The following is a 72,089-nucleotide window of genomic DNA, read 5'->3' on the forward strand; positions in this document are numbered from 1 at the left end:
TAGACATGGCCTCGGAACACGGAGGACCGAAAGGTCGAGCATGAGTCGTATAGAAGATACGATCAGCATGGAGATGTTCACCGATCTTGACTAGTCCGTCTCACGTGATGATCGGACACGACCTAGTTAAAATCGGATCATGTTTCACTTAGATGACGAGAGGGATGTCTATCTGAGTGGGAGTTCATTAAATAATTTGATTAGATGAACTCAATTATCATGAACTTAGTCTAAAATCTTTACACTATGTCTTGTAGATCAAATGGCCAACGTTGTCCTCAATTTCAACGCGTTCCTAGAGAAAACCAAGCTGAAAGATGATGGCAGCAACTATACGGACTGGGTCCGGAACCTGAGGCTCATCCTCATAGTAGCCAAGAAAGATTATGTCTTAGAAGCACCGCTAGGTGATGCACCAATCCCACAGAACCAAGACGTTATGAACGCTTGGCAATCACGTGCTGATGATTACTCCCTCGTTCAGTGCGGCATGCTTTACAGCTTAGAGCCGGGTCTCCAAAAGCGTTTTGAGAAACATGGAGCATATGAGATGTTCGAGGAGCTGAAACTGGTTTTTCAAGCTCATGCCCGGGTCGAGAGATATGATGTCTCCGACAAGTTCTTCAGCTGTAAAATGGAGGAGAACAGTTCTGTTAGTGAGCACGTACTCAGAATGTCTGGGTTGCACAACCGCTTGTCTCAGCTGGGAGTTAATCTCCCGGATGACGCGGTCATTGACAGAATCCTCCAGTCGCTTCCACCAAGCTACAAGAGCTTTGTGATGAACTACAATATGCAGGGGATGGAAAAGACCATTCCCGAGGTATATTCAATGCTGAAATCAGCGGAAGGGGAGATCAGAAAAGAACATCAAGTGTTGATGGTGAATAAAACCACCAAGTTCAAGAAGGGCAAGGGTAAGAAGAACTTCAAGAAGGACGGCAAGGGAGTTGCCGCGCCCGGTAAACCAGTTACTGGGAAGAAGTCAAAGAATGGACCCAAGCCCGGAACTGAGTGCTTTTATTGCAAGGGAAGTGGTCACTGGAAGCGGAACTGCCCCAAATATTTAGCGGACAAGAAGAAGGCCGGCAACACCCAAGGTATATGTGATATACAAGTAATTGATGTGTACCTTACCAGTACTCGTAGTAGCTCCTGGGTATTTGATACCGGTGCGGTTGCTCATATTTGTAACTCAAAACAGGAACTACGGAATAAACGAAGACTGGCAAAGGACGAGGTGACGATGCGCGTCGGGAATGGTTCCAAGGTCGATGTGATCGCCGTCGGCACGCTACCTCTGCATCTACCCACGGGATTAGTTTTAAACCTCAATAATTGTTATTTAGTGCCAGCTTTGAGCATGAACATTGTGTCTGGATCTCGTTTAATTCGAGATGGCTACTCATTTAAATCCGAGAATAATGGTTGTTCTATTTATTTGAGAGATATGTTTTATGGTCATGCCCCGCTGGTCAATGGTTTATTTTTGATGAATCTCGAACGTGATGTTACACATGTTCATAGTGTGAATACCAAAAGATGTAAAGTTGATAACGATAGTCCCACATACTTGTGGCACTGCCGCCTTGGTCACATTGGTGTCAAGCGCATGAAGAAGCTCCATGCAGATGGACTTTTGGAGTCTCTTGATTACGAATCATTTGACACGTGCGAACCATGCCTCATGGGTAAGATGACCAAGACTCCGTTCTCCGGAACAATGGAGCGAGCAACCAACTTATTGGAAATCGTACATACCGATGTGTGTGGTCCAATGAGTGTTGAGGCTCGCGGAGGATATCGTTATGTTCTCACTCTCACTGATGATTTAAGTAGATATGGATATGTCTACCTCATGAAACACAAGTCTGAAACCTTTGAAAAGTTCAAAGAATTTCAGAGTGAGGTTGAGAATCAACGTGACAGGAGAATAAAATTCCTACGATCAGATCGTGGTGGAGAATATTTAAGTCACGAGTTTGGTGCACGCTTGAGGAAATGTGGAATAGTTTCACAACTCACGCCGCCTGGAACACCTCAGAGAAATGGTGTGTCTGAACGTCGTAATCGCACTCTATTGGATATGGTGCGATCTATGATGTCTCTTACCGATTTACCGCTCTCATTTTGGGGTTATGCTTTAGAGATTGCCGCATTCACTTTAAATAGGGCTCCGTCGAAATCCGTTGAGACGACACCGTATGAATTATGGTTTGGGAAGAAACCTAAGCTGTCGTTTCTAAAAGTTTGGGGATGCGATGCTTATGTCAAGAAACTTCAACCTGAAAAGCTCGAACCCAAATCGGAAAAATGCGTCTTCATAGGATACCCTAAGGAAACCATTGGGTATACCTTCTACCTCAGATTCGAAGGCAAGATCTTCGTTGCCAAGAACGGGTCCTTTCTGGAGAAGGAGTTTCTCTCGAAAGAATTGAGTGGGAGGAAAGTGGAACTTGATGAGGTGATAGTCACCCCTTCTGAACCGGAAAGTAGCGCAGCGCGGGAAGATGTTCCTGTGGTGCCTACACCGACAGGGGAGGAAGTTAATGATGATGATCATGAAGCTTCGGATCAAGTTGCTACTGAACTTTGTAGGTCCACAAGGACACGTTCCGCACCAGAGTGGTACGGCAACCCTGTCCTGGAAATCATGTTGTTAGACAACGGTGAACCTTCGAACTATGAAGAAGCGATGGCGGGCCCGGATTCCGACAAATGGCTAGAAGCCATGAAATCCGAGATAGGATCCATGTATGAAAACGAAGTATGGACTTTGACTGACTTGCCCGATGATCGGCGAGCCATAGAAAACAAATGGATCTTTAAGAAGAAGACGGACGCAGATGGTAATGTGACCATCTACAAAGCTCGACTTGTCGCTAAGGGTTATCGACAAGTTCAAGGGGTTGACTACGATGAGACTTTCTCACCCGTAGCGAAGCTGAAGTCCGTCCGAATCATGTTAGCAATTGCCGCATACTATGATTATGAGATATGGCAGATGGACGTCAAAACGGCATTCCTTAACGGCTTCCTTAAGGAAGAGTTGTATATGATGCAGCCGGAAGGTTTTGTCGATCCGAAGAATGCTAACAAAGTGTGCAAGCTCCACCGCTCAATCTATGGGCTGGTGCAAGCATCTCGGAGTTGGAACATTCGCTTTGATGAGATGATCAAAGCGTTTGGGTTTACACAGACTTATGGAGAAGCCTGTGTTTACAAGAAAGTGAGTGGGAGCTCCGTAGCATTTCTCATATTATATGTGGATGACATACTATTGATGGGAAATGATATAGAATTCTTGGAAAGTATAAAGGCCTATTTGAATAAGTGTTTTTCAATGAAGGACCTTGGAGAAGCTGCTTATATATTAGGCATCAAGATCTATAGAGATAGATCAAGACGCCTCATTGGTCTTTCACAGAGTACATACCTTGACAAGATATTGAAGAAGTTCAGTATGGATCAGTCCAAGAAGGGGTTCTTGCCTGTATTGCAAGGTGTGCAATTGAGCACGGCTCAATGCCCGACCACGGCAGAAGATATAGAAGAGATGAGTGTCATCCCCTATGCCTCAGCCATAGGGTCTATTATGTATGCCATGTTGTGTACCAGACCTGATGTAAACCTTGCCGTAAGTTTGGTAGGAAGGTACCAAAGTAATCCCGGCAAGGAACACTGTACAGCGGTCAAGAATATCCTGAAGTACCTGAAGAGGACTAAGGATATGTTTCTCGTTTATGGAGGTGACGAAGAGCTCATCGTAAAGGGTTACGTCGACGCTAGCTTCGACACAGATCTGGATGACTCGAAGTCACAAACCGGATACGTGTATATTTTGAATGGAGGAGCAGTAAGCTGGTGCAGTTGCAAGCAAAGCGTCGTGGCGGGATCTACATGTGAAGCGGAGTACATGGCAGCCTCGGAGGCAGCACAGGAAGCAGTCTGGATGAAGGAGTTCATTACCGACCTAGCGTTGATTCCCAATGCGTCGGGCCCAATGACTCTCTTCTGTGACAACACTGGAGCTATTGCCCTTGCGAAGGAGCCCAGGTTTCACAGGAAGACCAGGCATATCAAGTGTCGCTTCAACTCCATTCGTGAAAGTGTTCAAAATGGAGACATAGATATTTGTAAAGTACACACGGACCTGAATGTAGCAGATCCGTTGACTAAACCTCTCCCTAGGGCAAAACATGATCAACACCAGGACGCAATGGGTGTTCGATTCATCACAATGTAACTAGATTATTGACTCTAGTGCAAGTGGGAGACTGTTGGAAATATGCCCTAGAGGCAATAATAAATGGTTATTATTATATTTCTTTGTTCATGGTAATTGTCTATTATTCATGCTATAATTGTATTATCCGGAAATCGTAATACATGTGTGAATACATAGACCACAAAGTGTCCCTAGTAAGCCTCTAGTTGACTAGCTCGTTGATCAACAGATAGTCATGGTTTCCCGACTATGGACATTGGATGCCATTGATAACGGGATCACATCATTAGGAGAATGATGTGATGGACAAGACCCAATCCTAAGCATAGCATAAAAGATCGTGTAGTTTCGTTTGCTAGAGCTTTTCCAATGTCAAGTATCTTTTCCTTAGACCATGAGATCGTGCAACTCCCGGATACCGTAGGAGTGCTTTGGGTGTGCCAAACGTCACAACGTAACTGGGTGACTATAAAGGTGCACTACGGGTATCTCCGAAAGTGTCTGTTGGGTTGGCACGGATCGAGACTGGGATTTGTCACTCCGTGTGACGGAGAGGTATCTCTGGGCCCACTCGGTAATGCATCATCATAATGAGCTCAATGTGACTAAGGCATTAGTCACGGGATCATGCATTGCGGTACGAGTAAAGAGACTTGCCGGTAACGAGATTGAACAAGGTATTGGGATACCGACGATCGAATCTCGGGCAAGTAACATACCGATTGACAAAGGGAATTGTATACGGGATTGATTGAATCCTCGACACCGTGGTTCATCCGATGAGATCATCGTGGAACATGTGGGAGCCAACATGGGTATCCAGATCCCGTTGTTGGTTATTGACCGGAGAGGCGTCTCGGTCATGTCTGCATGTCTCCCGAACCCGTAGGGTCTACACACTTAAGGTTCGATGACGCTAGGGTTGTAGAGATATATGTATGCGGAAACCCGAAAGTTGTTCGGAGTCCCGGATGAGATCCCGGACGTCACGAGAGGTTCCGGAATGGTCCGGAGGTGAAGAATTATATATAGGAAGTCAAGTTTCGGCCACCGGGAAAGTTTCGGGGGTTACCGGTATTGTACCGGGACCACCGGAAGGGTCCCGGGGGTCCACCGGGTGGGGCCACCTATCCCGGAGGGCCCCGTGGGCTGAAAGTGGAAGGGAACCAGCCCTTAGTGGGCTGGGGCGCCCCCCTTGGGCCTCCCCCCATGCGCCTAGGGTTGGGAACCCTAGGGGGGAGCTTCCCCCTTGCCTTGGGGGGCAAGGCACCCCTTTCCACCCCTTGGCCGCCGCCCCCCAACCCTAGATGGATTTTGGCCGGCCCCCCTCCCAAGGGGGCCTATATAAAGGGGGGAGGGAGGGCAGAAACACACAGCCTTGGGCGCCTCCCTCCTCCCCTGCAACACCTCTCTCTCTCTCTCGCAGAAGCTCGGCAAAGCCCTGCCGGAGACCCGCTACATCCACCACCACGCCGTCGTGCTGTTGGATCTCAATCAACCTCTCCTTCCCCCTTGCTGGATCAAGAAGGAGGAGACGTTGCTGCACCGTACGTGTGTTGAACACGGAGGTGCCGTCCGTTCGGCACTCGGTCATCGGTGATTTGGATCACGGCGAGTACGACTCCGTCATCCACGTTCATTGGAACGCTTCCGCTCGCGATCTACAAGGGTATGTAGATGCACTCCTTTCCCCTCGTTGCTAGTAGACTCCATAGATGCATCTTGGTGAGCATAGGAAAATTTTAAATTATGCTACGATTCCCAACAACAAACACCATTAATATTGCATCAATTAGTGTTAGTGTCATTGTATATCTGCAAATTGTAATTTTGATAGTGGCCTTGTATATAAAAATGGAGGGAGAAAGATGAGAGATAAGGTGGGGAGGAGTGGGGCGTGGTGGTGACTGGTGGTCGGACTGGGCGAAGGCATGGGGATGGACGGCGCATTATATCTAGATTTGTATCTCTCTCACACACACCCACGTAGGTGGGGGACGTGCACGAAGAGAAGAGGTGCACACACGGCGCACGTACTCCCGTCTCTTTCCCAACCACACCTGCGCGGGTACACGATGGAGCTCATTTCTGTACGAAAAGGCAGGCCACGTGGTAATTTGACACGTGTACTGGTTGTCCACTTGGTGGAGGGAGGATCGTCTACCACGGGTGAACAAACAAATTGCGAATTGACACGTTATGTTAAAAAAAGAGGCAAACCATGTGGGGCCTACCTTAGAGGCAAGGCTCTATACACTGGAGTACTTTTGATGTGTCCCGTCAACTCGCAGAACAAGGAGAAGCTTGCTTAGTACGCCGTCTCCCCCGCCCACGGGCGCGGTGGCTCGCAGGATGAGGTGAAGCTTGCTTACTAGTAGTAGTACTGTACGCCTTACGCCCGCTCCCTCGCCCACGCGCGCGGTGGCTCGCAGGATGAGGAGAAAATTTTACTACTCCCTCTGTTTACTCCTCGTCCCTACTACCTTGGTTACAGAGATTATCATATTGTTTGGAATATATATGTTCTTTAGTACTCCCTCCATTTACTTATACAAGGCCACTATATAAAAATAGATTTTGCATCTATACAAGGCCACAAATAGTAATCGAGACAAAAGTTACTACTCCCTCCTTTCCAGTTTATGGCTCAATTTCAAAATCTCTCCAACCAAGGTAGACGGTGAGTGGTCGAATTAATTTCGTACTCCTAGTTTGCACAAGTAATTAGTACGCTTGTTTTTCTCAAGAAGTTATGTTTACCGAGGCATTAATTAGAATGAATGCATGAATGGCCACTAAATTTCCATGAACTTCTACATGCATTGGTGAGTTTTCTCTTGACACTGCTTGCATCGGGTGATCTAACGCACCTCGAAATCCAACATATGATGGTACTACTACTACTAGTAGAATTGAGACTTATAAAACAGGAAAATGAATGTTTTTTAGATGAGCCCTATAAACCCTAGTGGGTACGTACTCCGTAAAATCAGATTTTCCCAAAACTAAGTCGCTCAACCTTTATTTGCTTGTTTCCCTTCCTGCCTCCTTGCCTCGAACAGACTATGCCAAACTCCCCTACCTTCCGCGCGGGAAAAGACCCGCCCTCGCCTTTTTTTTAGTCCGGGTTTGTATCGATGGATCGCGCGAAGCAGCAAAAACCCAAGCCGTGTCTTGTACTCCTCCGTCGATGCTCGCTTCCATGAATTCTGTACTTCCTGTCACCGACATGTGGGACATATAGCAACCGGGTCAACGTGTCAAGCACCAAATAATAGTGCAGAACAGCAGGGGGGACGCACCCCAGTCGTACCGCCCCAGTAGTAGTAATGAGCAATGAGGCGTCAAATCACAATGCCGCACCTTCCCAGACGGATGAAGCAACCATTATTTCACACTTCGGTTCGCCATCATCTCAAACCACGTAGTATTGCTTCTGCCTCAAGAGGGACACGTGCATCGCCTTGGTACATCATGACACGTGGGACCGCATGACAGGCCATGCTCCCCCACCGATCGCTCGGTAAAATCACCTCATTTTTACTATACTTCCTCTGTATTGGTTTACATGGCATGCACGTCGTTCTAGGTTGAGAATTTAACTGGCTACATATGTGATGAACAATATATGTTTAGAAACTACATCCGCTTAAGAATCCAATGATATACTTTTTGTGACATAGTAACTCATATTTAGTTAGTCAAATGGATGACCTAGAACTACATGCATGCCCTATAAACCAAGACGCCTAAAAAACGAGACGGAGAGGGTAGTTCAGTACGTATCTTTTTAGATTAATATAGTCGGGATTCACCAAGGAGCAAAACCAAGTGGTAGGCTGCTCCTGTCGTGTTGGCGTAGCAACTCAAGCAGGGTCAGTCCGCATACGAAATGGCGACACACTTAACAGGACCCCTTTGGCTGACATGTGGCTCATCCACCATCTTGTTCCACGTGCGATGCACCAAATTACAGTTTGGAGCAGCGGTTGGAATTGGAGGCAACCCGGTCGTAGCGCCGCAGTAGTAGAAAATGAGTGATGAGGGGTCAAATCACAAAGCCCCACCTTTCCCGCATTAAGCTGGACGGACGAAGCAACCATCATTTCACTCTAGGGCGCAAGAGCATAAAGAAATGAGAAAACCAATGATGCGTGCGGCAGCTACCTAGGGCGCCCTAGGGTAGGGGTCTCCACTACAGATCCTTTTTTTTAAAGCGCCTCCACTACAAATCGGCTTCTCCCTCGTCCTCTTGAAGAAAACCGATGATGCATGCGGCGGTAGGGTTTGTAGGAGTACTACTACGGCGTGCGGGGCCATGTCGTAGTAAACGGGAGAGGGATTGAGTTCGAGTCGACGCCTTAAATATGTGTGGGCCGCTTGGTTTTAGGGGAACGAGGCAGCATTTTGGGTTCGGGGACCAGTGGAGATATAGTACGTACCAAAAATTGTGGACGTAGGTTCGACCGAAAGGCAATGATGCATGGGCCCTGCATTTTGATATACCCGGGGCCGCGTGAAATTTGCTACTCTACTCAAAACTAGTAAGGTACACATGCATTGAACGCATGAGATTTCGAAACCAAATTATGAATAAATACACACTATAGCATGTAAAGCTTTGAGTCATATATGCATGATGTAGATGTTCGTTTAGTTCTTATAGTTCATCTCATTAAAAATCAATTAGTTTTATAAAAATGTTAAGATTCATGGGGTTGTGCATTGTAAAGCATAAAGTAAAAAAACAAATAATGGCAATTCATTTAGAAAAAAAATCAATTATGATACGGAAGATTCTAGAACAAAGGAGAAGTGCTTGTGTTTTGAGGTTTGTGCATTATGCTTAAGTTCAACCATGGAGTCTTCTAAATTGTACATGTGGCAGATCTGGTGGAATGTTGATGATATCCAATGGCTAGTACTGCTCGGATTTGCCATCTCTGCACTGTCAGATTAGCTTCATCCAGTGACCATCTTTTAAAGTTATTCGCACACTATATAGTTCTTGTGCCATAGTTGCATGTCTTGGAAAAAAGCTACTAGTGGGTTGTACTAGCTATTTAGGAATAGAAGATGTATACATGGAAGTTGTAGGGAAAGAGATGACATGGAGTATCTCAATTCCTATGAGTAGGGATTGGAAAAGAGATGTCATTTGGTTCACATCATAGGAACTTTTCTATTGAATCTAGAGATGACATGTATCTCAATTCCTATGAGGAGGGATTAGAAAAGAGATGTAATTTGGTTCATATCATAGGAACTTTTCTATTGAATATACGCTAATGTTTATTTTCCTTTGAAATTATGGGAGTATAGGAATCCATTCATATGAACCAAGTGGCTCTAAAGCTATAGAAATGATATCATGTTTATTTCCTTTGAAATGTGGAGTATATGAATCTATTCCTATGAACCAATTGGCTCTAAAGGAAAAAATCCTATAAAAATCATATCATATAGAGTTCCTATGATATTCCTCCACACCAAAGGATGGTTGAAATTGCTGCAGGTGATACGATGGTCTTTCTTTGTAGACTCCTCCCCCATCTTTATAGTTACCTCTCGAAGATGAATGAAATGATATATACAGGGTATTCTACATGTGCAATTTGGTACAAAAAAACTCGGTAAAAGTTTGCCAGGTTCGAATTTTCAATAAAGGTATATGCACTGCATTTTGGAACGGAGGGAGCATACGGCAGTTGCTAACACTCACGTGGAAGATTTGTGTGTAGGAGGAGTGGCTGTTCTGTTAAATGACATGGCAAAACTGACACTGTCGGATGCCGATCTAACGGTTCTTACGGCATTCGTCAGGAAAAGGCTTGTGGCAAACGTTTGTCGGATAATGATTTACGGACACATGCATTGCATTGATATGTGCCCCCCTCTCTCTCACGCACACGCACCCTCACGAGTCACAACTCTCCCGAGTCCTCTCGCACCCACCGTCTATCTGCAGGTAGACGTCACACACATATGTGCTCTTCACACCCTACCCTCAGAACTTCTAAAAAACAAAAGACGTCGCGCACATTTTATTTTAGCTCACACGTCACACACTTATACTATTACTCTTGTGGCGAACGTTCTTTGGGCATAGTATATTGTACTCTCATGAAGAGAAGCGGTGCACGCACGCACTAGTTCTCTCACACCCACTCGCGGGTACACGTAGGAGCAAATTTTTTTGAAGCTGGTACAACAAAATCACTCCACTATATATAAGCAGGAGCCTTAGCGCTTGCTTTACTAGGGTTCCTCTCGTTCACTCTCTCATGCTCTCCAGATCTAAGCAAGACATAGGTGGGCACACTCTCTCTCAGCTCACGGCTGGTCACAAATCCGGCCGGACAACCTCGACCGGGTCAGGGGTGTAGGTGCATCGTTCATGCTGTCGTCGGCGGCGAGGGAGGAGACCAACGGCTGCCCGCGCGTCCTGATCGGCGGCCGTGTCGTTCTCTCCGAGAGAGCATCGGCTCAGGAGGGCCTCCGACCCCTTCTTCCTCCCCGCCGTATTGTGGCAAAGATGCGGCCTCCCGACACCGTCTTTGCCACATGCCGACGACCCTTAGGTATATATTCCTTCGAAACCTGCCTTGCTCTACTGCCCCAGCTCCCCACTTGGCTTCGTGTGGATCTTTTTCTACTTCTGTCCGCTGTTCCAAAGCCACCTAGACTTTTACTATTATTAGAGGTAAAGCTAGTTCATACAGTCGACTCTAAGAGTTGGTTCAAATAGGGAAGAAAGTGGGAAAGCTGTAGCATGAATCTAGGACTTGGTTCTAAGAGGAAACGGGGGAAAGTAGTAGATACTGGCTACCCAACCGGTCTCTTGGTTGAAAAGACGAAGAAAGCATGGTGGATGGCGAAGGGTGGGGGAAAGTGAACCTATCTCTTGGTTGAAAAAGGAAAGAAAGTGACGGGTGTTGGGGGACAACGCAAATGAGAATGAGCAGGTCTAGATCTCCTGTGCTTACATAGGAAAATGTCGCCGAGGAGATAAAAAATGGGACAAATGCAGACATGCTGCCTGAGTGTTTGCCGCTCTCGGCAACCACATCTGCCTCGCCACTTTATGCCCCTGCCGTCCCTACGCCCATATCGCAACCGTTAATGTAAAATCACATGAAGCATTAAGCAATGCCACCTAATGTCAGTATAAGTAATGGTCTAGTGCCGTCGATAAATTGAAGCAATGCCACCACCATTTTATGAAGTGCTTCCATCTTGCTTTATTTCCCATGAATTGTGTTTTTGTAGTTACACTTAAATCTCACACCGCTAACATTGCTTCATCCCAGTGGAACTGCGCAAATTTGATTGCACATTTACTGACCATGTGCTACTCTCATGACAGTAATACTAATGCTATTGTTCTGCATGTTAATCTAGTGGCAGTGTTGATGTGATGTGATGCTACTTACTTAAGGACACTTTCATACTGTCAATCTAGTGCCAATTATAACACAATAGATGCTGCTGTTAATCATACACCACTGCAAATATCTGTCACTGTTTAAATAACCGTATTTCGTATTTGCGCAAACAGGGATGTCAGTCTCCATATCGTTTCGGGATGTCTGTCTCCGTATCGTTTCTATCCGCGCTATCAAAAGCACACACCTCAGCTTTAGTAGAACTGCGCAAAATGAGATGGCTATCCCTCGATGTCGTCGTCTAACCACCCGTCTTCTAGGTATTCCTACATTGGTAGTTACTAGGTAGAATGACCAACGCAATATAAAAGAAGTTGATTCGTACGTTTTACTTCCTGATTGCAGTGTAGGGACAAGCGAAAACAACTGCATCCTAGTCCGGAATGCACTTTCTACCAGTTCATCCATGGACCGAGGACTAGCTGGCACGGCTACACGACGGTTTTTTGGACAGGTGCGCGGACAAGAGGCATTGTGGTCTGCTTATTTCTGCAAATAGCGGTGCTCAAATTTAGTGGAATGCACAAGCATTCCAGCTGGTCAGTACACTGCATGGTCCAGTTCAGCATTCCAGCTGAGACCACAATTATAATTGGTTATTCTGGAATGAGAGAACCTAACCCTGGATGGTGGCAATAAGAAAAAACCAGAGTGAACTCCAGGAAATTTAAGCCTGCCGGGAGGCCCTTTGCTCAGAGAAGCCTTGCTTATTTTTTTTCCTGATTTGTAAACCTTCTCACAACTTTGTCTTTTGCTATGAACTAGTATATGTTTGTTATGTTCTATGAATCATTGAGATGTATAAAATTGCTTAACTTACGCTTTTCAAGTTTTTTATGAAGCCGAGTTTAATGTGAGTGTTCCACATGAACGCTGGACTAGCGTGTGAACGTTTGGAATTTACATTGTGGCCTCAGTTAACTGCATGAACCACTGTAACAAGATACATAGTTGCTTATATGTCAGACAGCAGATTGTTGATTGTTAGCTGGTCGATAGCCTAGTGTTGAAGCGAGCTGAGCCAATGTGCCGTGTTTTGCACAACTGCTTGCAAGTGGGGTAGCACCAACAGTGTTTACAAGTACTTATGTATACGTCAGCGCACAATTCTCGAACGAGTACTCTATTTCATCAAAACACACACTGCTCGTATGATAAACCGTGACAACTTATGCCTTACCATGCCATATTCATGAAAAAACTGGTGAGGACGCATTTGTTTCGGCAACAATTACGATGGTTCTCACATGATTCACGGGCACACAAAAGTAGCAGCAGTTCCCATAGACGGATTCAAACAGAGTACTAGCCCCAGAGGGCTTGATAATAGGCAAGGTTCGGATAATTAGACACAATCCAAACTACTATTAAACACTAGCTGGGGCAACTATTTCATGCCTCGATCTAATTTGGGCTGGACACAAGACGGACCTTGCCATGAACATCATCGAGGACGTCCGGCAGCAGCTCAATCCTGTGAACCTTCATGAAGACAACCTTGTGGCCTTGCCACTCATAAACTTGTTTGTGGAGGCATGCCACGTCATCTTCCTGCGTAAGCTTGACAAGAACAGTATGCCTCACAAACAAAGGAGTAGCTTTGAACTTCTTGTGCTTCAGTACACCCTGGACAACACGCCTGACAACAGTGAGGCTGGAATACAACTCTTCATTGGTATAAGCGCAAATGGCTTCCAGGATCCAACAGCCTAAAAACTCTGTTTTCCTAGTGCATATATTCAGGTCATCCGCCTCATAGCGAGTGGCATGTACAAGAAACAAATTTTGAATTACTTTCCAGTATAAGAAACACAAGTTATTTAAACCACTATGTATAGCATGGCATCGAAGCTAATAAAATTTTGCATTATTCATCACCACATACTTAGATGAAAAACCACAATCGAGATCGGCAAAGAAGAAAATCACCTTGGGCAGCTCAGCGAGGGAGGGGGGACACATCCTCGAAGGGGCGAAACTGCTCCTGCAGTGCCACGGGGGTTGTAACCTCAAATGGGGCGTTGACCATCTCAGTAGTGGTCGTGAGCGTATCTGGGGTCGGGTCGGTGGCTGCCTCCATCTTCTTGGAGCTCTCTGTCTCGTGGGGATCAGCCTCCCGCGTCTGCTCCAATATCAGCAGATCTTTGTCTGGTTCTCCTTGGTCCATCATGAAACTGATGAATACTAGGAGACCACTGAAAGGAAAACACAATCGCAATGACAATGAAACAAAAAAGAGAGTGAGGATCGGTTACTACTTTGCAAAAGTTCTTTTTTTCTCTGAACGAAAATATACCAACATCACGGATCCGCTTACCTTCCCTTCGTTGGGAGAGAAGAACAGTGGCAGATGCGAGTGTTGCCTTTCTTGAAGACGGTGAGGGAGAAGGGGATTTCAGTGAAGAGTGAAATGATGGTTGCTTCGTCCGTCAAACTTAGACTGCGGGGAGGTGGGGTTTTGTGATACGACAGCTCGTTACTGCCGCGCTACGACCGGGGTGACTCTCCGCCTGCATACTGCCTTCTAATTTGGTGGATGGCATTTGGGCCCGCGCGCTGCATGGCCCGCATGTCGGTGAACAAAAGTATAACAGCATTCAATAGAGGGAGACGTTTCGATGACCTAGGAGGAGCCAGAAGCGGTATTGTATCCACTGTACTAGTAGTAATTGTTTTTCTGGGTAGCTGTAGAGTGTCTCCACTCTACTAGTAATAATTGTTTCTCTGGGCCCAAGACAAAACAGCCCATCCACCCTGGTAAATAGTAAAATCAATTCAAAAGCCCATATATTTACTGAATGAGAGGCGCTACCCACACCCAGCACACCGCCCCCCAAAAAAACCTAGGTGCTCTTCTTCCTCCTCACTCCCACCCACCTCACGTCAGCTCGCTCCACTCGTACCCCCAAATTCCTCACCTCACTCCTACAGAAAACCCCAGCTCCCCTTCTTCCTCACTACTACAGAAAACCCCAGCTCCCCTTCTTCTTCACTTGCACTACAACTAGGCTCGTCATTCGTTACTCTGCTCAAATCCGTGAGCGCGACGCGACGCCCTCGAGGAAAATGGAGTCGGCTGACCCCAGCGCCAAGAAGATGAGGCTCCCGCTAGCGGCGACGCCTGTTGTAGATCCCGCACCCGACAGCGCGGAGAGAAGAGGCAACCCCGCCCCCACCGGACCCCAGGAACCCCTAGAATCTCGGGTGGATTGCATCAGCGATCTCCCAGACGCCGTCCTTGGGGAGATCATCTCGCTTCTCCCCACCAAGGATTGCTGCCGCACCCAAGTCCTCTCAATTCGGTGGCGCCCTCTATGGTGCGCCGTGCCCCTTAATCTCGACTGTCGTCAGCTATCTCTCTTCAATGATTTTGAAATCCCCAGAGCCGTCATCTCCTCCCACCAGGGCTCCGTTCAAAGCCTCTGCATCCCATCATGCTACCTGAGCAAGCATACCATGCCCTGCACGATGGACGCCTGGCTGAGATCCCCTGAATTCACAGAACTACAGCTGCTTGAGTTCTACTATTCCCCTGGAAATCACATACCACATACCAAACGCCATGTACTTGTGCCCTTAGCACTGATGTCCATCTCGCAGTTTTCCTCCTCTCTCCACACCGCCACCTTTGCGTTGTGCTACCTACCAGACAATCTGGTACTAAACCTTCGACTCCCATTTCTCAAGAAACTTTCACTTGTGCGGGTTCGTATATCGGAGGCCTCATTGCACAGCATCATCCACTCCAGTTGCCCTGCCCTGGAGTGCTTGGTGCTTGTTTTCACAGTTAGAATCGGTTGTCTCCAAATAAAGTCGCCTAACCTTGTAAGAATTGGAATTTCTATTGACGGAAGGCAACTCATCATCCAAGATGCCCCTTCACTTCAAAGGTTGATCCTTGATTCTAGTTATTCACCGTTGCAAATAACCGTCCTCTCTGCGCCTAAACTGGAGACCTTGGGTGGAATACATGATCTCTGTTTCAATATGGTGTTTGGTTCCACAGTTCTTCAGGTACTTTATATTATCATCTACACTTGTAACCATAAGCTGCATTTTAAATTTCTGCGCCTAAGTTATATATCATCTTGGAGTACACATTTTGTACTAATATTATGTTCTATGCTCAATGAAGAGTTTCTCCATGGATGGCCTATCAATGGTGTTGGATTCTGTCAAGATCTTATATATCCAAATGAATAGTTTTGATCTGAACAAGATTATTGGCTTGCTGCAATGCTTTCCATGTCTGGAGAAGTTGTATATAAAGGTGATAATTTCACGCACATTGGAAACCCACATATAGTGTACTAGAATTAACTGTTCAGTTGTTGCTCTTTCGACACTCTTTTTTTAGACCTTAACTGTTTTAAATCTTCATGTCTATTTAGGCAACGGGATGGGGTAAGAAAGTTATAACCAATCGGTGGATTCGTAAGCATCGGGATTTTCTCACTTCTCATGAGATTCGATTGAAGACAATAACTCTAGAACGATATGTAGCCAACCGTGCAAACACTAGATTTGTCACATTCTTCCTGTTGAATGCGAGGTTACTATTGTCCATCAGGCTTAAGTTTATCAGCAGCATGGTTTTGACGGATGGGTATGTGGAAGAGCAAAAAAAGGAGTTTCAGGTGGGCAAAAGAGCTTCTGAACGTGTCGGGCTTCTATTTACAACATATTGTGGTCATAATCCAGTAAATTTTACGACCTGGGATGTCCATTCTATGGACCTGACCGATCCATTTGACTGTGACTGCCGAAAATAGTGCTGGAGTTAGATGTTGTTGCCCTTTTCAACCTGGGTCTTTTTGTAAACCTGATGAACAATTAACCCTCGTGCTTTTGTACAGTTTGTAAGTTGGAGTTAGATGTTCTTGCCCTTTTCAACTCGGCTGTGACTGTCATATTTTCTTTGAAACAAGGCAAATGGCTTGCCAGTCGTTTAATTTAGAGTGAAATATTGCAACAACTAACAAATCCCAACCAAGGGAAATAACATCACTCTCGCCGGCTGCTTGAGCTCACTGTGCATTACAGAAGCCAAGTGATTAGCTCCCACCAGCACCCACAAACTTATTTCGAACTAGCACATCAAATGGGCTGTAAATTTTCATAGGAAAGGCTGCATGACCGTGACAGATTTGGATTCTGACATTTGGGACCCGCAAGGAAATAGCCTATCCAAGGTGGTGTCGACTTACTCGTCAGTCAACAAACGATTCTGCCTACCAACCATTGGATTGACATCCAACATCTATCGTGTATCTTCTATCTCTTGTCTTCTTCTTCCTCCAGCCACCCAAACCAAACCACCCCGTCGGCTCCGCCTGCTCCCGCCTCCCATGGCTGGCTGCGCCTCCGCCGCCCTACCGTACGTACCCTCCAACGTTGGCCAGTCCCTCCCTCTATTCCCCCACACGTCCTGTTATTCTCCGGTGACGTCAGCACCAACATGCACCCGCGCCCGCACCTGAACCAGTCAACCCTCGTACTCCCCTCCGCCTGCGACTGGACCGGCGCATCTTCCACGGCTCCTGTTTGTTCCGTCCTAGGCCTCGCCGTCGTCCTCCGCCTTGCGGCCTTGGTTCGCTCGCCGTGCGCGGTGCGCCGCCCTCTTGCGTTGTCAATGTCGTCAACAACCGAGAGGAACAAGGAGATGATTGTACGTGGAGAGGATGACAGTAGGGACCCACCAGCGTCATGGCAGTACGCAAGCAAGTGCCTCTATATTACAAGCCCAAAAATATGGTTCCTCCTAATGGTTGGACATTTGGGGCTCACGCCATTGTCAACGTAGTCAATAAACAAGAGAATTACACTACGAGCGGCTGACACCAGGGACCCAGCAGGTCGCGCATTTTTGTTGTTGAGGAACAAGCAGTTGTTATTTATACTAGTTTTAGCAACAGATCAGGGTAACAACGGGGCTGTGCGGGGGCTGTGGCCCGTCTAGCCAGGGTTTTATTTATGTTTACCACATCATGAGCCCAGTTGTGTTTTTTTCTTGCTGAAAATGGCTAGCCCAGTTCTATTTTTTTAAAGAAATACCCAAACAAGGCCTACTTGCTTTATCAGCCCTGCTGGGCTGCAAATCTTTCAAGACGAGGAGAGTTTCATTCGGTTTGCCAAGAAATGGGATGTACATTTTTTAAAACACATCAAACCGGGAATTAGTTTCAATTTTTTTCATTACAAGATTCTAAATTCCATTGATTTTTATGCGTGGACAATTATTTGGATTTTATATTTATATAAATTATTTTTCAAAATAGTTTGAATGTGAATCGATATTTCAGGATTAAAAATAGTTGACCGCACCGAAATATGCAAAATTTCGTATACTTTTTAACCGTGGCCACAATATGGGGTGTAATGCTAACAAAAAGAAGATGGGCTCCAAAAAAATTCTTAAGAATTAGCGAATGGGTTGTACATTATTAGAAATAATGGTAGATGGGATGTATGCTGTTTTCCATAGATTTGAGGCTGACTTGTGCGCCTACTACAGGTTGACGCGTATGCTTTCCTAAAAAAAGGTTGACGCACACGCAACGCCTATCGTGCTTCTTCAATCTCTGCTCTTCCTGCTCCAGCCGCTCAAACAAGCGCCGGCGGGACTACCTGCTCCCTCCTCCCGCGGCCGGCTATGCTGCCGCGCAGGCCTCACCGCCCCACTGTACTCCCATCGCTGGCCTAGCCATCCCTCTACTCACCCACACCTGCTGTTATTCTCCAGGGACGGCAGACGAACCAGTAAACCCTCGTACTCCTCCGCATGGGAAACAACTGCCGAGTCTTCCCTGGCTCCGTGTCATTCCCTTCCTAGGCCTCACCATCGTCCACCGCCCTGGTGCTCTCGGCGCGGCCTGGTCAACGTGGTCAATGAACGACATCCATCGGAAGTGGACTGTACGTGGAGAGGCTGACAGCTGGGTCCAAGGCCGCATGCAAGGAAATGCATCCTTATTACGCGCAAAATAATGATTCCTCCACCTGACAGCTAGGACCCACGGGAAGGGCTTCTGTATTTTGCGAAAAAAATGTTCCCCCCGCTGATAGGTCGGACCCACCAGCTATATCTTCGCACGCAAGGAAGTGCCTCCTTATTACGCACAAAAAAATGAATACCCCCTGCTAGCTGGGACCCACCATAGTGGGTGGCTGACTTGTGGGCCTACTAAGTTGACGGGGATGGAGGGCTTTGTCAACTTAGTCAATATGAACGATTCTAGCTCCAGTGACCGTACGATGTCCATCCAATGGCCATAGTGCTTCTTCAACCTCTGGTCTTCTTGCTCCAGCCGCCCAAAGCAGCGCCGGTCGTGCCGCCTGCTCCTACCTCCCGTGGCTGGCTATGCTGTCGCGAAGGCCTCACCGCCCCCATACTACTCCCACCGCTGGCCAGGCCATCCCTCCACTCACCCACACCCCCTGTTATTCTGCGGCGACGGCAGCCTCACACCACAGCCGAACCAGTGAACCCTCGTACTCCTCTCCGCATGGGCATCCACTGCCGCGTCTTCCCCGGCTCCGCGTCGTCCCCTTCCTAGGCCTCGCCGTCATCCACCGCTGTGGTGCTCTCGGCGCGGTGTGGTCAATGTGGTCAACGACCGACTTCCATCGGAAGAGTACTGTACGTGGAGAGGCTGACAGCTGGGTCCACGGCAGCCGCAAGGAAGTGCCTCCTTATTACACGGAAAATAATTATTCCTCCACCTGACAGCAGGGACCCACCGGATGGGCCATCGTATTTGGCGAAAAAACCGTTTCCCCCCTGACTGCTGGGACCCACCGGACGGGCCACCGTATTTCGCGAAAAAAACGTTCCCCCAACTGTCAGCTTGGACCCACCGGAAGTGCCTCCTTATTACGCACAAAAAAATGAATACTCCCCCTGCTAGTTGGGACCCACATTGGTGGGAGGCTGACTTGTGGGCCTACTAAGTTGACGGGGACGGAGTGCTTTGTCAACTTAGTCAATATGAACGATTCTAGCTCCAGTGACCGTACGATGTCCATCCAACGGCCGTAGTGCTTCTTCAACCTCTGGTCTTCTTGCTCCAGCCGCCCAAAGCAGCGCTGGGCGTGCCGCATGCTCCTGCCTCCCGTGGCCGGCTGTGCTGCCGTGGAGGCCTCACCGCCCCGTACTATTCCCACCGCTGGCCAGGCCCTGCTGCGACGGCAGCCTCACACCGCAGCCGCACCAGTGAACCCTTGTACTCCTCTCCGCGCGGGCTTCCACTGCCGTGTCTTCCCCGGCTCCGCGTCGTCCCCTTCCTAGGCCTCGCCGTCGTCCACCGCCCTGGTGCTCTCGGCGCGGCGTGGTCAATGTGGTCAAGGAACGACTTCCATCGGAAGAGTACTCTACGTGGAGAGGCTGACAGCTGGGTCCACGGCGGCCGCAAGGAAGTGCCTCCTTATTACGCGCAAAATAATTATTCCTCCACCTGACAGCAGGGACCCACCGGACGGGCCACCATATTTCACGAAAAAAATGTTTCCCCCTGACTGTTGGGACCCACCAGCTACATCTTCGCACGCAAGGAAGTGCGTCTAGGCAAAAAAAAAATGATTCACCCCCCTGACTGCTGGGACCCACTAGCTACATCTTCGCACGGAAGGAAGTGCTTGACAGTCGGGACCCACCTGGTCGAAGCGTACGTAGCATTGTCATTCTGGTCGCGAACGTGTACGTACATACTGGTCGATATAGAGGCGCGCACGTGTCATAGTAGACGCCTGCACGTAGCATGTACACGTACGTACATCGGCCAGTGTGCAAGAAAGAAAATACGGCCACGTACGTACATACGGGCAGGCTCTCGAACGCCTACTCGCGCATACGTACGGCCAGGGCTCGTGTATATGGCTGGGTTGAAACGGAGAAACAGTGTCGTCGTCGTGTTCATGGGGAGCCAACCGGGTGGGTCGGAACGAAATGCGTCGTCGTGTTCATCGGGAGGGCTTGGATGGAACAGCCGATGGAAACGAGGCCTGGCGTACCGCAGAACGGAGGAAACGGCCTTGTGTTCGACTGGCCACGTTCAATACGGGATCCTGTTCATCGGGAGGGGTCTGGCGTACCGCAAAACGGAGGAAACGGACTTGTGTTGGACCTCCTACGGTCGAAACGGGGTCCTGTTGATCGGGAGGGGTGTGGCGTACCGCAAAACGGAGGAAACAGACTTGTATTGGAGTGCTACGGTCGAAACGGGGTCCTGTTCATCGGGAGGGGTGTGGCGTACCGCAAAACGAAGAAAACGGACTTGTGTTGGAGCGCTACGGTCGAACGGGGGTCTTGTTCATCGGGAGGGGTGTGGCGTACCGCAAAACGGGACTCCACGGGATACTGTTCATCTCCACCGTCGACCTCCTCCAGCCTCCACGGGCTACTGTTCATCCACCGTCGACCTCCTCCAGCCTCCACCTGCGACTGTTCATCAACGGGCTCCTGTTCATCCAGCCTCCACCGCGCGCTACTCCACCGGCTACTGTTCATCCAGCCCTCTCCATGGGCTCCTGTTCAACCACCCCTCCACGGGCTACTGTTCATCCAGCCCTCCACCCTCTACTGTTCAACCAGCCCTCCACGGGGTCGTCCTGTTCATCCAGCCCTCCACGGGGTCCTGTTCATCCAGCCCCAACCGGCTTGATCGATTGGGGTCCTGTTCATCCAGAGGCAACACCCCGGGGTCCTGTTCATCCACCCCCACCGGGAACTGTTTATCCAAACCCCCCAGCAACGCTCACTGTTCATCTAGAGGCAGCATCGATCGGCTTCAGTTAGTAGCAGTAGCGAAGGAATCGCTCGATCGGGTTCAGTTAACAGCCATCGATCGATCGCTCGGGTTCAGTAACGCGTAGCATGCAGTGCAATCGCTCGGGTTCAGTAGGCGAACGCCTCGCTCGGGTTCAGTTAGAGCCCAACGCCTCGCACCCATGCGCGTGCGTGTATGAGAGAAACGCGCAAACCTCCGTGCATCGCTCGGCCCCGACCACCCACCGTAACCGGGAACACCCCGATATTTTCCTCGCCCTCGCTTCTACCACGGTTTTTTCCATCATGGACGGCCCAAAGAATGTCATGCAGCTGCGTCTCCGGCCCGCCCAGGACGAAAAGCCCATTTTCTGTCATGATTTTTTGTCATAGAAGTAGGAGCCCACCACATCTATGATGATACCGGGTTTTGTCACAATTATCGTCATAGAAGTGTCATAAGTATGACAGATTTTTTTTCGTTCGGCCCAAAATGTCACGGATGTGTCTTTTTTTGTAGTGGTGGAGGGCGCGCCCTACCCCCTGGGCGCGCCCCCTGCCTCGTGGGCACCTCGTGTGCCCTCCGGACTCCGTTTTCTTGCACGATACTTCTTTTGGTCGGTAAAAATTCATTATATAATCCCCCGAAGGTTTTGACCACCGTATCACGCAAATATCCTCTGTTTCAGTTTCGAGCTGTTTTCTGCCAGAGTTGTCAAGGCCAGGCATCATGTCGTCCCCCTCCTCCAACAACGAGGGCAACGATGCTTGGCTGATGAAGATAGAGTTGAAGAGAGAAGAACCCGAGGAGATCACCAAGGATGATGGGATCAAGAAGGCCATGGAGGACCAAGCTCCGGCAGCAGAAGACGAAGACATCCTCCCACCTCATCACAATCTTCTTACCCCAACAGAGATTGAAGCTTTCAAGATGATTGAGTTAGCTCGCATACAAAAAAAGTATCTCACACGTGAAAATATTTTGTTGAAGGACCATATCACCGCACTCAAGGGCATTATTCGCAAATTGGAGGACCTCATGCGCTCGATGTGCGACTATCCATCATCACCACCATCTTCTTCATCAGCAAAGGAGAACTGAGTATCTGGTATGGGCACTCCCCTTGGCAACTTCCAAGCTTGGGGGAGGTGCCCCGGTATCGTATCACCATCACACTCCTATCTTTACCGTTTTTCTTAGTTCGATCCTTTTAGTAATATCTTGATCTAGTAGAATAAAGTTTTAGTATGATTTAGTTTTGAGTTTTGCTTTATGATCCTTCTATGTAATCGAGTCCGTGAGCTATATATAATAAAGATTAGTGTTGAGTCAAGGGCTTGAATATCTTGCTATGATCTTGAGGGAATAAAAATAATAGAAAAAAGAAAGAATAAAAACAAATAAAGAGATCATATTGATCTTATGGAGAGTAATGACTTCACATATAAAGAGTATGATGAATAAAAGTTGCTGAGAGTTGACAAACATAGTTTTGGTCATCGTTGCAATTAATAGGAAGTAATAAAGAAAGAGAGGTTTTCACATATAAATATACTATCTTGGACATCTTTTATGATTGTGAGCACTCATTAAAATATGACAGGCTAAAGAGTTGATATTGGACAAGGAAGACAACGTAATGGGTTATGTTTTCTTATATCCTAAATAAAGTATATTGTCATGGATCATCCAACATGTTGAGCTTGCCTTCCTCCCTCATGCTAGCCAAATTCTTTGCACCAAGTAGAGATACTACTTGTGCTTCCGAATATCCTTAAACCCAGTTTTGCCATGAGAGTCCACCATATCTACCTATGGATTGAGTAAGATCCTTCAAGTAAGTTGTCATTGTTGTAGGCAATAAAAATTGCTCTCTAAATATGTATGATTTATTAGTGTGGAGACAATAAGCTTTATACGATCTTGTGATGTGGAAGCAATAAAAGCGACGGACTGCATAATAAAGGTCCATATCACAAGTGGCAATATAAAGTGGCGTTCTTTTGCATTAAGATTTCGTGCATCCAACCATAAAAGCACATGACAACCTCTGCTTCCCTCCGCGAAGGGCCTATCTTTTATTCTTGTCTTATACCTTATACAAGAGTCATGGTGATCTTCACCTTTCCTTTTTACATTTTATCCTTTAGCAAGCACCTTGTGTTGGAAAGATCCTGATATATATATATATCCAATTGGATGTAAGTTAGCATGAATTATTATTGTTGACATTACCCTTGAGGTAAAAGGTTGGGAGGCAACACTACAAGCCCCTATCTTTCTCTGTGTCCGATTAAGACTCCATAACCATAAGTATTGCATGCGTGTTAGCAATTGTGAAAGACTAAATGATAGTTGAGTATGTGGACTTGCTGAAAAGCTCTTATATTGACTCCTTCCGATGTTACGATAAATTGCAATTGCTTCAATGACTGAGATTATAGTTTGTTGGTTCTCAATGAAGTTTCTGATTCATACTTGACATTGTGAATAGATTATTACTTGAGCATAAGAAATCATATGACAATATATATATGTTGCTGTTATAAGAATTATCATGATGCCCTCATGTCCGTATTTTATTTTATCGACACCTCTATCTCTAAACATGTGGACATATTTTTCATTATCGGCTTCCGCTTGAGGACAAGCAAGGTCTAAGCTTGGGGGAGTTGATACGTCCATTTTGCATCATGCTTTTATATCGATATTTATTGCCTTATGGGCTGCTATTATACATTATGTCACAATACTTTTGCCTATTCTCTCTTATTTTACAAGGTTTACATGAAGAGGGAGAATGCCGGCAGCTGGAGTTCTGGGCTGGAAAAGGAGCAAATATTAGAGACCTATTCTGCACAACTCCAAAAGTCCTGAAATACCATGGAAGTTATTTTTGGAATCAATAAAAAATACTCGCGAAAGAATCCACCAGAGGGGGCCCACACCCTCGCCAGGAGGGTGGGGGGCGCGCCCTACCCCCCTGGGCGCGCCCCCTGCCCCGTGGGCCCCCTGGCAGGCCTCCGATGCCCATCTTCTGCTATATGAAGTCTTTTACCCTGGAAAAAATCAGAAGCAAGCTTTCGGGACGAAACACCGCCGCCACGAGGCGGAACCAATCTAGGGCTCCGGCGGAGCTGTTCTAGCGGGGAAACTTCCCTTCGGGAGGGGGAAATCATCGCCATTGTCATCACCAACGATCCTCTCATCGGGAGGGGGTCAATCTCCATAAACATCTTCACCGCACCATCTCCTCTAAAACCCTAGTTCATCTCTTGTATCCAATCTTTGTCCCAAAGCCTCAGATTGGTACCTGTGGGTTGCTAGTAGTGTTGATTACTCCTTGTAGTTGATTCTAGTTGGTTTATTTGGTGGAAGATCATATGGTCAGATCCTTAATGCATATTAATACCCCTCTGATTTTGAACATGAATATGATTTGTGAGTAGTTACGTTTGTTCCTGAGGACATGGGAGAAGTCTTGCTATAAGTACTCATGTGAATTTGGTATTCGTTCGATATTTTGATGAGATGTATGTTGTCTTTCCTCTAGTGGTGTTATGTGAACGTTGACTACATGACACTTCACCATTGTTTGGGCCTAGAGGAAGGCATTGGGAAGTAATAAGTAGATGATGGGTTGCTAGAGTGACAGAAGCTTAAACCCTAGTTTATGAGTTGCTTCGTAAGGGGCTGATTTGGATCCATATGTTTCATGCTATGGTTAGGTTTACCTTAATACTTCTTTTGTAGTTGCGGATGCTTGCAATAGGGGTTAATCATGAGTGGGATGCTTGTCCAAGAAAGGGCAGTACCCAAGCACCGGTCCACCCACATACCAAATTATCAAAGTAACGAACGCGAATCATATGAGCGTGATGAAAACTAGCTTGACGATAATTCCCATGTGTCCTCGGGAGCGTTTTCCTACATATAAGAGTTTGTCCAGGCTTGTTCTTTGCTACAAAAAGGATTGGGCCATCTTGCTGCACCTTATTTACTTTCATTACTTGTTGCCCATTACAAATTACCTTATCACAAAACTATCTGTTACCGATAATTTCAGTGCTTGCAGAGAATACCTTACTGAAAACCGCTTGTCATTTCCTTCTGCTCCTCGTTGGGTTCGACACTCTTACTTATCGAAAGGACTACGATAGATCCCCTATACTTGTGGGTCATCAAAGCTCAATGATTGGCATGGCATGGATGAGAAATGTGGATCCCTCAAAATGCTAAGGACAGAAGATTGGCTCAAGCTCTAAAGCTCAAGACTCTACATTTTACTTTTAGTGATCCAAGATCACATTGAGTCCATAGGAAAAGCCAATACTATTAAAAGGGGATGAGGTGTTGCTTAATGGTTTACTTGCTCAAAGTGCTTAGTGATATGCTCCAAAACCCTCAACCACTTTCTCATATCCACATATGTCCCAAACCAAAAGTCAAACTCGGCCCCACTGAAACTTTCTATCTGGCGCCACCGAGTTCAGTTGACATAGCCACTGCCACAAAACCCTAGTCACTTTGGTCCTACCGATAGGGATCTCGGTCTCACCGAGATGGGATTGCAAACTCTCTGTTTCCCTTCGTAACGTTTCGGTCCAACCGAGATGAGCGATCGGTCCCATCGAGTTCGCAATGCAAACTCTCTGTTTTCCTTTCATAACGTTTCGGTCTCACCGAGATGAGCAAAGCGGTCCCACTGAGTTTGCCTAACCAACTCTCTGTTAGCTTATTACCAAAATCGGTCCCACCGAGTTTGTGTAATCGGTCTCACCGAGATTACGTTGTGCCCTAACCCTAATGAATTCGGTCCCACCGAGTTGACATGTCGGTCCCACCGAAAAGCCTAACGTTCACATTTTGTACTAAATCGGTCTGACCGAGTTTCATTATTCGGTCCCACCGAGTTTGGTGATTTGTGTGTAACGGTTAGATTTTGTGTGGAGGCTATATATACCCCTCCACCCACTCTTCATTCGTGAGGAGAGCCATCAGAACATGCCTACACTTCCATCATACATTTTCTGAGAGAGAACCACCTACTCATGTGTTGAGGTCAAGATATTCCATTCCAACCATATGAATCTTGATCTCTAGCCTTCTCCAAGTTGCTTTCCACTCAAATCATCTTTCCACCAAATCCAAATCTGTGAGAGAGAGTTGAGTGTTGGGGAGACTATCATTTGAAGCACAAGAGCAAGGAGTTCATCGTCAACACACCATCTATTACCTTTTGAAGAGTGGTGTCTCCTAGATTGGTTAGGTGTCACTTGGGAGCCTCCGTCGGGATTGTGGAGTTGAACCAAGGAGTTTGTACGGGCAAGGAGATAGCCTACTTCGTGAAGGTCTACCCTAGTGAGGCAAGTCCTTCGTGGGCGATGGCCATGGTGGGATAGACAAGGTTGCTTCTTCATGGACCCTTCGTGGGTGGAGCCCTCCGTGGACTCGCGCAACCGTTACCCTTCGTGGGTTGAAGTCTCCATCAACGTGGATGTACGATAGCACCACCTATCGGAACCACGCCAAAAATCTCCGTGTCTACATTGCGTTTGCTCCCTCCAAACTCCTCCCTTTACCTTCATGTGCAATGTTTTACATTCCGCTGCTATACTCTTAGACTTGCATGTGTAGGTTGGTTGCTTGACTAATGCTAAGTTGCTAAAATCTGCCAAGACTTGGAATTGGGAAAATGCTAGATTTTTATTTGGTAAAGTAGTCTAATCACCCCCCTCTAGACATACTTACGATCCTAGAATCACTAAATCTGTTTGCAAGAAGAAAAAAAGAAATGGAAAATGAGATCCATTCCTTGATTGGTTGACATTGCCATCATTCTTGGAGTTGACAGACGGTCTGTTAGCAACTCATTGGCTACACCTACATAAGAGAACCGACGACAATGGTGCAGTTGCATTGGGAGGAAGAATGAGGACACACTCGCGAGGAGGATGGGACTGTGAGACCGAAGAGATGAGAACACAATGGTGCCCGTGCTTAATAGCTTGAATGGAACTGATGGCATTCACAACAGCCTTTCGCGAACTCTCCAAAGGGGCGGCGACGACTACATGTGTATAACAACAAGCGTTGTCGAGCAATTATTTACTTATATCACAAGGTTAATGCATGGTTTGGTCAATACATGGTTTGATTTGGAATCAGATTAGACTAAGGAAAGGACTAAACCACCCTTTTGCATGGAGGGTCATTTGAGCGGTACTTCTACTTATACTTATGAAGTACCGGTGGTACTATACATATCCTCTTGCATCCATAGTTGTGCAAAGCTAGAATCACAAGCGAAATCAGGCTCGATCTATAACTAGAAACGTACAAGGATGACCACGAGTTGTTCATAACGATCTAGAAAAAAATGCAACATACTTGGACTGAGCGATGACTCACATGTGCAAGAATACAAGTAGTCGGGCATGGGAGGGGACAACGGAACAATGAGGGCACTGAAATGGAGGGGCGGTGGTCATGGTATGAAGGGGCGCATCTCCATGACCTGCAACGACAAAGGGCATGGTGTCGCATGCGATAGCTCTACGACTCGTTGTGGTGGGGAGGGGGGAGGAGGGATGGAAGCAGCATGAGCATCACATAGGAGGGGCAGCGGGAACTGTATGGTCTAAAGGGTGCGTCATCATGACATCTGGTGGTCAAGGCATGGTCTCGCACGTAATGCCACCATGACCTCACATATCGAGGATGAAGGATTTGAAGATGAAGTATTTCAAGAAACGTTGAAGGGTCATCGAGGTCCAAGGTTTATCTTATTGTAGTGATAAGAGGGGGTTATGTGTTACTCTGGGCTAGTGTCTTGTCAACAATCCCACCTTTAATCTTCAACGCTGTTGATCCCTGACTAACGATGTTAGTTTACAGACTATAGATACTTCGTCCACATTTTGTACTTAAGGTTAGAGTTAGATTGACAGCAAGACTTCCTACGGCAAAGTAAATATTAACAGCAAGAATTGTCTTTTTTTTGAGAATTATTAAAAGAAAAGAGAATCATGACGTTCTTTTTTAGGAACAAATTTCTTTTTGAGGGTATTTTTAGGAACAGCTTTTTTTGAGGGAATTTTTAGGAGCAGTTTTTTCTTTGAGGAAATTTTTTTAGGAACAGATATTTTTTGAGAGAATTTTAGGAACACATGAATCGTGATTTTTTTTTGAGTAGACATGAATCGTGATGTACACGTATTACGAGTGAACAGACTCGAAAGCCTACAGACCGGTGGGCTTGGATCGGGCTATTGTGTATAGCTCTTCCTGCGGCCTCTTCTCCCCCCCTGCACCCCCCAACTCGTCGTCGTCTTCCCAAGGCTCCAACCCTAGCCACCCTTCCTCGGCATCCTTCCCCCAAGCCGGCGGCGGCCCCGGCGGCCGCACCGTCTGTGAAGATGTCGGGAGGCTTCTTCCGGGTAAGCGGCTACGGTTCTCCGCATTGATTTAGTTCCCTCGCTTAGTTTTTCCGGTTCGTCGGATCTGTGACGGGTGCGCTGATTCGCCGTGCTTTTTTGCAGGGGACGTCGGCCGACCAGGATACCAGATTCTCCAACAAGCATGCCAAGCTGCTCAAGACGCAGAAGTTCGCGTCCGAGCTTGACCATCAGGTTAGCTTTTTCGTTCTCGCCCTATGCCTCCATCGGGTTCTAGCCGATGAGCGTCCAGAGGGGGACTATCTGCCGTGGGTTCAAGTTAAACTCTAATTTATTTCTTTCCTTGGGTTTAGGTGGACATGTCAAAGGTGAAGATGGACGTGATGAAGCCGTGGATTGCCACACGGGTCACCGAGCTTCTTGGGTTCGAGGACGAAGTTCTTATCAACTTCATCTACGGCCTGCTCGATGCGAAGGTGAGGTTTCTGAAGATATACTTCTTTAACATGAGCAATGGCGCTTGCATCTTATCGCCTCGTTGAACAAACACAGATGTATTTTCTGATTGAAGATATGCCTATTAATTAAAAACGAAACTCTGTATTCTATATTCATGTAAAGCATCTCTGGATATATTGGATTTCGTCCATTCAGCTTTAAGATTGTAAGCTATGAACCCAACTATCTTCATGTTGTTGCTCAGGAGTCAGGAATGAAAACTGAAATCATACACGTGTAATTTGGGAACTAAGTTTAAAGTCTTGCATAGGCTTGTTTGGATAGTGTAAGATAGGTAATCACAGCCATCTTGTGGAGCTAAACCACAACATTTTCCAATTTGCAAAATACCAACTGGATTAGCAAAATACCAATTGAATTAGCTCACCAGAACTTCTTGTGAACTTGTGAAACAAGTATGGGTTGTACCTGTAAAAGTTAATCATTATCATACTAGTGTTTTTTTCTGGCCATGTCATCGAATTATTTGTTGCCTGGATATGATTTTGCTGGATCAGTCAGCCCAAACGTAGGTGCTATAGTTGTGTAATGATTAAATTAGTTCTGTGCGGCTGATAATAAATAGTAGGAACTCAGGAGCTTTATAAGGTTTTTGTTTGTTTTGCAGGAGGTGGACGGGAAGTACATACAGATCCAGCTGACAGGGTTCATGGAGAAGAATACAATAAAGTTCATGAGGGAGCTGTGGAGCCTCCTTCTCAGTGCGCAGCAGAATGCCAGTGGTGTGCCCCAGCAATTTTTGGATGCAAAGGAGGCTGAGATTCAGCAGAGAAAGGTTTGCATAAATACATCAATTTATTATTATCATAACAATATTTCTATGACATACATCAGGCATGTTGTTCTGAGTTAACTCATAAGCTAGAATACATACATAAGACATCAAACTAGCATGGCCTTACAATGACCTAGAATCAGTTCTGATTAGTTGCTCACAATTGAATTCAGAGTGCTGCCTTTACTTCATCTGCCGTGAACGGAGCCAAGAGGCTTGCGTTCATTTCTTCAGTTACTCGCCTGTTTACTTTCCCCAGTAGCCCAGGGTCAGGAGGAAGCCTTCCTAGAGCTTCCCCCTTCCCTCCCCCGAGAATTGCATTTCTGCTTCAGCTTCCCCGGCTTAGTTGGTTTGGAGGATTAATTGATTGGATACCCAATCCACATAATCTTCAAAGTCACTGCTTCTGGTCGGTACTTGCTTCCAACAAAAATGTCAACTAGGTGTGATTAGTTGCGCTACTAGTTAGTAAGTCGGTACTGCAGCGGCTCAAGTCGTCCTTTTAACTATAATCTTTCAGTTGACCACCATAAATCGGTGCTGAGTGAAAGCATGCTCCACTTCAATCTAAGTTTTTGTTTTTGAGTTACCTCCTTTTATTTACGGTATTATCATTTATTTGAATCTAAAATGTACGAATTGGGTTAAATGCTGCAAACCATCTTAGCCATCCAATCTTATTAAGTTGTATATATTCAAATTATGCCTTAACTGTAAATTTAATCCCTTAATAATAACTTGTACCCCCTCCTTCCCAAAATAAGTGTCGCTGATTTAGTATAAAGTTAGTACTCCCTCCGTCCCAAAATATAAGATCATTTTTGACACTAGGGAGTACTAACTTTGTACTAAATCAGCGACACTTATTTTGGGACGGAGGGAGTATTAATTATCCTTTACAACTCCTCTTTTCAAATTACGAGGAGTTGCACAGCATATTTCACATATCCTTAATCATGATGCTAGATTGCTGAATTTGTTTGACTCTCCATACGATCTACTGTTACAACATATTTTGGTTCTTGTATATCTCTAAGATTGTATTAAGTTCATTAAAGTGAATCAAAAAAAAAATTCCAGCTGGAAGTTCTAAAACGGGTGACATTATAGTTTGGGAACCGTGCGTTGAACGTGATCTTTGCTGGTAACTATATTTTTGTGATATATTTAGATTCTTGTTTTGAGTTACTCTTTCTTTAAAAAAAGCCTATAATGTTAGGAACCTTGGTTTAGAGTGGGATAATTTTGGTAGGGTAAGGGTTTCAAGATCTATACTCACCGTCAACAACCGGTGACAGGCAAGGATGTCAAAAAAGTTTGAGCTCGTCACACTATTCGAGCTTGGCTCGTTTTGGGCTCGGCTCGAAGCCTAAACAAGCCCAGCTCCAGATTGACCTTATGCTCGTGAGCCTGGTAAGCTTGGTTCGAAAACGCTCGACAAGGCTCGGTATAATACTACCATGCAGCCCACCTGATAAATACCTAAACCCTAAACCCTATAATACTACCATGCAGCCCACCTGATAAATATTAACTCTTTACAACAACAACGCCCACCTGATAAAGCCTTTAGTCCCAAACAAGTTGGGGTAGGCTAGAGCTGAAACCCATGAGATCTTCAGATCTCTCTTTACAGATTGCTCCCTTGTCAAGTTTGGTCTACCCTGACCTCTCTTGACATTATCAGCACGCTTTAGCTGCCCGCTATGCACTGGGGCTTCTGGAGGCCTGCACTGAATATGCCCAAACCATCTCAGACGATGTTGTACAAGCTTCTCTTCAATCGGTCCTTCTGTACGTAGGTGTGGCCCAAATATCTCCAAGCCCAATTATCAAATCGTGAGAATCTAAGCCTAGTCTGGTAAGAGAAAAGCTGCGCGTAGCAATGACTGGAGGGCCGAAGAACATTCATGGCCTTGTAGCTATACTTGTGCACTTGAATGCACGGATACTTCACTGACCTCGCGTACCCGTATTGGATACCGTATCCGATCTTGATACGGCTCCGATACATGGTGGGTATGTATCCTGTGAGTATCCGGAAATAAACGATTTAAAACTTGATACGGCTCCGATACATGGTGGGTATGTAGCCTGTGAGTATCCAGAAATAAACGATTTAGAACAAACCTGATACCTGTTGGGTACTTGGTGGGTGCTTTTTGGATACAACCCATCCCACATAACAAGAGATAATGAGTAACTAGGCAACCCTAGTCCCCCGACGCCCCATCCCACATAACAAGAGATAATGAGTAACTAAGCAACCCTAGTCCCCCGACGCCCCATCCTTTCCCTCCCCCTCTTTCCTTCCGAGCTCCACAGCAGGCGGTGGCAGCAGGCCGGCGCGAGCCGACGAGGAGCTGCTCCTCCTTCCTCACCGACTCCCCACCGTCCTCGTCTCCGACTCCCCCTCACCCCCAGCCCCTCACGCAGCCTTCCAGACATCTTGTCGAGCTTGATCCTGGCAGCAGCTCGATAGTTGAGGTTGGCACAACCACCAACGTATGTACACTGAGTCGTTTAGCCGCCAGCCACCGTAGCTAAGCTCACTTCCTCTCTGTCTTCTCCTTTCTCCTCTCATGATCTATCTCCTCTGACCCCTCCTCCAGATGGCTCCTCCTGCTGAACCTACCAGTCTAAGGGCGCCATTGTGGAGCCATGTTACAATTATAGAGGAATCACCAGCTGAGGTTGCAATGCCTCAAAATTGCATTAGAACAAAACAAGACGAAAAATGTGTCCTTGCCTAGTTCTGCAAGTTCTGCATTCATCGAATGCAAGCACTAAGAAGAAGAGGGGAGAAGGACCAAATACTACATTAGAGAATGCTTGGTAAATGATTTACGCAAGCAATTGGATTAAAAATTGCAAGATCGTTTTATTCTTGAGATATGCAATAAATGTACAGCCAAACCAATTATTTAATTTTCATGCATCTATATGATAATCTGTTGTTCCTAACTTCTATACTTTTTTGTTTTGAATTTAAAAAATAGTAAAACGTATCCCTGTATTGGCACTTTTTCACAACGGCGAATTTACGTATCAGTATCAGGTGCTTTGTAGCTGTGCATCAGCCCATCTCTTAGTCCATGTAACAAACAGTAGGGCTGAGTAGATTAGTACCACCTCACCTATTGTAGAAGAGTGGGGTTGGAGGACTATCTATAAAAGAGTGGCTTGTGAAGGCATACGACAGTCGATGCCTAGCGTGTTGGCAATATGATAAAAATTAATAATGTTACTCAAGAGTTTTTGTGAGCCCTAATGATCTGGGATCGAACTGTTTCTAGTTTTTGGCAAAGCCGAACTCGAGCCGTTATGTCGATAGGCCGTGCTCGAGGCCATATTTGGGCCGAGGATTGAATTGAGCTCAAGCTGAGCCAAGGTATATTTGCTTGAGCTCAGCTCGTTTAGAGCCGTAGTTCCAGTGCTCGTCCCTGATGTGCAAGGGTTGTTGTAAGGCTTAGATAGCTTGTGATCGTTATATCGCTTGATTAAAACAATACATGCTTCTCCTATATAATATAGGTAAATGACTTCACAAGTATGGAGAAGTCCAAACATGTCTTTTCTATCCGGATTAAGCTCTCCTAAACTAAAAGGAACTCCTAACTAGAGATAACTCAATTTCCTAGTGTCTCCATGGTTGCACCCAATGCCTGCCTTGAAGGTGCACTGTGCTTCCTCGATCCCTTGTACGTGCCAAATCTTGATTCCTCTCCTATGATATGTGTGCATTTGGACTTCTCCATACTCCCGGCCACCTACTCCATGTCAAGGATTGCTTGTATGTCTGACAATACAAGGCTTGCGTGCGAATTTAATAGCATTTCCTCTTTTTTGCTCTCGTTTATGTTTACTGAAGCAAACATGTATAATTATGGTTGAAGCTGCAGACGACCTTATTTTATGGTTTTTCTCGGACATTGCTCACAGAACACTATTTAATTAGTGTTGTGGCTAGTCTGTAACACTAGTCAAAGGTTGTATGTGGTGGTAGGCTTCATTACATTTCTTTTATATGTGATTTTTTCAAAACATCATACTTAACTCTGGCCTTTAGTACTTCCTGTCTATTCTGTGAACCTGGTATTTACAACGTATAGAGTTGCTTGTGGAGTTGTGGGTTTTAAATTGCAGAAAAATCTGAGTTTTCTTATTAATCCACCTGTCTTGTGTTTAGGCGGAAGAGGCTAGAATTGCCCAGGAGATCCAGAAGAAGCGAGAGAAAGATGGAAGGGACACAGAACTAGATAAACACAAAATGATGGTGAGTTAATTCCTTCTGACCAGTTTCCTTGTATCACTGATTTAATGGTTATCCTGTGACCTCTTGTGTTTCTGATGACACTCAGATAGCTTCTCCGATTATTTCGGTTCATATCGTTCTTTACCTCCAACTACTGTAGGCCGGGGATACTGGTAATTCAAGATCTCATGGTGATTCACTTGGCTCTGCTTTAAACAATCCCAATGTTGATGCTGAGAAAGAAAAGGAACTGGACTTGAAGCATAGCTCGAGAACAAAGAGCCGGTTAGTTGTTAACTTTGGCTACTCTTTAGTGCATTCTATCAGATCAGATAATATTCATAGAATGTCCACATTTGAGACCACCTTACTTTTTTGTCAGGATTTTTTTTCATATAATGCACATTATGCACGTCCTTCAGATGAAATTCTTTTTTATTGTCAGAGTCAGACTATTGCATCGATGAAGTTCTGTTTTTCTTGTCCAAGAGTTGCCATTTTTGTGTGTTCTTCATTGTTTTTGTTTAGCTTGTACAGCACTTCATCTCAACAGCTGTGAAGGAAAAAAAAAATCCTGCCACAATTAGGCAGTGCGAAATGGGAAAATTCAATTCCATTCCTTCATTTAGTTAACCATTTGTTTGGAATCCTTAATGAAGTCTTTAATTTCTAAGAACAACACCAACCATACTTGGGAATAAGTGCATTCTTCATCTATGCCCCACACAACTATAGTGATAAGATTAATTTGCAGTATCTTTCCAGTGTTTTTTTTTTACTTTTGCAGAATGTACTTCTATATGTTGCTTCTAATCTCTTCTTTGAGCTCGTTGTCTGTTATCTGGTGGCCCTTGGTTGTGTTTTAGCTAGCAATTCTTCTACGCGTGAGTTTTTATCATTGTTCATTGTATTTTAAATTTTCAGTAAGCTCATCAAGAATGGCTATATTTGAACCCTTCCTTGTTTTGTCATGTTCTTCATGATAAATCATTTTCAGCCTTTGAAATGTGCACCATCTTTTTGAAAGAAATTTGTAATTCGAGCTTGTGCGTACTTAAACCCAGGTGGTGGGAATGTACATCATTCCCCATGTTTGTAATGTTTTGTGCATATTTCCTACAAGTTTGTGTCTTCTTTTGACTATACTTATCTTCCTCGCATGTTAGGTTTCTAATGTACCGAAAGGACTGTTCTTTGTAGGCATTTGCATTTCACATCTTTTCGAAAGAATTAAACAATATGGTTCTGCAAAGCAGTGTGTGACCTAATTAACTAGGAACGAACAAGGCATCTTTGTGTGACCTGATCAGTAGTCGTTTAATTTTGATTTGTGTTAGCTTGTGTTCGCATGTGTATTGTCAGCAGTCCCATGTATTACTTGTTACACAACAATAAGTAAGTTTTCTCTGTCTCGACTGTAACCATTGCTTATAGGCAGTCTTATTCTCTTTATTTTCAGGGAACATCGAAGACCTAGGAGCACATCTTTGTCGCCCCGTGGTAGGCAACGGTCTATTTCTCCAAGGAGGCGCTCTCCATCCCCTTCCAGACAAAGATCATCACGACGTTCAGCTTCACCTAGGCGTTCTGTTTCCCCCCGAAGGCATTCCCCAAGAGTTGCTCCTTCAGTGTCTAGGCGGAGGTCACCGTATTCCAGGAGATCACCTTCGGTACCTAGATCCCCATCACCCCGGCGGAGATTTCCCATTAGGAGAAGATCTCCACCATCTGGGCGACGTAGATCACCATCTCCTTATCGCCGTCGGTCCCCAGCTCGCGCACCTAGAAGATCACCATCTCCTGCGCGTCGCAGATCACCTCCTCGACACAGATTACCAGCAGATAGGCACCGGTCCCCATCGCCAGGAAGACGCAGGCCACGGTCCCCATCACCTGTAAGACGCAGGCCACGGTCCCCATCACCTAGAAGGCATAGACCACGTTCTCCAGGAAGACGGCAGTCCCTGTCACCTCACCGCTCACTGCAGTTGAGGTCACCAAAACGCCAGAGAAAATCCCCAATTTCAATTAGGACGCTTTCTGCAAATCGTCCAGTCTCTCCACAGCGGAGGAGGTAATGCTGCTCTCTTGTTTTCTTTGTACTTGATGTTGTGCTGCATGATTTACACCTGTGCTGGAATTTACAGGAGTAGCAGTCCACACAGCAGGAGTCCAAATCGTTCACGTAGGAGTTCGAGCAGGGACGCAGAAAAGGGAACAAACGGTGCACCCTCCACTAAAGGCAGGGATCTGGCTCAAAGGTAATACCACAGCATGCATGATGAATGCAGACATATTTTGTTGTAGTTATTCAGGGAGGTCATTGTCTTACTCCCAGTATTGCCTCAGGAACCAAGAAAGGAGTGGCCGAGAGTCACCGGATTTTGAACACCGTAGGCTCACAAAATCCTTGAGGTCTCCTACTAATGATGCAAAAAGAGATTCCACACGTGGCAGGTGTGTACTCGTCTGTGTTGGTTTGTAATTCTATTTATTTTATTTTCCACTAACAGTGTCCAAACTGGGATGCTAACTTTCTCACCTTATTTTGGCAGTCCTTTGAAGGACACTGGGAAACATATGCCCAGTCAGGACAGCACAAATACCAGTGGAGACGAGGAAGAAGGCGGGCGTGCAAGGTTGGAATCTGTTCTTTCATGTCTTGTGTCTTCGTAAAACTATTATTTGCCTCGCTGTCTATATATACTTTTCTTTTGTTTACATTCAGGGAGAATGCACGGAAGGCCAATTCATCACGCAGGGTATCCAAGGATTTCTCAGCTGATCTGCAACTAAAGGAAGTCAACGTTGATAACTCAATCCCTGGAGAAAAACCCTCTTCCAGATCAAGACAGTAGTATGTTCCTCTACTTATCCCCTGCTTGAGATTGCTTGTAGTGCTTGATTGGACATCTCCTTACAGTGTCCTTGCTAGTTTTTATGCATTAAGAAAACACTCTTGCTCTTTTGACATGCTATGGTTCAATGCTCTTTTCTTTCTTATTTAGATACTGAATATTGGGTTACAAATTTGCACTATTATCATCAGACACCTTGTGTACTGGCTATATTATGCATGATAAACTTCCACGTAAAAAGATCTCCTGCATGTATCAACGTCTGAACTTTTTATAGGAGTAATTATGATGATGTCAGTCGGTAAAACCTGTCAGAAGCATCTCCTCAGCAGCATGCATCCTTTCTTTCGGTAATAATCTAACAGTTTTTTTTTAATTCTAGTGGCGGCAAGGATGTCCCCAAGAAATATGATAATCAGCTATCAGATTCTTCAGAAGATGCGCTTGATGGTAGAAGAATGAAACGCCAGGGTGATTCCCCTGATGATTCTCCTGTGAAACGGCAGTCCCCTAGTAGAGCCGGCGACTCTTATCCAAAGGATGGGATTAACAATGAGCGTGCCAAAACGGATTCATTTGGTGCTTCTTATGATGCTATTGCAGCGAAGAAATACTCTGGTAAAGTTGATGAAGCTTTCCAATCAGATGGTGGAAGTCCTCTTCAAAAAGCTAAGAAAAGAACATATGATAGTAAACACATTGATCATGGCAGTTCGGGCTCAGAAGAATCTGAGAAACACAGATCCCAGTCTGAGAAGCGAGGACATAAAAAGGGTCACAAGCATAAGAAGCATTATGATGATAGTTTTGATTCTGATTCTGACTCAGATGACAAGGAGTCCAAGAGGAGGAGGCGAGAAGAGAAAAAGCTACGAAAAGAGGAAAGGCGCCTTAGACGTGAAGAACGGCACCGCAGAAGGGCGGACCGTCATGCCAGTAAACAGAAATTGAAGTATGCTGGTTCTCCCCTGTCAGATCTTGAGAAGGATCGTCAATCTGGCTCAGATGCTGATGTTGGGAAGAAAGGTTCATACACTCCGAGAGAAGAACCTGACCCAAACAAACTTGAAATTGAGCTTCGACAGAGAGCTCTTGAATCTCTTGCAAAGAAATCAAAGCATGTTGTTACTCCCTCTTCAGATGTCGAGAAGGACCGTGAATCTGACTCGGATGCTGATGTTAGGAAGAGAGTTTCATAGGCTGGCTGAGAAGAATCTGATAAAAATAAACTTGAAGGGTTGAGCTTCGGGAGAAGACCCGTGAAACTATATAGATCAAAGAAAGCTGCCAATCACTAGGCTGGGGAATTTCTCTCAATGCATTTACACGTTTCTATTTTTCAAGAGCATATCTATGTGTTATTGAAGTGTGCTCATATGATACCTGTTTAATGTTCTGTATGTTTATGTGGCAGTTGATCTGAGTAATTGACGATTCCTGAGCTTTCCTTGTTGCAGCTGCTTTCAGGCTTAGCTGCTTTTATCTGGTAATGTTTGCCTTTACATGTTTGTATGAACCATAACCCTGAGAATGAAATATTTATGTTTTGTGATATTGTGCTCCCTTTTGTGTTATTTGAATTGGTACCAAAGTGATATACTTCCAACTTAATAATTCACCATCTGCCAGTTTTTCCTTGAAAGGATGCTTATCAAACCTGGATAATAATGTATATTCTATTTGTAGTTACTGATAAGAACTTAGTGTTGGCTAAATCCTGTTGCCTGATAGATGCTTATCGTATCAAATACCTGGTAGTAGACATGTGCCAGTGCCAAAGATACAAGCAAAAAGTTGTAGATAATTTTATTTAATGGCCATAATTCTTGCAATGAGGATTGAGGAAGTTTTACTGTTTGCATGAACATGCTTTTTGATGTTAGCTCGCCTGTTTAGCAGTACCACCGCACACTTGATTTATGTAAACTGTGTCATTTTGTTCATTTGAATTTGGATTGTTGGCAGATTAGCACCATGTGAACAAGGTTTTTATGTACCAGAGATTTAACAGCACCTCAGCGACAACCAGCTGGTTGCACCTTTGATGATTGTGAAACTCTCCTAAAGTGCTCCTGTTTCGTTTTGGTTGCTGCTCCTTAGAATGAGGTTTGTGCAGTAAGTTCTTTTGTGTGTGTGTGTGTGTGTGTGTGGCTATGTCCTGATGAAGCAAATGAAATTTCTTGTAAGTATTTGAAGGTTGCTAACTTCACAGTGAATGCCCATGAGTATTCTACTGTTGAATGAACATGAGTTGTCCTTTTATATTTTGTGGTTCCTAGCATTCAGGTGCAAGTCTTGGGTAGGAGTTATATTTCTTTGTATATAGTTTCTAATGTGAGCATATGAGCTGCCATTTCTTGCTTTTTTTTGCCGGGGCATTTCTTGCTCTATTGGGTGGGCTTACATGATGTTGAAGCAATATTGATTGTGTTCTGCCATCTGCTTGCTTTTGCTTGGAACAGTTTTTTCTGTTAATTCTTTTATACACGCTGCTGATTTGTGGGTATTATCATGTCTTCTTGTTTTATAGAGTGCCATTTTTCAGTACTCCCTCCGATCCATATTACTTGTCACCGGTTTTGTAAGTAATATGGATTGGAGGGTGTGGTATTTTTTATGCACATGTAGTATCACCATGATTTCATTGGTGTCACCCGTATAGCAAAATTGTCCCAGGTCATTGTACTTGTCTAGGTTAGTTTCGATAGTACTCCAATGCTATCTTTTTCTTTGTACCTGTCTAGGCCAGTTTAAATTGGGAAATGATAAGTACCTGACGCAAACTGAACGTTTTCGATGGCAAATTTAGTAAAGCGAGGATGGCAACTTCGTGCTTTAGTTTATTTTGGGACAGAAAATTGCCATGTGTCAACTAACTTGCCATCCTTACGTCACTGGAATTGCCATTGAAAACATTTGATTTGCCTTGTGCTCGTACCACGTCAGGTACTTATCATTTCTGTTTAAATTTGAGCAGTATAGTTGCACAGCAACAGTGTTACCATTTTCTTTGTTTATGATGGGAACAACACTCTTTAGAAGTAATGACGACATGAGAGCTGGGTTAAGTCTGGTTAAATTAAAGTGTAGTAAATAGTTTGTGACACTCACAAGCCAACATTTTTAGCTGTTCATCAGCTGCCCAACCTTCTTTCTCATTAATCATTTATTTGTTCATCCTTTTATGGTCTGGCCTTTTGTCGTTACGTGTTGTGAGCCATGCACTTAACTTTTAGTTCTTTACTTGTGATCTGTGCTTTCAAGTTACATCAGTGTTTCTTGACATCTCTGTCGTTTCCCATCATGGCATAAACGTACGGCTCGGTTGCTGGAGTAACCCTTTCAAGTGAAAACCAGGGATTGGGGTATTGTAGTTGTTAGGTTAGCTTCTGCCCTGCTAATATCAGCGTCAGTCGACAGCTTGCTTGCAGCCTTGGATGAAATGAAGGTCATGAACTCATGATCGGACGCGTCGACATGCTCAACTTGGTCGAGCGCATTGTCAAGACTGGTGCCCCGATTAGACGGACTTTGCACCGGTTGCGTTGGGCGGCGGCCACGTTCTCTCCATTGGAAAAGCCGGGGCTGGATCAGCGGTTGTTGGGCGGTCCGGAGAACGTCCCAAAAGCTCACGCCCGCTGTAGGCTCTGACCGGCCATTGTCATGGCTACTGCCGCGCACCGCGTAAGTCGTGCCACTTGCTGCCGCCCCGGCAACTCACGTAACCTGCTACTTGCATGCTGGACGTGGCCTGGAGGAGGAGGAGCGGCATCTGCCGTCCTTTTCCTTGTTTTGCTTTACAACAAGTAGCAATTTGGTTAGAGACCCAGCCGCAGTAACCTTTGAATTGCTTGTTTTAGAAGTTAGAGCAGGTTAGACTTTTGTGTCAGGACAAAGACAAATCGCAGGATCGAAATTCCTCGCCACTGCACAATCCTAGCCGTTTGCGTGTGCTGGGCATGATTCAACCTATATCATGGCTTTGGAGGATATGTTTGGATCCAAGTCCTTATTACGTTCTCGGGTTTGGAATCAGATCAGATGAAATAATGCTTGGACCCGGTCTTGGTCGGAGCCGCTGATGAGCATTTACGTCTGCAAGTTTACGTGCATGCACGGCGAGCGCATGCATGGGTCCACCCCGTGCTCTATCCTGGCGCGGCGAGCTATAGGCGAGCGAGCGAAGCAGTCCGCCGCTTGAATGCGGCGACTGCTTCCACGTGGGAAGGTTGGGCCGTGCACGGTCATATGCACGTGCGGCGTCGACCCCAGCGTCCACCACCCATGCCCATGCATGCCTTGGTCTAGCCGGCCGACAGGTGGGCGGCACGAGAGCACTCCGTCGCTCGCACCCGTGCGCCGCGCCCTCTACAAGCAATCATTGACGGCGCGCACGGGACCGCACCGCTTAAAATGAATCGTAGCGGTGTGGGGAGTAAAGTTGGTGAGGTCAAATCGGTGGAACCTAATCCCCGCTCGACCGATGCCATCGAGGCAGGTTGAAAACGAAGGTGTTGGTCGATTGCTTCCCTTAACGGGCCAAGCAAAGCTAATCAAGCACGGCCAGCACGCTGCCGTGCACAAGAACAACGTCTAGTCCGACGTGAGGGCCAAAAATGCTCACCCACCACTAGCTGCTTCTCAGCGAGACATGGCCAGCTCGCTAGCTCGGATCGGCACAACCCGTCGCGTCAGGGCGTCGCCCATGTCGATCGGTTCCTTCCTTACCCACGCCGCACTTCAGGTCAGGTAAAAACACACCACACCGTTACCAGAGAGAGAGAGAGAGATAGATTGGGATATTCCTATCCTATCCCCGCAGAAATTACGGCTCTAGCAGCTAGCAAGCAGGCGGTCGAATGCGTCTTGACACGACGGAGGTTCGCTCCCACAGCGCTTTGCCCCGACGTGAGGGTGAAAAGATGGATACATAGTAGGCGCCCGAGGCATCCAAAGAAAGAAAGAAAGAAAGATCCCTTCCGTTTCGTGAGGGCAGTGCACTGGAACATGTACGTGCACGCACCCATCATTTCGTTCCCTGCCCTTTCGGCTCGTCACACACACACACACACCGGCGGTGCCCGTCCGGTAGGGCCGTTCACAGTGGCACGCCATGTCGCCGTCTCCATGCTACTTTAAATCCGCACTGCTGACAAGCCTGCAGTGCTGGCTCTGTGGGGGAAGCATACCCCTTTTCCCCCATGTCCACAACCTGAGCTGATTTGGGTAAAGGAAAAAAGGGGCAAACACGAGTGAGCATTTGCGGTAGTGGGGGTTTGTTCTTGATGGATCACAAATGTTTCCGAGGCAGACAAGCAGGCAAAGGTGGATTCCCAAACCGGGCGAATATTGTTGACGGGTGATTTTTGCTGCTCTCGTTTTAGTGCTCCCGTCGTGTACTAATATATGCCCACCAAAATGTACTTGGTTCGAGGAAACGATAGCTAGAAATGGAAAATCGACTTGTACTGCTGCTCAATGGTTGATCCTAGTACTGTACCGTTTATGGCCCAGGGTCCACGGAAAAGGGCTTGTATGTAAAGCGCAGCGCATTTTGTGTGCGTGCGTGTGTGCATGGGATGCAGTAGCTAGCCTTCTTTTTATTTGTCTGACTATCCATAAGGAGAGTAACATAGGTAATAACATCACACATATGATGTGGCAAGCAATAAATGAAGAAAGAGAGTAAAGTAGTAACATAGCTAGTTACTAGTAGTATGAGTAACATCATACATATCAAGGCAAGATGTGTTTATAACCTAATAATGAAGTGTTGCATGTTACCACACATATGTTACTCCCCACTATAGAAGTAGTAACATAGACTAGTAACATGTTACTACTCATTGTGGCTAGTCTTACTCTCTGGTAGAGTTTTCATAATATAGAACAACGAGGAACTTATAAATTGATAAAAAATGCTGGTTGAGACGATGATAGATGATCTCTCTGTTTGCAAGTGCATATCGTATTGGATATTGACATGACATATTTTCCTTTAACCATGAATTTTTATGTTTATATGCTACTAGACTAGAGAAAAAGGAAAACATAATCAAATGATGGAAATATTTTTATGGGAAAACTGAGAATGTTATTTCACCTTGCCAATGTGAATTGTTCTACGTATTTTAATAGTCAAAATGTTGTACAAGTCTGACAATACGCTTTGTAGGACGACATACTTGTGAATGGAGTCAGTAAAATTTTAACAGCTTGAGTTTGAAAAACAGCAGAATTCCGGCTGCCAAATCAACTGAAATTGAGCCAAAGTACAATAATAAATATTTCTTTTGCCAAAAGAACTAAGATCTATTAAGTCCACCAAAAGTAGAAAGCATCTCAAACATAATAAAGAATACATCGAGGTCCCTAGCACCAAACCAATAATCCTACATGTACGAAGTCTGTTACGAAAGGTTACGTATCCTGCCTAACAAATTTCTGTCGCCCCCACTGATTTTCACGGGTGTGGGCCCCTCCCTTCCCCTTCCATCCAATCCCAATCTTTCATGCTGGCTGTTACGTAAATCTGTAAGTAAGATTAAGTAGGTCTAGCATTGCTCGCACCAAACAACTACTGTTGCCGTCAGAATGAGCGGTGTGTTAAAACGAGCCACACGGGCCGCTCCCACCCATATCAAAGCTGGCCCGCCCTTGTCGATGACAGTAAGGAAGTTTTTGTGAGAGTGTCGCTAAGAACTAGCGCCCCGGAGCCGCAGTTGCCGCCGTTGAACCCTTGAATCGATCTGAAGAACCCGACACCAAATCTCGCGACCGTGTACAGTAACAAGTTTTTGATAAAACTATGGCCCTAGACCTTCTAAAATACTTTGAACGAAATTAAGTAAACCGAGACACTGAATTGAGGAGTCAAAACGAGAGTAACCAGAAGCCTGCATATAAGTAAGCCGAGACACTGAATTGAGGAATCAAAACGAGAGTAACCAGAAGCTTGCATATCCCAAACCAAGCGTGCAACCATAGAAGCATGCATGGCCGTACATAGCTTAAGAAGCTTGGATCATTGTTTCTTCTTACGAAACTGGAGTAGTTAAATGCATTATAAGAGCATCTCCAGCTGCGCCCCCAACAAGGCCTCCTAGGTGATTTTTTGGCCGTCGGCGCCAAAAAATCGGCCTAGTCACGTCCTCAAGGGCCCTTTTATCGCCGGCTCGGGCCGAAATTGGCACCGGCGGACCCAACCCGAACCTGGCGCGCTGGGGGGCGCTCGGGGGCACCGGGCGAATCGTTTTTGGCGCGAAAGCGCCGCGGGCCAGCTGCGTCAACGACACCGCCCGCCTCGTCTTCTCCCGACGCCTCGGTTTCCCGCGGGGAATCAATGGCAAGGCTGCCGCCGTTCACGGGGCGGCGCGCCGACGCCTCCCCTCCATCGGACGCGTACACACGGACGCGGCGCGGCTATATATGGCCTCGCTCGCCTGTGATGAGTGCCACCTCTCCACCTCTCCCGAGCGCCGCCGCCGAGCTCTTCTCCCCCAGCCCTCCCTCTCCCGAGCGCCGCCGCCGATCTCTTCTCCCCCAGCCCTCCCTCTCCCGAGCACCGCCGCCGATCTCTTCTCCCCCAGCCACTCCCTCTCCCGAGCGCCGCCGCCGATCTCTTCTCCCCCAGCCACTCCATCTCCCGAGCGCCGCCGCCGATCTGTTCTCCCCCAGCCACTTCATCTCCCGAGCGCCGCCGCCGATCTCTTCTCCCCAGCCACTCCATCTTCCCGATTAGTTTTTTTATTAGTTTTTATATGTAATTGCGACTACTCGACTTAAATCCGCGAATATAAGCCCAAGTTTGCCGAAATTTGGCGTGTTTTAGCCGAACTTTGCGTAAATTTGGTACACAATTTTTTTTCCCGCGTCTGGGGCCGGCCCTGGGGGCGGCGGCTGGGGGCCAACTCGCCCAGGCCCATTTTTTTCGCCGGGTCACCCCAGACGGTGATTTTAGGCGCCCCCTGGGGGGCCAACGGCTGAAGATGCTCTAAGAATCGATCATTGGAAATTAGGAGGCGAAAACCAATTGATCATTGGAAATTAAGAAGCTAATTGACGAGCAACCATTGTTCGTTGGGTTCTTGATACCTGTAGGAATTTTACATTCCCAAGCTTCAAAGACGGAAGAGGAATGAAAACAAAAAAGGGAAAAAATATACCATACAAGTACCCATGCATGACATAGCACATTAATTAACAAGATAATGGAAGCTAGGCAAACGACTAGGGAAGAAGCAGAAAGCTAAACTAGCTAGGTAGAGGAACCGCGCGCGCGAGGATTCGCCGGTGCAGCGCTAGAATGACGTCGGCGGAGGCCGCGCCACGGCCGCCTGCCCCCACTGCCCGAACATGTCGCTGGGCGGCGTCTGCGGCACGGCGTACATCGGCGGGGGCACGGCGGCGCCCCCGCTGCCCTGCTGCTCCAGCTGCGTGGCGGCGCCCTCCGACCCGGACAGCACAGCGCCCTCCTCGGCGTCTTGATCCAGCGGCAGCCTCTCGTACGTGGCGTTGCCGAACGTGGCCGCGATCACCATGACGGGGCCCGACGCGAGCAGCTCCCCCATCACGCTGCCTCCGACCACCTGCCCCTGCCCGCCCGCGAGGTAGACGGCGAGCCCCGTCGCCCCGGGCGGCGCCGGCGCCGGGAGGAAGGCGCCGGACAGGGAGAGTATTTCGAACCGCCCCCGCAGGGCGACGGCGGCCGCCCCGGTCCCCGCGGGCTGGCGCAGCGTGACGTTGGTGACGGCGCCGCTCCCGCTGAGGACGGAGACGCCGCGCTGCCTGCGGCGGGAGAAGGCCGCGATGGCCTCGACGATGTCGGCCCCGCTGGCGATCTCCAGCACGTGGGAGCGCATCGCGTTGGGGCTCTCCCGCGTCACCACCACGGGCGGCTTGGGCTTGTTCTTGGACCCCGGGGGCCTGCCGCGCGGCCGGCGGCCCGACCCCGAGGACCCCCCGCCGGCCGAGGGCGGCGGCGACGCGTCGTCCTCGTCGTTGTTGCTGCCGGCAGGGACGTGGGCGTAGGCGTGGTTGCCCTGGAGCGGGTGGCCGTCCATGCTCCCCATCTCCTCGGCTTGGGCTTCGGCCGCCGCGCCGGCCGGCCACCAGTCTGCCAGCCCTACAATTTTCGCGGTCGTCGTCGAAGAACGAAGATGGCACAGCCTTAGGCTAGCGCCTCCAATGCAAGCAGCGGCGGCGGCGGCGGCAGTGAGTCTCTGGTTGCTAGCTAGTGGTTGTGTGGTATGGGACGGAACTATGGGCGTTGGCGTTGCTCTCACCGGCTAGGAGGAGTATTTATTTACGGCTCCTTCTAGAATTCGCTTCGCTTCTCTGCTCTCGTCGGCGCGGGCGCGGGGTAGCAGTCGTAGTCGCACTGGCACAATCAAAACCACTCTGCTACGATCAAACGGGAGGCTCATCTCTTGGCTCCCGACTGGGTACCGAGGCAGTATATATGCACGGGCAGATGTAACGGCACTGGTAGTACGTCGCGGTTAGTTAGTGAGCGCGTGGCCCAGTGGGCAGTGGCCACATGCGTACACACGTTAAGCAGTGTTTAGGAGAGGGAGGCATGGCCTTCTGATCGGGTCAGGTGGGCTTTGAAAAAATGTCGTGCAAATGGACGAAAACGGAACAGCTGCGCGCCGAGAGGCCTTTGGAAGCACGGAGCTGTTTAACCACGTGCTCCTTTTGAATGCCATGGACGAAGACCACGGAGTCCATAATGTCGTGCAAATAGTCGATTCCCGCTTTTTAGTTTGGAGGATGTGTTCAACACATATGACTTTACATGCATGTGCTCAATTTGAAAATCACACTTCTCTTGTGAAAATACCAAACGTCATATATTAGAATCGACTAGTCCTTATAAGACCGGTAATTCAAGTATGAGCACGGGCTCATCTACACCCGATGAACAATAATTTCATATAAAATAGTAACAAAATTCAAAAAATTCAGAATTTTTTAGGTATCGACTGTGATCGAGTGTGCAAGGAGGGTGCAAATTTTCGTGATGTTTGGGCATTCGAGGATCTATAGGCAAGAAAGACAAAATTGAGCCCAAACAATGTACTTATTCAAAGTTTCTTTCACAACCAATTTTTGTCTTTTTTGCCACGACCGCATCGAATGTTCAAACGTCACAAAATTTTGCATGCACATCACACGTTCAAGCATGTTGGATGCCAACAAATTTCAGTTTTTTTTGGATTTTATTGCTATTTTAAACAATTACTGTTCACGCCCATGTGCATATGCATATGGGCACTGAATCGCTTCCTTATCAGACCGTCATTACAGAAACTAAAAATTACATGCCAATCCTCGAAGAAATCAACGCCGTCTTCCTCCTGCACTAACAGGCAGCACGCGGCCACCTTCACGTCTGGACATCCGAAATACAATCGAATGTCCGAATGTCGCCAGACGGAGAAGGAGCCACATGATCAATACAAGAAATGACACCGTCCACTCCACCAGAAGACACCCTCAAAGGCCACCTACATAATATGGCTCAACCAGATCCACCACTCTTGAAGAACAACAACCAGAAAATTCCCCTCCCACCCTCTACGACACCGATGAGACCGCGTCGGCTAGATGCACCAGGAGTCGGGAACCTTATCCTTGAACCGCATGATGCCACCATCACCACCACAACATTGGTGTTGGGGAACGAAATTCCAATCCTAAGAAATCCAACTATAGTGCCGCAGCGCAAATCCGAGGCCCCACTCTCTCCTGTTGACATAGCAAAATGCGGAGGAGGAGGGGATCCATGACCTCGTTGGCAGGAGCGGTGGCGTTGTGGTGCATAGGGTTTCAAGAGTGGGAGACGGCTTAACAACACCTCTGGCTAGGTTACCGAAGTCAGGTTACAAATCACATCTGACAATATTTTGAACCCAAAATATATAGGCGCTCAATTTATTTCGCATTGTGTACATATACCAAATTGCACACTTTCTTTCTAACTTTTAAATTCGACTATAACTTTTTGAATATAACCAGGTGAAAAATGGACCGGGATCCATCTATCCGACCTTGAAATGTTTAACTCGGTAAGGGGTTGCGTCAGGGTGACCCTCTTTCCCCTTTGCTCATTGTCATTGCCATTGACCACTTGCAGCAACTGCTTGCCAAAGCTGTTGGGTTCTACGCTAGGGTGCATAGACTGCAAATTAAAAAATTTCCTACGCGCATATCAACCAGAAACAACGGGAGATGGATCACAGATCGTTACCACCAGACGCGCAGTGCCGTGTAGCGGAAGTAGAGTTGGGGCAGCGCGTCCGCGGGGTTCGTGTCCTCCTCGCCCAATCTCACTCGAACAATCGATCGTTGAATCCCACATACTGGTTCATCGGAGCGGCGCAAGTGCACCGCCTCTAACGGTATGCGCGCGTGCAGGAGGAACACCGTGCGACGGACTGCTAGGTCCGATCACACAGGCGACAGCGAGTGAAGGTGGCTATTCGCAACACATGCAAAACCTAGTGACGGTGCCGAAGTGATCAACTGAATGAGTGTGCCGCACCTCCACTACATATAGGCATCCGTCATGGGCTCAACACTTGGTCCTCGCACGGATCCTCAAGCCCAAAGCCTGTTCGGCTTGGATCCGAGTTCGAGTAGGATCACATCTGACTCGTGGAGTCGGCTCCGGCCTCACAAGTTCCTTCCCTTAAATGCGCGACCCCTTAGGTTCAAGTCGTCTTGGTCGCAGGTCGGATCACGTCCTACCTGCTCAACTGGTAGCGGCCTCTAGCAAGGCGTGCCGACCACCAAGTAGACAATGAAGCCGGTTGGCGAACCTGTACAACATGTCACACTTCTGCTTCCTTTGTTTCCTTTGACACACAATATATGTTGTTGGGCTCAAGGCGAGTCTGCAATCCTTGTGCTAGCCCGACCTCTTGTTCCAGTGATGCCAACCACAAACCGGATTATCTCATAATCCTTATCGCATGGCCATGCTTATCTTGGTCGGATCACACAAGGGGCCCGGAGTATATCTCTCTTGATCAGAGGGGAAAATCCCATCTTGCTCGACAATGTCTCGCAACATGGGTCTGGACAAGCCCGAAACCTACCTTTGTAACTATCCAGTCACGGAGTAGCGTTTGGTCGGCCCAAAGAAGGTCTGTCACCACGAGTACAAGCGCCAGCTCAGGTTAGGACATAGAACACATGTTGTACTAGAGACTCACAGATGACCTATCGCTGCATCTCATTGTCGGGTTTGTCCGACTCGGACCTTATTTTGACACGGATCCAACTATGTCGAATCCGACCATATCCTTCCGAGTCCATATTATCCGGCTAGCATCCAATACTCCATGGCTAGTGAGACCGAGCCATCCACCGTGTCATATGCTAGTCTGGTCGACTACGCCTCCACACAACCCTTTTGACTAGAGACCTTTTAGGACAATCATCATACAATTCATAGTCCCACACAAGTCACGTACTTGTTGATACACATCATTGATAATGTCCAAGGACTATTTTTATTCATAAAAACATAGGAAATATCATCATACATGATTGCCTCTAGGGCATATCTCCAACAGTCTCCCACTTGTACTAGAGTCAATCAAATAGACATCGTATGCCCATAGCTCTAACGTGCCCCTCATGCTTGGGTTGTGGAAGCGACTTAGTCAACAGATCAGGAACATTTGCATCCGTGTGAATTTTGCATAACTCTACATCACCCCTATTTACAATCTTTCGTATTAGGTGATATTTCCGATCTATGTGTCTGGTCTTGTGGTGATTCCTCGGCTCCTTGGCTTGTGTGATGGCACCAGAATTATCATAATAAAGGTCCAAAAGTTTTATCGAGGCTGGGAAAATACGAAGACCATCCAGAAAGTTCCGGATCCAAACACCTTCCTTTGCAGCTTCAGAAGCCGCAATGTATTCGGCTTCTGTGGTAGAATCGACCACCGTTTCTTGCTTGGAACTCGTCCAACTCACTGCTCCTCTATTCATGACGTACACGAATCCGGACTGTGATCGACAATCATCTCTATCGGTTTGGAAACTAGCATTGGCGTAACACTTTACGCAGAGCTCCTCCTCACCTGCATAGACTAGGGACATCTCTTTAGTCCTTTTCAGGTACTTTAGAATATTTTTTGCTGCCGCCCAGTGACTCTCACCGAGGTTAGCCTGGTATCTGCTTTTAAGCTTATTGCAAATGCAACATCAGGCCGAGTACATATCATGGCATATATGATGGATCCGATTGCCGAGGCATACAGAATTCTACTCATCCTGCTTTGGGCATTAGTTGTCGAAGGACTCTGAGTCTCGCTTAGCCTTATACCATGTGAGAGTGGCAAGAACCCTTTCTTGGCTTCACTCATGTAGTACCGCTTCAACACTTTATCTATGTACGTGCTCTGGCTCAAGCCGAGAAGCCTCCTCGATCTATCTCTATAGATCTTAATGCCTAAAATATACATTGCCTCACCGAGGTCCTTCATTGAAAACTTGCCATTCAATGATTCCTTGAACGAGTTCAGCATCGAAACATCGTTTTCGATCAGCAATATGTCATCCACATACAAGTAATGACCTCATCAAAATGAATATTCCAGCTCCGAGATGCTTGCCTCAATCCATAAATGGATCAACATCGTTTTCGATCAGAAACACTACCGAGCTCCCACTCAACTACTTGTATAAACAAGCGTCCTCTTTGCTTTTGATGAAACCGAGACCAGTAATGACCTCATCAAAATGAATATTCCAGCTCCGAGATGCTTGCCTCAATCCATAAATGGATCTCCTGAGCTTGCATACCTTACTAGCGCTAGTCAGATCGACAAAACCCTCGGGCTATATCATATACACGTCCTCGGTTAAATTTCCGTGAGGGAAAGCCGTTTTGACATCCATCTGCCATATCTCATAATCAAAATATGCAGCTACAACTAGTAGGTCTCCTTACCGACTTCAGCATCACTACCGGCGAGTAGGTCTCGTCGTAGTCAATTCCTTGAACTTGTCCATAACCTTTTGCGACAAGCCGAGCTTTGTGGTTGTGACCATTTCCATCTACAATGATTTTCTTCTTAAAGACCCATTTGCAGCCAATGGCCATTATGCCAGGCGGTGGATCAACCAAGTCCCAGACATGATTCTCATCCATGGACTTTAACTTGGATCTCATGGCCTCTAGCCATGCCTCTAAATCTGGGCTCACCATCGCTTCCGCAAACATGGTCGGCTCATCGCTTTCAAGCAACAAAACATCGTGCACTCTGCGTAATCTTTCGACCTTCGTGGTTCCGGCACCAACTCCATTACGGGTTCCTTGATAGACTCCGGCATGATCTCATCACCTGCCGAGTTGTCCCTGAGTGGTCCTCAAATTTCTTCAAGCCGGACCGTCCTCCCATTGGCTTCCCGACCGAGAAACTCTTTCTCAAGGAAAACCCCGTTCCGAGCAACAAACACTTTGTTCTCTTCCCGGTTGTAGAACCTGTATCCCAAGGTTTTCCTCGGATATCCCACGAATATGCATTTATCCGACTTGGGTGTAATGTTGTCTGACATAAGTCGCTTGACAAATGCTTCACAACCCCAAATCTTTAGAAAGGACAAACTGGGACTCTTCCTGGTCCACATCTCATGTGGTGTCTTGTCTGCGGATTTTGATGGTACCCTGTTAAGTGGGAAAGCTGCAGTTTCTAGAGCGTACCCCCAGAATGACAAGGGTAAATCCTATTTGCTCATAATAGACTAGACAATATCCAACAAGGTCCTATTCCTCAGTTCCAACATGTGATTTCTCTATGGCGTACCCGAAGGTGTGAGCTGAGGTATTATACCTCGGCTTTTTAGATGATCATCAAACTCTTGGCTCATGCACTCACCTCCACGATCTGATCGTAGAAGTTTTATAGTCTTGCCGAGCTGATTCTCAACCTCATTCTGAAACTCTTTGAACTTTCCAAAAGTTTCCGACTTGTGCCTCATCAAATAGATATATCCATATCCACTCAAGTCATCGGTAAAAAGCTCTTCACTCCCTTCTCTCTCTCCCCTGTGAAAGGTGAAAAGGAGGCAACACTTACCCCCAACTCTCCGCTAGAGAGGCCGCATGTCCCCTCTTCCTCCGTTTGCTGCTTCGACGGCGGGAGGAAGGGGAACCCCGGTCCTCTATTTTGGTTGTGTAGATAGGCGCTTCGGTGGATGCGGTGGCAGCGCGGAGAATAAGTGATCCCTGAATCCAGCACCACCTTGACGACGTCCATGGCGGCGGCGTGGAGGAGATCATGGGATGTGTCTTCTGTTTCTCCTCGGATGCGGTGGATTTAGGGTGTCCTGGTGCTGTTGCGGAGATGGTGGCGGCGGCACCACTGGAATTTTGAGCTTTGTCTGCGTCACGGTGGCGCCTCCTCCTGCGCCAAAGGGAAACCGGGAGAATATGTACAGGAGCTTAGTGGACGCCGCTGGTCGTCCCCTTCAGTGGCTTCTTGCCTTGTATGGGGTGTTCGCAACGTCATTTTGGTAGTGGCAGCAGCTCCCAATACAGGGCTTGTGGTTGAAGGTGGCCGGATCTGGTGCGCCTCCCCGACGGCGTTGGATGGAGGCGGTGTTTCTGGGGATTCCAGAAGCGCGGGGAAGATCCCCGGTCGATGTGCCACAAGGAGAAGACCCAGCCGTTCGCCGCAGGGAAATTAATCGACTTGTAAAGCTTCAGTGCGATGGCGCTTCTGTGGATCATGGTTTTGTTCTCCGGTGGCTGCTTCGGTCACGGCGGAGCTCGACGACGGACGACGACAAGTTCAGTGTGCAGGACTCTGAGGATCTAAGTGTAATTTGTTTTCCTTCTGGGGTCCTGTGTGCTATTCTATTGGGACACCTGTTCCTTCTAGTCTCTTCTAGGTGGTTCTTGCGTTTGTGTGTTGTACTGCCTGGTTTCTAGGTTGAATGAACACACAAAAATTCCCTTCAAAAAAATTCGTCGGTAAAAGTCACGAAGTATTGATAGCCACCTCTGGCAGTTGTGCTCATTGGACCAGACAAATCATTATGTATAAGTTCCAACAGCTCGGACGCCCTCTCGCAACTCTTTGCAAAAGGAGACTTAGTCATCTTGCCGAGCAAGCATGATTCACATGTCTCGAACGACCCGAAGTCGGACGAAGTTAGGAGTCCATCATCATGGAGCTTCTTCATGCGTTCAAACTAATGTGTCCAAGGCGGCAATGCCAGAAGCATGTCAGATTTATCTCATTAGGCTTATGCCTCTTGACGTTCATGTTATAGACCGGTTCCGTTTCTAGATTCAATATAAAAAGCCCATCAACAATGGGTGCATAGTCGTGGAACATTCCATTCAAATAAAACGAACAACCATTGTCCTTTAGGTTAAATTCATAACCCTGACTCATCTAGCATGAGGCAGAAATAATGTTCCGACTAAGTGCATGAATGTAATAAAAATTATTCAATTCCAAAATAAATCCAGAAGGAAGCTGGAGCTACATCGTGCCGACCTCCAATGTAGCAACTCTTGCTTTGTTGCCGACCCTGATGTCGATCTCCCCTTGTGCCACACACCTAGTTCTTACCAGCCCACTGATCCGGTATCAAATACCCAAGAGCTACTAGGTATGTCAGCAAGGTAAATGTCTATAACATATGTAACAAGTGTACCTTTGCCTGAAGAAGCATTTCCTGCCTTCTTGCCATGCTCAGCAAGCCACTTGCTACAATTCCTCTTCCAGTGACCTGGTTCCTTGCAATGATAGCAAATGGTCTTCGAGTCCAGTCCCGACTTCGGCTCAGTGGCAGAGGTTATCGTCTCCGTGCCCTTTGCCTTAGCCTTCTTCTTAGACCAACTCTTCTTGAACTTAGCCGATTTCTGCACCATCAACACTTGATGCGTGCCTTTCTTAATATCCCGCTCTACCACTTTGAGCATCCCATGCAATTTAGTGAGCTTCTTATCCATGCCGTGCATATGATAGTTCGAGATGAACGTTCCATATCTAGGTCGAATAGAACCCAGCTGCATCTGTAGCCAGCTCATCGAAGAGCAAGAAGCCTAACTGATCCAAAGCTTGCACATATACGATCATCTTGATCACATGCGTGCTCAGTGGATCACCTTACTTCGGCTTACAATCCATCAAGGATCGCCAGACGTTGAACCTTTCGGTCCTAGCCTACACCTGAAACATGCTCTTGAGACTCTCTATCATATCAAAAGCCCCCACATCTTTGAAATGCTGCTGCAAATCGGGCTCCATATAAGCCAACCCAACATGAGGCTGCTGATCTCATTTGATTCATCAACGAGTTGCTGGTAGGCATTACTAGTTGTGGCATTAGCATTATCGGCAGGTTCCTCTGGAAGTGGATCCTCAAAAACATGTTCCTTTTTATCGTGCTTGAGAACAATTCTCAAGTTTCTATACCAGGTGGTAAAGTTTGTTCCATTCAGTTTATCCTTTTCCAAAATTGATTTCAATGCAAAGTTGGGTTGAGCAGGTGGTGCCATTGGTCTACAACAGGAAAATACGCAATCACTAAGCAATGTGTTTATGTAGAGTAATTCAAGCCTTAAATAGAAATACTCCCACTGAAGTCGGAATCCCTCCGCAAACTCTCAGTGATTCAGGATCCGACTAGTGCATGCGAATAGTGAGCTCTAGCATCACTGCTAGTTAACAAGCCTATCCAGTAAGCAACTCCTTGCTAATAGTATCTCTATACGACTCCTGTTGGTCAGGTAGGTATCTTACACCCCGGCTCCCAACCTTCCTTGCCACAAGGCCCACAACCGTTTTCATAGCCTTGTCAAGTTAACCTGATGTAGTGCATGCATGTGTCCGACATGAACCCTTCAGTTCAAGGACACCAATTTTATGAGCCCACTACTAGACATACTTGATGTGCGAAGGCGCAACATCGGGAATGGCAAACGTGCTTGGTATTAATGTGGGATCTTTCTACCATTTTAACATGCATAGAAAACAAGAAGCATAACAATCACAAATAAACATATATTGTGAAATAGTATGGCTCCTTCATGGATGTCCTTCCAGGGCGGCTCCAACTCCAATGACAAGGTCGACACTCCATCTTGTACGTCACGCCGGGACGCCAAAGCCTCAAACTTGATCTCTGTCCTCCAAGTACTGCAACTAGTAATGAATTTTACAAATAATCACTAGTCGATACGGATGTCATTATACATTATAATGAAAACACTTTCGCTCTTGCCGGCTGACAAATCATGACGCGCGGGTCATGTGTAATTTACACACATGCATCACATACACATGAGCCATACTATTCACATCAAACCTGCAAAACAAAGTTATGCACAGAATCGTATTCTACGAGTTTTGCGTGATCGTGTACGAAATGCACGGCGCTACGCACACGACGGTCATAGATCGAATCTGTACTCCGTTCATGCCGAATTTTTTGATCTCATCGATCTTATCGATCATCGCGAATCCGACTCAGATTTACGTTTCACTGTTAACCCTGATGGCAGATACCGACCTGTTGGGGTAGGTTGTGTCACGACCTCTTCGATTCCGATCATCAGAAAACATAGCCACATCGATCCCCATGTGCAGTTGATCTCATCAACCGTGCACATAGCCGATCTCATAAATGACAACAGATTTGACCTGGCGCCTCCACATATATATCTAATAGGCATACAATCTGAATCCAAATAATATAGCAGTGTATCTGATACCACTATTGGGTTCTACGCTAGGGTGCATAGACTGCAAATTAAAATTTTCCTACACGCAGATCAACCAGGAACATGCTACGAGAGATGGATCATGGATCATTACTACTAGAGCGTAGTGCCGTGCAACAGAAGTAGAGTTGGGGTAGCGCGTCTGCGAGTGTCGGATCACGGGTTCTGGCAAAACCCTTAAGGTTCGAACACTGGGGTGCGCGCGAAGTTCTTTCCCTCCTGTCGATCTGCGTCCTAACTAGCTAAGATCTCAAGAACGAGCTCGACGAACTCACAATCACAAAAGACATGAGATTTATACTGGTTCGGGCCACCGTTGTGGTGTTATACCCTACTCTAGTGTGGTGGTGGTGGATTGCCTCTTGGGATGATGATGAATAGTACTAGGGGAAGAACAGCCTCCTGAGGTTGGGGTGTTCTTGTGCTCGGTGAGCTTGTGGGTGAGAGGATGGAAGATGGAATCCATCCCCCTACTGTGGTGGCTAGTTCTACTTATATAGGCCCTAGTCCACTTCCCAAATATTGAGCGGGAAGGGATCCCACAACTGCCAGATTTGAAGGGGAACATCTAGTAGAGCTTATCCTGACAAAAGCGGTCTTCGCCTACAAAAGGCTCTGGTGGTGACGCCGTCTTGGGCTCCATGGTGACCTCCGTCTTGCCGTCTTGCTGGTCTTGGTCTCGTTGCACCGATATGGAAACCTTTGCTTGATGCCTCGTTACTCTGCGCCTGCGCTTGCTCCCTTAGCACCAAAGGGGAAACAAGGACACTGCGCGGGCTGGCGCCCGCCTGGTCTCGATCGTCATGGCTCACGTCACGAGAACCTCGCGAGGTTTGCCTTGCCTTGATCTCTTCGCCCATCGCGAGCTTGCCTAGCGAGGCCGCTCCTGAGGAAGTCTTGCGTTGTCTGCCTCGCGAGGTTTGGCCCCTCGCGAGGGTCTTGAATGCCTTGTTGATGAAGGTGGGCCATACAGGCCTGCCAGCACAGCCACGCCATGGGCCGCAGGGAGGCAAGTCTGGGGACCCCCGGTCCCAGAACGCCGACAGTAGCCCCCGGGCCCAAGGCGCGCTCGGGCTTGGCTTCGAGACGAAGCCAAAGGTCAAGTACGGAGCGCCGCGGGCCCCAAAAGCCTGCGACCTAGGTCGACGCGTGGCGGTTGATTGGACGTGGGCGTCTCCGCTTCCCCACGCTACCTCGGCAACTGCCCGACGTGACAAGTCCCTGCGACATGCAAGGGAAAACCATCATTACCTGTGATCGTGGGAGGCGCCGGTTGGCCTTCTCCTGCTATAAATGGGGAGGGGGCGGATCCCCCTCGCCCATCTCTTCCCAGTCCGCTTGCTTCTTCCTCCTCTACTTCACCACCGATTCCAATGGCGCCGTCGAAGAGGTTCTCCGCCGCAGAGAAGGGAAAAACCCCTCGCGAAGGGCCCGGCTCCCCGGCGCCCAAGCGGGGATGCGGCCGTCCCCGTAAGCACACCGCGACCCCCGCTGTGCCCCCCCGCGGGGGCGCCACCGCGCGCGGCAGGGGTCGCTCCAGTCGTGGGAGCACTGTCGACGAAAGGAGACGCGCCATGGTCGCGCGGCCTCCCCGGCCGCGCTTCCATTCTGCAGAGGTGTTGCCGGAGTTCGTTGTCTGGTCGGAGGATCCGGCCGGCAACTGGCTCCAACTTCCCCGCTTCTTTGCCGACGAGCTGCCGGCTTCCAGTCCAGGTGGGCTCTGGCTGCAGGCGGACAGTTGCTGCAACCGGGCTTCTTGGGTTGCTGTCGAGGTCTCCGCTGCAGGAAACATAGCTCTGGCCCGCGGTTGGCAGGCGTTCACCCGCGCGCGCGGCCTGGGCAGGCGGTGCACCCTCCACTTCAAGTATGATGGCGATGCGACCCTCTACGTGAGGGTGTTTGGGGAAGATGGTCGCCGTGCTGGATGCTGCCCCGAGTTGAACGACGGCGAGGAGGTGCTCGGCCTTGGCGATGGTCGGGACGAGGGGAAGGATGAACCCGCCGGCCGCGCCTCGTCCAGCTACGGTGGCTCTTCTCTTGGTGACAGCTCCAGTAGCGGCGGCTACGACCAGCCGCCACGCCGCCGCGCTCGCTTCGAAGGTGGTAGCGGGTCGTCTTGTCGCCGCGCCTCCGTGAAGCGCGAGGAAGGATCCGGCTGAGCCTGGGACGTCGCCAAGGGCCTGTCCCCGCGGACCACCACAGGGGCAAGCGCCGCTTTTATTTTGTTCTTCCTTTCTTTCCTGCATAAAAAATGAAACCAGTGTGGGCCCAGAGGGGCGTGTATCAAACTATGATTCCTCAATCATTATGCTATGCTTGTTGTTTCCGTGCTGTGCCGTTATTTTGTGCAAGGATAACTTAGCTTGGCGCGTTCGGGGCAGCCTCTTCTTCACGAGGCACTTGCTTCCTCATGCCCGTCTTGACTTAGTGGTCGCTCAAGAACTGCAAAAATTCGTTAGGAAGCTCATTAGGAAACTTGTCGTTCACCCAAGCCTTGGCCCGGTGTTTCATATCGCGGTACCCGAGGGGCACGAATTTAGGGGAGATGCGCCAGCTTGTGGGTTCGAACGAGGGTGCCTCGCGAGAAAGCAGACGGAAGGCAGAGAGAGGGAAAAACGCTCGCGAGGACACCTACCTAGCCCCCTCGTGAGGTATACGAGAGAGAGAACACAGGTGAACTAGAGTCGGAAATAGCGGGAAAAGGCGATGGAACCAAATCAGCAAGGAACACCAGAAGCAAACTTCGATTAAAAGAGGGCGAGCCAACTACGGAAAGCAAATGAAAAACCGCGTCCGACACCTAGTCTAGTCTTCAAGTCTTCTCACCAGCGCGGAGCTAAGTGCTGCCACTAGGCGTGGGAGGGAGCCCCCGAGGCCCGAGGGCGGCTCTCCGGAGACTCCGGGGTGTGTACAGCCCCACTCATTATTACGTGAGAGTGTCACGGGCGGCGATTCTTCACAGGCACCGGGCCTTCTTCACAGGCACTGGGCCTTTCTTCACAGGCACTGGGCCTTGCTTCATGGGTAGAACTTTCGGAGGTGCTGGATGTTCCAGGCGTTCTAGATGGGTACCCCGTCCTGCGTCTCCAGGCGCGCGGCGCCAGGCCTGGAGACTTGGACGACCTTGAATGGGCCCTCCCACATAGGTGAGAGCTTGTGCAGCCCTTCCCTGGAGAGGACCCGCCTCAGGATGAGGTCGCCCGCTTCGAGTGTCCTGGAACGGATGTTGCGGTAGTGGTATCGCCGCAGCGCCTGCTGATACCTTGCCGCCCTCAGTGCGGCCTCGCGGCGACGTTCCTCCCCCAGCACGAGGTCCATCCCCCGCGTGGCGTCCTGCTGCGTTTCATCAAACGCCAGGACCCGTGCGGAGTGATGCTTGACCTCATGATGGAGGACCGCTTCGGCTCCGTAGACGAGGAAGAACGTGGTCTCACCCGTCGGCTTGGTGGCGGTGGTGCGGATGGACCACAGCACGGACTGGAGTTCGTTGTGCCAGCCCCTGCCGCAGGCCTCGAGCTTCTTCTTGAAGGTCCTGGTCTTGGGGCCCCTCAGGACCTCTGCGTTAGCGCGTTCAGCCTGACCATTGCTCCTGGGGTGCGCCACCGAAGCGTAGCAGATCTGCGTTCCAAGGTTAGCACAGTATGTTTTGAAGAGGTTACTAGTGAACTGCGAGCCGTTGTCAGTGATGATGCGGTTGGGAACCCCGAAGCGGCTCACGAGACCCTTGATGAACTTGACTGTGGAGCCAGCTGGGATAGTGCGGACGACTTCCACTTCCGCCCACTTGGTGAACTTGTCGATGCCGACGTAGAGGTAGCGGTAGCCCCCAGGCGCTCGAGGGAATGGGCCCAAGATGTCCAGCCCCCAGACCGCGAACGACCACGTGAGCGGAATGGTCTGGAGGCCCTGAGCCGGCTGATGGATCTGCTTGGCGTGGAACTGGCAGGCTTCACAGGACTTCACCAGCTCGGTCGCGTCGTTGAGCGCGGTGGGCCAGTAGAATCCGCTGCGGAATACCTTGCCGGCGAGGGTCCGCGATGACGAGTGGTGCCCGCAGTCCCCGCCGTGTATGTCAATCAACAACTCCTTCCCCTGGTGTCTGGAAATGCAACGCAGTGAAACATCATTTGGTCGCTTCCTGTACAGCTCACCGTCCTGGATGCAGTATGCCGTGGCTTGCCGGGCCACGCGCTCTGCGTCCTCCTCCTTCTCCGGCAGCGCCCCTTGCATCGGATATTCCTTGAATTCCTTGGTCCAGCATCCTTCCTGGGGCTCGAGTGCCAAGAGCAGGCGTGCTCCTGAGGTCGGGCCATAGGCTGGGGCTCTGTGGCAGGCGGCTGTGGGAGCTCCTCCCGAGGCTGAGCTGTGCTTGAAAGTGGTGGTGTCGCTGATGGCTTGAAGAGCCGTTCTTCAAAGACGCCGGGCTCTTGGGGCTGCCGTTTGGATGCTCTCTTGGCGATGTCGTCAGCTTCCTTGTTGGTGCCCCGGGGCACGTGCTGCAACTCCAGGCCCAAGAACTGTTTCTCCATCTTGTGCACCTCCGCGAGGTACGCCTCCATATGTTTGTCCTTCGGCTCGTACACCTTGTTGGAGAAGTTGACGAGGAGTTGCGAGTCGCCCTTGACGGTGAGGCGCTTCACCCCCAAAGCTGCCGCGACCTTTAGGCCAGCTATGAGGCCTTCGTATTCTGCGATGTTGTTGGAGACCTTCTCGCCCTGCTGAAAGCAGAGATGCACAACATAGTAGAGCTTGTCCTGAGTTGGCGAGATGAGCACTGCTCCAGCCCCCGCGCCCTGGTGCGCGAAGGCGCCATCGAAATACATGACCCAACCGTCCGGCGCCTCGCTTCCTGGTGAGGTGGACCGGTCTTCGCCTACTCCAAGTGTCGGGGCATCCGTCCATTCCGCCACAAAATCAGCGAGCGCGGCTCCCTTGATGACCCTAGTAGTGCTGAACTCCAACTGGAATGCCTGCTGCTCGATGTTCCACTCAGCGACCCTTCCAGCAGAGTTGGGGCTCCTGAGCACCCTCTCCAATGGGTAAGCTCAGATGACCTTGATGGGGTGGCCCTGGAAGTAGTGCCACAACTTGTGCGAGGCCACCAAGAGCGCGAGCAGGAGCTTCTGAGGCATGGGATATCGCGCTCTCGCGTCTCGCAACACCGTGCTGACAAAATACACCGGGTGCTCGACGAGGGCTGGCGTGTTGCTGAGGCTCGCGTCTTGCGAAAGCTGGGACGTCTCTTGAGGCGGTGGAACTCCTGATGCATGATCGCTTGCGGGAACCTCGACGGTGTCGTCCTACCGAGCCTGGTCTTCTGTTGATGCTGCTACGGCTCTTGCCGCGCCTTCCTGATCTTGCGTCACCCCGGTTGGCGGCGTAGCTTGGCGCGGCGCGCCCTTGACTTGGTGCTCCCCCCGAACCGCCACCAGTGCCGCACTGGCGGAGTACGGGGTGGCGGCAAGATAGAGTACTAGAGGCTCGAGAGGTCGTGGCGCTACCATCACCGGAGGGCTGGTCAGGTATCTCTTGAGGTCTTGGAAAGCTCGGTCAGCCTCCGGGGTCCACTCGAATGGGCCCTTCTTCTTCATCAGCTTGAAGAAGGGTAGGGTGCGCTCCCCCAGCTTGGAGATGAAGCGTCCCAACGCAGTTACCCGACCAGCCAACTTCTGCATTTCCTTGAGGGTCTGCGGTGGGCTCATGTCCTCAATGGCCTTGATCTTCTCCGGGTTCGCCTCGATCCCTCTGTGGGACATGAGGAATCCCAGCAGCTTGCCGGAAGGGACACCGAACACGCACTTCTCTAGGTTAAGCCGCAAGTTCACCTGGCGCAGGCTCGCGAAGGTCTCCTCCAGATATTGGATCAAGGTCCTTGCCTCCCGAGACTTCACTACGATGTCATCAACGTAGGCCTCCATGTTTCTCCCGAGCTGCCGCCCTAAGGCGATGTGCATCAGCTGCTGAAAGGTCGCGCCCGCGTTGCGCAGTCCGAAGGGCATGCAGGTGATATGGACCTTTATTATGCAGTCCGTCGCTTTTATTTCTTCCACATCACAAGATCGTATAAAGTTTATTTCCTCCACACTAATCAATCATACATATTTAGAGAGCAATTTTTATTGCTTGCACCGATGACAACTTACTTGAAGGATCTTACTCAATCCATAGGTAGGTATGGTGGACTCTCATGGCAAAACTGGGTTTAAGGGTATTTGGAAGCACAAGTAGTATCTCTACTTGGTGCAAGGAATTTGGCTAGCATGAGGGGGAAAGGCAAGCTCAACATGTTGGATGATCCATGAAAATATACTTTATTTCAGATATAAGAAAACACAACCCATTTCGTTCTCTTCCTTGTCCAACATCAACTCTTTAGCATGTCATATTTTAATGAGTGCTCACAATCATAAAAAGATGTCCAAGATAGTATATTTATATGTGAAACCTCTCTTTCTTTATTACTTCCTATTAATTGCAACGATGACCAAAGCTATGTTTGTCAACTCTCAACAACTTTTTAATCATCATACTCTTTCTATGTGAAGTCATTACTCTCCATAAGATCAATATGATTTCTTTGTTTCTTTTCTTTTTTTCTTTTTCTTTTATTCCCCCAAGATCATAGCAAAATAATCAAGCCCTTGACTCAACACTAATCTTTATTATATAACTCACGGACTCAATTACATAGAGGGATCATAAGGCAAAACTCAAAACTAAATCATACTAAAACTTTTATTCTACTAGATCAAAATACTACTAAAAGGATTGAACTAAGAAAAAACGGTAAAGATAGGAGTGTGATGTGATACGATACCGGGGCACCTCCCCCAAGCTTGGCAGTTGCCAAGGGGAGTGCCCATACCCATGTGATTATGTCTCCTTTCTCGGAAGTGGTGGTGATGGTGTTGTTGATGAAGAAGGCTTGTCGTCCATCTTCCAAGGCATGGGCTCACCATCATAGAAAGATGATCGAGTTTCCGGGATCCTTAGATCTGCAGCCAAACTCATTCTCTTGAATCTATATTCATACTCACAGTTTTAGTTTTGCAGGTCATAGATTTGGGCTTGGAGGTGCTCGATTTTCTCATGGAGCTTGAAGATGGCCTCCCCAATGTCCTTGGCATCCAACTTGTGGTTGTTGGTGAACTCAGTGATCATCATGTGATTGGAGTCAAGTCCACGCTCCACCATCTCCTGGCACTTGAAAACTTGTTGCTCCATTGCCTCGAGCCTTGTCTCCACGCTCCCGGTCCTCCTTGGTCCCTCAACGTCGCGGATGTGCAGCACCCCCTCATGCATCTCAATGGTTTGAGGGTGTTGCAGCACCTCCGCGAGGTAGGGGTTGATGACCTTCTCGAAGAACTTGTCCTTGGGGGCACTTGGAGATGTCATGATGATCTAGATCTGTCAGAAAAACAGCTCGAAACAAGAACAGAGGACAATTGCGTGATACTGGAGTCAAAACCTTTGGGAGATTATATAATGAATTTTTACCGACCAAAATACGTATCGTGCAAGAAAACGGAGTCCGGAGAGCACACGAGGTGCCCATGAGGCAGGGGGCGCGCCCAGGGGGTAGGGCGCGCCCTCCACCCTCGTGGAGTCCTCGTGTCCTTTCCGGACTGCTTCTTATTTTTCTATTTTTCTAAATATTCCAAAACGGAGAAAAATTGCCATTAGAACTGTTTTGGAGTCGGTTTACTTACCGTACCACATACCTATTCCTTTTCGGAGTCTGAAACGTTCCGGAAAGTGTCCCTTATGTATTCCTCCGGGGTTACGGTTTCAATAATTTTAGTTTCAACATTTATAGGATTACATGAGATATAATGTTTGATCCTTTGACCATTCATCACCTTCGGATTTGTGCCTTCAAAGTTGTTGATTTTTATGGCACCGGAACGATAGACCTCCTCGATAACGTAAGTACCTTCCCATTTAGAGAGAAGTTTTCCTGCAAAAAATCTTAAACGAGAGTTGTATAGCAATACATAATCACCTACATTAAACTCACGCTTTTGTATCCTTTTGTCATGCCACCTTTTAACTTTTTCTTTAAACAATTAGGCATTCTCATAGGCTTGGGTCCTCCATTCATCAAGTGAGCTAATGTCAAATAACCTCTTCTCACCGGCAAGTTTGAAATCATAATTGAGCTCTTTAATAGCCCAATAAGCCTTATGTTCTAGTTCAAGAGGTAACTGACATGCTTTTCCATAAACCATTTTATATGGATACATACCCATAGGATTTTTATATGCAGTTCTATAGGCCCATAATACATCATCAAGTTTCTTGGACCAATTCTTTCTAGATCTATTAACAATCTTTTGCAAAATTAATTTGAGTTCTCTATTACTCAATTCTACTTGACCACTAGACTGCGGGTGATAAGGAGATGCAATTCTATGATTAACATCATACTTAGCAAGCATTTTACGAAAGGCACCACGAATAAAATGTGAACCACCATCAGTCATTAAATATCTAGGGACTCCAAACCTCGGAAAAATAACTTCTTTAAGCATCTTAATAGAAGTGTTATGATCAGCACTACTAGTTGGAATAGTTTCTACCCACTTAGTAACGTAATCAACAGCAACTAAAATATGGGTATACCCATTAGAGGCAGGAAACGGTCCCATATAATCAAAGCCCCAAACATCAAATGGTTCAATAACAAGTGAATAATTCATAGGCATTTCTTGACGTCTACTAATATTACCAATTCTTTGACATTCATCACAAGATAAGACAAACTTACGGGCATCCTTGAAGAGAGTAGGCCAATAAAAACCGGATTGCAATACCTTATGTGCAGTTCTATCTCCAGCGTGGTGTCCTCCATAAGCTTCGAAGTGACACTTGCGTAGGATCTGTTCCTGTTCATGCTCAGGTACACAACGTCTAATAACACCATCTACTCCTTCTTTATAAAGATGTGGGTCATCCCAAAAGTAATGTCTCAAATCATAGAAAAACTTTTTCTTTTGCTGGTATGTGAAACTAGGTGGTATGAATTTAGCAACAATGTAATTAGCATAATCAGCATACCATGGAGCAGTACGAGAAGCATTTATGACATTTAATTGTTCATCAGGAAAGCTATCATCAATAGGTAGTGGGTCATCAAGAACATTTTCTAACCTAGACAAGTTGTCTGCAATGGGGTTCTCAGCTCCCTTTCTATCAATAATATGCAAATCAAATTCTTGTAGCAAGAGGACCCATCTAATAAGTCTAGGTTTAGCATCTTTCTTTTCCATAAGATATTTAATAGCAGCGTAAACAGTGTGAATAGTTACTTTAGAATCAACAATATAAGGTCTAAACTTATCACAAGCAAATACAACTGCTAAGAATTCTTTTTCAGTAGTAGCATAATTTCTCTGGGCATTGTCTAGAGTTTTACTAGCGTATTGAATAACATTTAATTTCTTATCAACTCTTTGCCCTAGAACAGCACCTACAGCATAATCACTAGCATCACACATGATTTCAAAGGTTAAATTCCAATCAGGTGGCTGAACAATAGGTGCGGAAATCAATGCTTTCTTAAGTATTTCAAATGCTTCTACACAATCATCATCAAAGACAAATGGTATATATTTTTGTAATAAATTAGTCAGAGGCCGAGAAATTTTGAGAAGTCCTTAATGAACCTCCTGTAAAATCCGGCGTGACCAAGGAAGCTTCTTATACCTTTGATGTCCTTGGGACATGGCATCTTTTCAATAGCGTCAAGTTTAGCTTTATCAACTTCAATACCTCTTTTAGAAATCTTATTCCCCAAGACAATACCTTCATTAACCATAAAGTGGCACTTCTCCCAATTCAAGACAAGGTTAGTTTCTTCACATCTCTGCAAAACTCGATCAAGGTTGCTCAAGCAATCATCAAAAGAGGATCCATAGACGGAGAAATCGTCCATGAAAACCTCACAAATCTTTTCACAAAAATCAGAGAATATAGCCATCATGCATCTTTGAAAGGTAGCAGGTGCATTACATAAACCAAAAGGCATACGTCTATAAGAAAAAGTACCGAAAGGGCAAGTAAATGTGGTCTTAGCTTGATCATGAGCTGACACATGTATTTGAGAGAAACCAGAATAACCAACTAGAAAGCAAAAATGTGTATGTTTGGATAATCTTTCTAGCATTTGATCAATAAAAGGTAAGGGGTAATGATCTTTTTTAGTAGCCTTATTTAATTTGCGGAAATCAATTACCATCCTATAACCTGTAATAATTCTTTGCAGAATCAATTCATCTTTATCATTAGGAATGACAGTAATACCTCCCTTCTTAGGAACACAATGGACATGACTTACCCACTGACTATCAGCAACGGGATAAATTATACCTGCCTCAAGGAGCTTTAGTATTTCCTTTCTTACCACTTCTTTCATCTTAGGATTCAGCCGTCGTTGGTGATCAATAACTGGTTTGACATCTTTCTCCAAATTTATTTTGTGTTGGCATAGTGTGGGACTAATGCCCTTAAGATCATCAAGAGTATATCCAATAGCAGCACGGTGCTTCTTCAGAGTTTTTAATAATTTTTCTTTCTCCTTCTCTGAAAGGTTAGCACTAATAATAACAGGATATATCTTATTTTCATCAAGATAAGCATATTTAAGAGTATCAGGCAATGGTTTAAGCTCAAACACGGGATCACCCTTGGGTGGAGGAGGATCCCCTAGGATTTCAACAGGCAAGTTGTGTTTCAGAATAGGTCCCTGTTTAAAGAACACTTCATCTATTTCCCTTCTTTCATTCATAAACATATCATTTTCATGGTCCAGCAAATATTGTTCTAAAGGATCACTAGGAGGTACGACAATAGAAGCAAGACCAATAATTTCATCTTTACTAGGCAGTTCCTCTTCACGGTGTTGTCTATGAAATTTAGAGAAATTAAACTCATGAGACATATCACCTAAACCAATAGTAACAACAACCTTTTCGCAGTCTATCCTAGCATTAACAGTGTTTAAGAAGGGTCTACCAAATATAATGGGACAAAAGCTATCTTGTGGGGAACCAAGAACGAGAAAATCAGCTGGATATTTAGTTTTCCCACATAAGACTTCAACATCTCTAACAATTCCAATTGGTGATATAGTATCTCTATTGGCAAGTTTAATTGTGACATCAATTTCTTCTAACTCAGTAGGTGCAATATCATGCATAATTTCTTTGTATAAGTCAATAGGTATTGCACTAGCACTAGCACCCATATCACACAAGCCATGATAACAATGATCTCCTATTTTAACAGAAATAACAGGCATGCCTACCACAGGTCTATGTTTATATTTAGCACAAGGTTTAGCAATTCTAGCAGCTTCATCACAGAAATAAATAACATGCCCATCAATATTATCAGCCAAGAGATCTTTAACAATAGAAATATTAGGTTCAACTTTAACTTGCTCAGGAGGTGTATAAGTTTTAACATTGCTTTTACGAACCACAGTTGAAGCTTTAGCATGATCCTTTATTCTAATAGGGAAAGGTGGTTTCTCAACATAAGCAGTAGGAACAATAGGATCATTATAAGTGATAGTCTTTTCTTCAACTTTAATAGGTTCAACTACTTTTACTTCTATGGGAGGATGATATTTAAACCACTTCTCCTTAGGGAGATCAACATGAGTAGCAAAAGATTCACAGAAAGAAGCTACTATCTCAGAGTCAAGTCCATATTTAGTGCTAAATTTATGGAAAATATCGGTATCCATAAAAGATTTAACACAATCAAACTTAGGTGTCATACCTGACTCCTTACCTTCGTCGAGATCCCAATCTTCAGAGTTGCATTTAATTCTTTCCAATAGATCCCATTTGAATTCAATAGTCTTCATCATAAAAGAGCCAGCACAAGAAGTATCGAGCATGGTGCGATTGTTATCACAAAGTCGAGCATAAATTTTTTGAATAATCATTTCTCTTGAGAGCTCATGATTGGGGCATGAATATAACATTGATTTAAGCCTCCCCCAAGCTTGAGCGATGCCTTCTCCTTCGCGAGGCCAAAAATTATATATATAATTGCGATCACGATGAACAAGATGCATAGGATAAAACTTCTGATGAAATTCCAATTTCAATCGTTTGTAGTTCCATGATCCCATATCATCACATAGCCTATGCCATGTCAATGCATCTCCCTTCAAAGATAAAGGGAAGACCTTCTTCTTGATAACATCATCGGGCATACCTGCAAGCTTAAATAATCCACAAACTTCATCCACATATATTAGGTGCTCATCAGGATGTAATGTTCCATCTCCTGCAAAAGGATTAGCTAGCGGTTTTTCTATCATACCCGAAGGAATTTCAAAGTAGACGTTTTCATTTTCAGTAGGTTCAGTAGGTTTAGTAGGTTGAGGCGCAACTCTTTGCTCTACTGGTCGGGGTGAAGATACCCCGAACAAGCCCCTCAGAGGACTACTTTCCATAGTAACAAATGACAATAAATTTCAGCACACTATATAAAATTTTCCTTACCAAATTGCACCTACCAAAGGCGCTTCACTCCCCGGCAGCGGCGCCAGAAAAGAGTCTTGATGACCCACAAGTATAGGGGATCTATCGTATTCCTTTCGATAAGTAAGAGTGTCGAACCCAACGAGGAGCAGAAGGAAATGATAAGCGGTTTTCAGCAAGGTATTCTCTGCAAGCACTGAAATTATAGGTAACAGATAGTTTTGTGATAAGATAATTGGTAACGAGCAACAAGTAACAAAAGTAAATAAAGTGCAGCAAGGTGGACCAATCCCTTTTGTAGCAAAGGACAAGCCTGGAAAACTCTTATATAAAGAAAAGCGCTCCCGAGGACACATGGGAATTATCGTCAAGCTAGTTTTCATCACGTTCATATGATTCGCGTACGGTACTTTGATAATTTGATATGTGGGTGGACCGGTGCTTGGGTGCTGTCCTTACTTGGACAAGCATCCCAGTTATGATTAACTCCTATTGCAAGCATCCGCAACTAAAAAAGAAGTATTAAGGTAAACCTAACCATAGCATGAAACATATGGATCCAAATCAGCCCCTTACGAAGCAACACATAAACTAGGGTTTAAGCTTCTGTCACTCTAGCAACCCATCATCTACTTATTACTTCCCAATGCCTTCCTCTAGGCCCAAATAATGGTGAAGTGTCATGTAGTCGACGTTCACATAACACCACTAGAGGAGAGACAACATACATCTCATCAAAATATCGAACGAATACCAAATTCACATGACTACTAATAGCAAGACTTCTCCCATGTCCTCAGGAACAAACATAACTACTCACAAAGCATATTCATGTTCATAATCAGAGGAGTATTAATATGCATAAAGGATCTGAACATATGATCTTCCACCAAATAAACCAACTAGCATCAACTACAAGGAGTAATCAACACTACTAGCAACCTACAGGTACCAATCCCAGACTTAGAGACAAGAATTGGATACAAGAGATGAACTAGGGTTTGAGAGGAGATGGTGCTGGTGAAGATGTTGATGGAGATTGGCCCACTCCCGATGAGAGGAGCGTTGGTGATGACGATGGCGATGATTTCCCCCTTCTGGAGGGAAGTTTCCCCGGCAGAACAGCTCCGCTAGAGCCCTAGATTGGTTCCGCCAAGGTTCCGCCTCGTGGCGGCGGAGTCTCGTCCCGAAAGCTTGCTTATGATTTTTCTTTGGACGAAAGACTTCATATAGCAGAAGATGGGCACCGGAGGGCCAACAGGGGCCCACGAGGCAGGGGGGCGCGCCCAGGGGGTAGGGCACGCCCCCACCCTTGTGGCCAGGGTGTGGGCCCCCTCTGGTATTTCTTCCGCTTAATATTTTTTATTATGTCCAAAAATAACTTCTGTGGAGTTTCAGGACTTTTGGAGTTGTGCAGAATAGGTCTCTAATATTTGCTCCTTTTCCAGCCCAGAATTGCAGCTGCCGACATTCTCCCTCCTTATGTAAACCTTGTAAAATAAGAGAGAATAGGCATAAGTATTGTGACATAATGTGTAATAACAGCCCATAATGCAATAAATATCGATATAAAAGCATGATGCAAAATGGACGTATCATCCCCCAAAATCCCAATGCTTACCAGCCTGCTATAAAAACCCTCACGGTCGGCGAGTCCCGCGTCGCATTTTTCCCTCCCTCCCTGTAGCTTATCTCGTCTGCTTCTCCCACAATTGCCAATGGCACCGGTCCGTCGTCGTCGCTCAGCCACTCCGCCGTCATCAGAGGACAGCTCCAGCTGGGAGGCTATACACCGCGGCGGCGGCGCAGTCCCCGGCGTAGTGTAGTGCGCGTGGCGTCCCTGTTGGGTGTGCGCGGAACACCCACCACACGGTCCGTTGCCGCTGCCCGTCGGCAGCTGTTGCCGGCTGCCATTGCCGCCACACCACTGTCGAAAGCCAGGGCCATCGCCCGCTCCGCCGCCGTAGCCCGAAGGCGGGAGGTGGCCGTCGTGGCCGCCACCCCACTGCCGGCCACCGTGGCCATCACCCTCTCCACCACCGTGGCCCGAAGGCAGGAGGTGGTGGTCGTGGCCGCCACCCCATCGTCGGCCGCCGTGGCCACCATCCCATCATCGACCGCCGGGGTCATCACCCGCTTCGCCACCGCCGCCCGAAGGCGGGAGGCGGAGGTGGATGCCTGCACGTGCGTCAGCGACCTTGCATGCTACACCGAGTTCATGCAGGAGGAGGAGGAGTGCCTCGTCGAGCATGCAAAGAGCCTTACTGCCGCCATGGCCGCGGCACACGCCGCCTCAGAGGCGAGGAATTAGGAGATCTACAAGGAGAACCACCGGTTCGAGAGGGGTCATCTGGAGTGGCAGAGGGCATTCGAGGTGAGCGTCGCTGGAATTGTAGCAGCGGCAGACACCGTATTGTGGTTGCCCAGCTCGTCGGTAGGCTCCTCCTCCTCTGCCTCTTACTGAGCGTGCTCGGCAGAGGAGAGGCAGCCGGAAGTAGTACAAAGCCCCTCCGTAGTAGTAGTATTTAGGGGCTATTTTTGTTCAGTTCATCTGACTATAGATGTGGTGGAACTGTACAACGTAATTAAAATTAGCTAGTATATATAGTTGAACTAGCTATTTCAGTACGTGGTTGGCAACAATTGGGGAAAATTTTGGTCCGTTCAGCTGTTGAGTTGAACTGTTTGTATAAATTAAGAACAACTGCTTAATCTATGAATGAAATCTATGCTTAATTACTGAATTTTAGTTGCAAAAATTAGATACTGCTAGTGATTTTTAGCTTCATATTTTGACAAATCACAATGTTACAAGGATTGACAAATGGCAATGTTACTAGATCAACACATGTCAATCTTTCCAGTTTGACAAATGGCAACATACCCAAATTGTTTGTAAGTGGTTGCACACGGGTCATCCCAAAGAACCGTTTGTGTTGAAGAGATGCACAAATCCTGCTCTCACTTTGCATATGGGTGTTCTATCTAAAACGTTTGCGATCAAGTGCTGCACAAATCCTGCTCGACACATTTTCCCTTGGCTTCCTGGGGAAGCTGTCTGTTTGCATACGGGTGTTCTAACTAAAACGTTTGTGATGAGTGTTTTATATTTAAAAACCATTGACGTTTTTTTCAAAAGAAAATCATTTGATAAGTCTGTACATTAAGAGAGAAAAACGCAAGTTTGCTCAAACCATATCTTTCATTCAGTCATACTGCAAATTTATATTCATATGATCGAGATACAGTATTAAACCCAAGAAAAAACCTATTTCCGGCGGCGGCGGAGGCGGCATGCCGCGCCGTTGTTGTCGTTGTCGTCCTCCGGGACGCCGTTGTTGAAGTCTTAAATGCAGCACAAAATGTTCTTCAATTGTAAATCAAACATCATGTCGTCGCGCGGGAGGACGGTAGCTGGCGGCACTGAGAGGTAGCGGTCGACAGCGGCGTCCCATGCCGCTGAGGGGGGCGCGCTCACGGGCACGGGCGCGGCGGGTGCAGCCAAACGCACGGGGATCGGCACCGCGGTGGGTGGAGGGGCGCGCACGAGCATGGGCACGGGCGCTGGCATGTACACGAGCTCGCGCGGGTCCG

At 47.2% G+C, this 72,089-nt stretch overlaps 2 protein-coding genes across 4 annotated transcripts; one reads left to right on the plus strand and one right to left on the minus strand.

Annotated features, from left to right (window-relative positions):
• The first annotated feature begins 28,682 nt into the window (after positions 1-28,682).
• LOC123097929 (serine/arginine repetitive matrix protein 1) lies at positions 28,683-39,522 on the plus strand. Of its 3 annotated transcripts, none has more exons than XR_006447582.1 (13): positions 28,683-28,876; positions 28,979-29,068; positions 29,188-29,310; positions 29,961-30,128; positions 34,318-34,404; positions 34,544-34,668; positions 35,843-36,457; positions 36,531-36,644; positions 36,733-36,840; positions 36,939-37,022; positions 37,112-37,240; positions 37,624-38,727; positions 39,207-39,522. XR_006447582.1 is itself a non-coding variant. In XM_044519776.1 (12 exons), the coding sequence occupies exons 1-12, from the start codon at positions 28,856-28,858 to the stop codon at positions 38,438-38,440; spliced, it is 2,481 nt and encodes an 826-aa protein (XP_044375711.1). In that variant the 5' UTR covers positions 28,683-28,855; the 3' UTR covers positions 38,441-38,793. The 3 variants fall into 3 exon arrangements, 1 of the variants encoding a protein (XP_044375711.1); XR_006447583.1 differs by having other exon boundaries at positions 39,242-39,522; XM_044519776.1 differs by lacking the exon at positions 39,207-39,522 and having other exon boundaries at positions 37,624-38,793.
• A 5,758-nt stretch (positions 39,523-45,280) lies between these two features.
• On the minus strand, positions 45,281-46,688 carry LOC123097930 (AT-hook motif nuclear-localized protein 29). Its single transcript, XM_044519777.1, has one exon. It carries the CDS (start codon positions 46,310-46,312, stop codon positions 45,542-45,544), a length of 771 nt encoding a protein of 256 aa, XP_044375712.1. The 5' UTR covers positions 46,313-46,688; the 3' UTR covers positions 45,281-45,541.
• Between the last annotated feature and the right edge of the window lie 25,401 nt (positions 46,689-72,089).

The sequence above is a fragment of the Triticum aestivum genome, chromosome 4D (genome assembly GCF_018294505.1).
Source record: "Triticum aestivum cultivar Chinese Spring chromosome 4D, IWGSC CS RefSeq v2.1, whole genome shotgun sequence".
NCBI lineage: Eukaryota > Viridiplantae > Streptophyta > Magnoliopsida > Poales > Poaceae > Triticum > Triticum aestivum.

Bases quoted from the DNA above. Each gene is read 5' to 3' on its own strand.
- LOC123097929 (XM_044519776.1), top strand. From the start codon at position 28,856: ATGTCGGGAGGCTTCTTCCGG. The intron at 29,069-29,187 runs GTTAGCTTTTTC...CCTTGGGTTTAG, and splicing joins CGTCCGAGCTTGACCATCAG to GTGGACATGTCAAAGGTGAA. The intron at 30,129-34,317 runs GTTTGCATAAAT...TCTTGTGTTTAG, and splicing joins CTGAGATTCAGCAGAGAAAG to GCGGAAGAGGCTAGAATTGC.
- LOC123097930 (XM_044519777.1), bottom strand. From the start codon at position 46,312: ATGGGGAGCATGGACGGCCACCCGCTCCAGGGCAACCACGCCTACGCC.